The following is a 72,089-nucleotide window of genomic DNA, read 5'->3' as shown; positions in this document are numbered from 1 at the left end:
GAACCACCTTCACAATTCTCTATTATTCCAATCTCGTATACACCTGTATCTTTCCGTACCAGCTCTGATTTCCCTTATTTTATCTTTGTGATCGTTCCTCCCTATGTCAGTCGGTGTTAACAAAATATTTTCACATTCGGAGGAGAAAGTTGGTGATTGGAATTTCGTGAGAAGATTCCGTCGCAACGAAAAACGCCTTTCTTTTAATTATGTCCAGCGCAAATCCTGTATCATTTCTGTGACACACTGTCCCATATTTCGCGATAATACAAAACGTGCTGCTTTTCTTTGAACTTTTTCGATGTACTCAGTCAGTCCTATCCGGCAAGGATCTCACACCGCGCAACAATATTCTAAAAGAGGACGGACAAGTGTAGGCAGTCTCCTTAGTAGGTCTGTTACATTTTCTAAGTGTCCTGCCAATGAAACGCAGTCTTTGGTTAGCCTTCCGCACAACATTTTCTATGTGTTCCTTCCAATTTAAATTGTTCGTAATTGTAATTCCTAAGTATTTAGTTGAATTTACGGCTTTTAGATTAGACTTATTTATCGTGTAACCGAAGTTTAACGCGTTGTTTTTAGCACTCATGAGGATGACCTCACACTTTTCGTTATTTAAGGTCAACTGCCACTTTTCGCACCATTTAGATATTTCTTCTAAATCGTTCTGCAGTTTGTTTTGATCTTCTGATGACTTTATTAGTCGATAAACGACAGCGTCATCTGCAAACAACCGAAGACGGCTGCTGAGATTGTCTTTCACATCGTTTATATACACTCCTGGAAATGGAAAAAAGAACACATTGACACCGGTGTGTGAGACCCACCATACTTGCTCCGGACACTGCGAGAGGGCTGTACAAGCAATGATCACACGCACGGCACAGCGGACACACCAGGAACCGCGGTGTTGGCCGTCGAATGGCGCTAGCTGCGCAGCATTTGTGCACCGCCGCCGTCAGTGTCAGCCAGTTTGCCGTGGCATACGGAGCTCCATCGCAGTCTTTAACACTGGTAGCATGCCGCGACAGCGTGGACGTGAACCGTATGTGCAGCTGACGGACTTTGAGCGAGGGCGTATAGTGGGCATGCGGGAGGCCGGGTGGACGTACCGCCGAATTGCTCAACACGTGGGGCGTGAGGTCTCCACAGTACATCGATGTTGTCGCCAGTGGTCGGCGGAAGGTGCACGTGCCCGTCGACCTGGGACCGGACCGCAGCGACGCACGGATGCACGCCAAGACCGTAGGATCCTACGCAGTGCCGTAGGGGACCGCACCGCCACTTCCCAGCAAATTAGGGACACTGTTGCTCCTGGGGTATCGGCGAGGACCATTCGCAACCGTCTCCATGAAGCTGGGCTACGGTACCGCACACCGTTAGGCCGTCTTCCGCTCACGCCCCAACATCGTGCAGCCCGCCTCCAGTGGTGTCGCGACAGGCGTGAATGGAGGGACGAATGGAGACGTGTCGTCTTCAGCGATGAGAGTCGCTTCTGCCTTGGTGCCAATGATGGTCGTATGCGTGTTTGGCGCCGTGCAGGTGAGCGCCACAATCAGGACTGCATACGACCGAGGCACACAGGGCCAACACCCGGCATCATGGTGTGGGGAGCGATCTCCTACACTGGCCGTACACCACTGGTGATCGTCGAGGGGACACTGAATAGTGCACGGTACATCCAAACCGTCATCGAACCCATCGTTCTACCATTCCTAGACCGGCAAGGGAACTTGCTGTTCCAACAGGACAATGCACGTCCGCATGTATCCCGTGCCACCCAACGTGCTCTAGAAGGTGTAAGTCAACTACCCTGGCCAGCAAGATCTCCGGATCTGTCCCCCATTGGATGAAGCGTCGTCTCACGCGGTCTGCACGTCCAGCACGAACGCTGGTCCAACTGAGGCGCCAGGTGGAAATGGCATGGCAAGCCGTTCCACAGGACTTCATCCAGCATCTCTACGATCGTCTCCATGGGAGAATAGCAGCCTGCATTGCTGCGAAAGGTGGATATACACTGTACTAGTGCCGACATTGTGCATGCTCTGTTGCCTGTGTCTATGTGCCTGTGGTTCTGTCAGTGTGATCATGTGATGTATCTGACCCCAGGAATGTGTCAATAAAGTTTCCCCTTCCTGGGACAATGAATTCACGGTGTTCTTATTTCAATTTCCAGGAGTGTAGATAAGGAACAGCAAAGGGCCTATAACACTACCATGGGGAACGCCAGAAATCACTTCTGTTTTATTCGATGGCTTTCCGTCAATTACAACGAACTGTGACATCTCTGACAGGAAATCACAGATCCAGTCACATAACTGAGATGATATTCCATAGGCACGCAATTTCACTACGAGCCGCTTGTGTGGTACAGTGTCAGAAGCCTTCCGGAAATCCAGAAATACGGAATCGATGTGAAATCCCTTGTCAATAGCACTGAACACTTCATGTGAATAAAGAGCTAGTTGTGTTTCACAAGAACGATGTTTTCTAAACCCATGTTGACTGTCTGTCAATAGACCGTTTTCTTCGAGGTAATTCATTACGTTCGAACACAATATATGTTCTAAACTCCTGCTGCACACCGACGTTAACGATATGGGCCTGTAATTTTGTGGATTACTCATATTACATTTCTTGAATATTGGTGTGACCTGTGCAACTTTCCAGTCGTTGGGTACGGACCTTTCGTCGAGAGAACGGTTGTATATGATTGTTGAGTATGGAGCTAATGCATCAGCATACTCCGAAAGGAACCTAATTGGTATACAGTCTGGACCAGAAGACTTGCTTTTATTAAGCGATTTAAGTTGCTTCACTATAGCGACGACATTCACTTCTACGTTACGCATGTTGGCAGCTGTTCTGGATTCTAATTCTGGAATATTTACTTCGTCTTCTTTTGTGAAGGTATTTCGGAACACTGTGTTTAGTAACTCTGCTTTGGCAGCACTGTCTTCGATAGTAACTCCATTGCTATCGCGCAGAGAAGGCATTGATTGTTTCTTGCCGCTAACATCACATACGACCAGAATCTCTTTGGATTTTCTGCCAGGTTTCGAGACAAAGTTTCGTTGTGGAAACTGTTATAGGCATCTCGCATTGAAGTCCGCGCTAAATTTCGAGCTTGTGTAAAATATCATCAATCTTGGGGATTTTGCGTCTGCTTAAATTTGGCATGTTTCTTTCGTTATTTTTGCAACAGTGTTCAAACGCGTTTTATGTACCAAGGAGGATCAGCTCCGTCGTTTTTTAATTTATTTGGTATAAATCTCTCAATTGCTGCCGATACTATTTCTTTGAATTTAAGCCACATCTGGTCTACACTTATATTATTAATTTGAAATGAGTGGAGATTGTCTCTCAGGAAGGCGTCAAGGTAATTTTTATCTGGCAAAAATCTGATACTTTATTAAATTTTCTGTGTGTAGACGAGAAGCACCACGTGCTGGGATTCCTGAAGCCACGTGTGCTGATTGCCGACGAGCCAAACGCTTTATACGAGAAGTGTGCGGCTACAGTGCTCAGCAGTGCAGACGTGGACGCGTGGCTCGAGGACGAAGCCAGCGGCGCAGCTGGACTGCCCAGCCGCGGTGCTCTGCTCGTCTGGTACCACGGGCTACCCCAAGGGCGTCGAGATCTCTCACAGGGCACTGCTCCAGCTGCTCGCTGTAGACAAGTAAGCACGCTAACCTCACTACTGCCATCCCTCAGGTTCTTCTCGCGACAACGATAGAAGACATCAAGGCGTTAAGATTACTTAGGATGACGTAACATTGCATTGCTGGTTTGCTTGTGTTTCCCATTGGGCGCCCACCTCGAAGTCTGATGCCACCTGGTGGTGTTGCAGGCCCGCCACGCTTCATCTACAGCTACATCCATACTCCGCAAGCCACCTGACGGTGTGTAGCCGAGGGTACTTTGAGTGCCTCTATGGGTCCTCACTTCCATTCCAGTTTCGTATTGTTCGCGGTAACAAAGACTGTCGGTACACCTCTGTGTGGGCTCTAATCTCTCTAATTTTATCCTTATGGTATCTTCGCGAGATATACGTAGGAGCGAGCAATATACTGCTTGACTCCTCGGTGAAGGTATGTTCTCGAAACTTCAACAAAAGCCCGTACCGAGCTACTGAGCGACTCTCTTGCAGAGTCTTCCACTGGAGTTTATCTATGATCTCCGTAACGCTTTCGCGATTACTAAATGATCCTGTAACAAAGCGCGCTGCTCTTCGTTGGATCTTCTCTATCTCTTCTACCAACCCTATCTGGTACGGATCCCACACCGGTGAGCAGTATTCAAGCAGTGGGCGAACAAGTGTACTGTAAACTACTTCCTTTGTTTTCGGATTGCATTTCCTTAAGATTCTTTCAGTGAATCTCAGTCTGGCATGTGCTTTACCGACGATTAATTTTATATGGTCATACCATTTTAAATCACTCCTAATGCCTACTCCCAGATAATTTATAGAATTAACTGCTTCCAGTTGCTGACCTGCTATATTGTAGCTAAATGATAAAGGATCTTTCTTTCTATGTATTCGCAGCACATTACACTTGTCTGCGTTGAGATTCATTTGCCATTCCCTGCACCATGCGTCAATTCGTTGCAGATCCTCCTGCATTTCACTACAATTTTCCATTGTTCCAACCTCTCGATATACCACAGCGTCATCCGCAAAAAGCCTCAGTGAAATTCCGATGTTATCCACAAGCTCATTTATGTATATTGTGAATAGCAACGGTTCTACGACACTCCCCCGCGGCACACCTGAAATCACTCTTACTTCTGAAGACTTCCCTCCATTGACAATGACATGCTGCGTTCTGTTATTTAGGAACTCTTCAATCCAATCATACAATTGGTCTGACAGTCCATATGCTCTCACTTTGTTCATTAAACGACTGTGGGGAACTGTATCAAACGCCTTGTGGAAGTCAACAAACACGGCATCTACCTGGGAACCCGTGTCTATGGCCTTTAACAATAGTACGCAAGCGGAGCAGACACGGACGGGGGATCACGCTAGCGAAGATATGTGCTGCAAATCGGGAAATCCACTGAGATAAGCGATTTTGGAAAGGGCAGATTATTGTTTCCTGAGCCTGTGAACGGATATCTCGAAAACTGAGAAGCTGTTCAACTGTTCACGTGCTACTGTCGTGAACAGCTACGTCAAGAGGTAGAACGACATTGAAACTTCCACTAGGCGCAAAATGGTTGGACGTTCAAAACTCGCCACAAAACGTGGGGTTTGGAGGTTTGTCTGATCCCTAAAGTACGACAGATGACCATCATCTGTAGCATATCTGGCGAAAGAGCGCATTGCTGGTGCACGCATAGTTGTTTCGGAGAGCACTGATCGTCGTACATTGCTGAACACGGATCTCTGCAGTCGACTACTCTTACTTGTTCACATGCTGACGTAATGACATAGACAATCACGATTGCAGTGGGCACGGTACCGATGGTATTCGACCGTCAATCAATTGAATCACATTTTTGCTGTCCTAGGTCGATTGTCATCTGCATCGAGGTGAACGGCGGCTCGAAACGTGCATCGCACCGCGGACGCAGGCTGGAGGGGAGCAATATTATGCTATGGGAAATATTCTCCTGCGCTTGTACGAGACCTATGGAATAATCGGAGACACGGTGACAGCTGCGAACCATCTTCATGCTAGATATCCTCTCCGACGGCAATGTCGTCTTTCAGTGATAAACTCTCCGTGTTTAGGAGCCAAAACCTTGCTACAGTGGTCTGAGACGCGTTATAGTGACCTGGCGTCTAAGGGTAGCGTCTTTGATTAATAACCAAAGTAGGACCTTAGTGCGGGGTTCGAAACCCGCCAAGGATTAAATTTTGATTAATAATCACCACTGGCAGCCGAAGACTTCCGGCATAAGAAGTCACCCTCATTCTATTAACGACCTTGTCAAAGAGGGCGGAGGAGCAGACAGAGCTTCACGGTGCTCTCTTGTTCTTGGAGTGGGAAGCTGCCCCTAAAGGCGAAAGAATCAGCAAGATCAACAGCATGAGGATGCAGAAGCCAATGGAAGCCTCTTCTTAAAGATGAACAATGTGTATCAACATTGACATGCGGCCTGTAATTGACAAAGTGTCATGACGATCTCTCCATTGGCAAAAAATTCCGGAATAGCCCCCATTCGGATCTCCGGGAGGGGACTGCCAAGACAAGAGGGAGATGACCACGAGAAAAAGATTGAATAACCAACGAAAGGATAACGTTCTACGAGTCGGGGAGTGGAATTTCAGAAGCCTGAACGTGGTAGGAAAGCTAGAAAATCTTAAAAATGCTCAATCCAGATTTAGTAGGGGTCAGTGAAGTGAAATGAAAGGAGGACAAAGATTTCTGGTCAGATGAGTATAGAGTAGTATCAACAGCAGCCGTAGGGCACGGAGTGTGTTACTGTGAACAATTCAGTGACAGGGTTGTTCTCAACACAATCGATAGGAAACCAACACCGACAATGATAGTTCAGGTATACAAGTTGAAGATGAGGTGATAAAAAAGTATATGAGGATATTGAAAGGGCAATACAGTAGGTAAATGGACATAAGAATCTAACAGTCATCGGGGACTGAAATGCAGTCGTAGGAAAAGGAGTAGAAGAAAAGGTTACAGGAGAATATGGGCTTGGGACAAGGAATGAGAGAGGAGAAAGACTACTTGAGTTCTGTAACAAGTTTCAGCTAGTAATAGCGAATTCCCTGTTCAAGAATCACAAGAGGACGTATCCTTGGAAAATACCGGGTGATACGGGAAGATTTCAGTTGGATTACATCATGGTCAGACAGAGATTTCGAAATCAGATTCTAGAGTGTAAGGTGTACCGATAAGGAGATATACGCTCAGATCACAATATAGTAGTGATGAAGAGCAGGCCGAACTTTGAGATATTAGTCAGGAAGAATTAACATGCAAAGAAGTGGGATACGGAAGTGCTAAGTAATGGCGAGATACTCTTGAAGTTCTCTAAGGCTATACACTATGTGATCAAAAGTATCCTGACACCTAGCTGAAAATGACCTACAAGTTCGTGGCGCCCTCCGTCGGCAATCCTGGAATTCAATAAGGTGTTGGCCCACCCTTAGCCTTGATGACAGCTTCCACTCTCGCAAGCATACGTTCAATCAGATGCTGAAAGGTTTTTTGGGGAACGGCAGCCCAGTCTTCACGGAGCGCTGCACTGAGGAGGGGTATCGATGTCGGTCGGTGAGGCATGGCACGGACGTTACAAAACATCCCAAAGGTGTTCTGTAGGAGTCAGGTCAGGGCTCTGTGCAGGCCAGTCCATTACAGGAATGTTACTGTCGGGTAACCACTCCGCCACAGGCTGTGCTTTCTGAACGGGTGCTCGATCGTGTTGGAAGATGTAATCGCCATTCCTGAATTGCTCTTCAACATTGGGAATCAAGAAGGTGCTTATAACATCAGTGTCGGGCTATGCTGTGATAGTGCCACGCAAAAAATCAAGGGGTGCAAGCCCCTTCCATGAAAAACACGACCACACCATAACACCACGGCCTCCGAATTTTATTGTTAGTACTACACACTCTGGCAGATGACGTTCACCGGGCATTCAGCGTACCCACACCCTGCCACCGGATCGTCATATTGTGTACCGTGATTCGTCACTTCACACAACGTTTTTCCACTGTTCAATTGTGCAACTTTTACGCTCCTTAAATCAAGCGAGGCGTCGTTTCCCATTTACCGGCATGATGTGTGGCTTATGAGCAGCCGCTCATCCATGAAACGCAAGTTTTCTCAGCTCCCGCCTAACTTTCATAGTAGTTGCAGTGGATCCTTATGCAGTTTGGAATTCCTGTGTGATGGTCTGGACAGGTGTCTGCCTATTACGCATTACGACCCTCTTCAACTGTCGCCGGTCTCTGTCAGTCAACAGACGAGATCGGCCTGTAGGCTTTTGTGCTGTACGTGTCCCTTCACGTTTCCACTTCATTATCACATCGGAACCAGTGGACCTAGGTATGTTTAGCAGTGTGAAAATCTCGCTTACAGACGTATGACACAAGTAACACCCAATCACCTGACCACCGTCGAAGTCCGTGAGTTCCGGGGAGCGCCCCATTCTGCCCTCTCAAGATATCTAATGAGTACTGAGATCGCTGATATAGAGTAGGTGGCAGCACAATGCACCTATTATGAGGAAGTACGTTTTTGGGGGTTTCCGGATACTTTTGATCATGTAGTATGATGCAGCTTTAAGCAGCGGTTCATTCGGCAGTTCAGTTCAAGAGCAATGGACATCTCTAAAAATGGCCATCATAAAAGTTGGGAAGAAGGTAACTGCGAACAAACCATGGCTAATACAATAAATGAGAGAAGAAAGTACGAGTACGAAAACGTTCACGGAAATTCAGGAATACAGAAATACAAGTCGCTGAGGAATGAAATAAACAGGAAGTGCAAGGAAGCTAAGACGAAATGGCTGCATGAAAAATCCGAAGAAATCGAAAAAGAAATGATTGTTGAAAGGACTGACTCAGCATATAGGAAAGTCAAAACAACCTTTGGGGAAATTAAAAGTAAAGGTGGTAACTTAAGGGTGCATCGGGAATTCCACTGTTAAATCCAAGAGCGAGAGACGATAGGTGGAGAGAGTACATTGAGGGCCTCTATGAAGAAGGAGATTTGTCTGATGTGATAGAAGAAGAAGCAGGAGTCGATTTGGAAGAGTTAGGGGGGTTCAGTACTAGAATCAAGCTTTGGAGGACTTAAGATTAAACAAGGCAGAAAGGATAGAAAACATCCCATCAATATTTCTAAAATCATTAGGGGAAGTGCCAATGAAACGACTGTTCATGGCCGTGTGTATAATGTATGAGTCTGACGACATACCATCTGGCTTTCGGAAAAATATCATGCACACAATTCCGAAGATTGCAAGAGTTGACAAGTGCGAGAATTATCGCACAATCAGCTTAACAGCTCATAAGTTACGCTTTAGGAAACGTAAAGGCTCCAGAGAGGCAATTCTGTCGTTGCGGTTGATACTGGAAGCAAGGCTAAAGAAAAAACAAGACACGTTCATAGAATTTTTTCGAACTGGAGAAAGCGTTCATCAATGTAAAATGGTGCAAGATGTTCGAAATTCTGAGAGAAATAGGGGTAAGCTATAGGGGAAGATGAATTATGTACAGTATGTACAAGAGCCAAGTGGGAATAATGAAAGTAGACGACCAAGAACGAAGTACCCAGATTAAAAATGGTGTAATACAGGGATGTAATCTTTCGGCCTTACTGCTCAATCTGTACATCGAAGAAGCAGTGATGGAAGTAAAAGAATTAAAATTCAAGGTGAAAGGATATCAATGATACGATTCTCTGATGACGTTGCTATCCTGAATGAAAGTGAAGAAGAATTAGATGTTCTGTTGAATGGAATGGTCTAATAAGTACAGAATATGAACTGAGAGTAAATCGAAGAAAGACAAAAAGTAATGGGAAGTAGTAGAAATGAGAACAGTGAGAAAGTTATCATCAGAGTTGATGGTCAGGAAGTAGACGAAGTTAAGGAATTCTGCTACCTAGGTAGTAAAGCAACCAATGACGGACAGAACAAGGAAGATATCGAAAGCTGACTAGCACTGGCAAAAATGGTATTATTGGCCAAGAGAAATTTACTAGTATCAAACATAGATTCCGAGAATGTACGTTTTAAGCACTGCGTTGTACGGTAGTGAAACATGGACAGTGGGAAAACCGAAACAGAAGAATCGAAGCATTTCAGATTTAGTGATACAGATGAATGTTGAAAATTAGGTGGACTGACAAGGTAAGGAATGAAGAGGTTCTGCACAGGAAAAGAATACGTGTATGTGGAAAACACTGACAAGGAGAAGGGAGAAGATAATAGGACATCTGTTAAGACATCAGGCAATGACTTCCATGGTACTAGAGGGAGCTGTAGAGGGAAAAAATTGTAGAGGAAGATAGGGATTGTAATACGTCCAGCAAATAATTGAGGACGTAGGTTGCAAGTGCTACTCTGAGATGAAGAGGTTGGCACAGGAGAGAAATTCGTGGCGGGCCGCATCAAACCAGTTAGTAGACTGATGACTCAAATGTATATATAGTGAAGTCATGTTGATGTCTTGGCGACCACATTCGCCTGATGTAAATCCAATGGAACGTATCTGGGTCGTTACTGGGTGCCATCATCGCGTTCGCAAATCAGAGGCCCGTTATTTACGCGAATTACATGACCTTTGCTTTGGCATCTAACGCCACATACCTCCACAAACCTACCAACAAATTGTCGAATTCCTGACACGCAGAATCAGTGAGGTATTTCGTTCCAAAGACGGACAAGCAAGGTATTAAGCAAGTGGTCATAATGTTTTGACTTATCAGTGTGATTCAGTTATTCTCTACAATGCTACAGCCCGCCATTGAGTTTTAAGGGGACCACACCGTGGTTCAGATCGAAAAAAAAACTATTTTCAGTTTTCGGCATATTTCGATAGATTAAGGTTTATTTAAGTACTCTGAAAAGGATTTTGCTGAAAAAAAATTTTTTTTCAAGCATTTAAAGAGCGTTTTCCTACCACGTGTGTTTATGTGCCGCGCCCACTTTTCTGTCACCCACTGTCAACCCATCCAATGTCAACTATAAGCCATATGGAGATGCCATTATTAGTAAAATAGAATGTGTAGACCATGTTCAAAAAAGTTTGGGAACAAGGCTGAGAAAACTAACTGTTGATATGAGAGGAAAAAAATTATAAGATGGAGAATTGTTGACCAGACAGGGTCTGTTAACTAAAACTAAAATAGAAAACTTGCAGGTATACTATGCGCAGGCAATTAGGAGAAATAAAGAAAATCTGGAGGCAATGAAGAGAGATGTTTGGGCCATATTCCTCCATAAGTCCTCTACTGATGATATGCCATGTCATGGATTGTGCCCATCAGGAGAAAATTCATGGTGCAAATACAATAGGGCTCAGGCAACTGGAGAATCTTATAATCACCAGCATTCTCTTTCTGCTGCTGTCATTACAGCAATTAAACCTATTTTCAGAGACTTGGCTCATCCTGACCTCCTAAGGAAATGTCTGCATGGGCAGACACAGAACCCAAATGAATGTTTCAACGGCATAATTTGGAACCGCCCTCCTAAAACTGTATTTGTAGGCATGCATACAATGAAACTGGGAGTTCATGAGGCTGTTATTACACTCAATTGTGGTAATATTGGAAAGTGTTAGTACTGAAAAAGCTGGGAATTAATCCTGGTGAAAATATGATCACTGGGCTGCAACACTGCGATAAAATGAGGATAGCCGATGCAGACAGGTCTGCATCTAATATGGCCAAGAAAGCAAGACAAACATCTAGGAAGGTGAAAAAGAATCTGGAAGACCTGCTAGAGGCCAAAGAAGGGCCATCATATGCAGCTGGACAGTTTTAATTAACTGTAATTAACAAATTTCAAAAGTTTTTTCCTTTATGTCAATTTCATGCAAACTAAAATTTTCAGTACATATGTCCCATTATATCAGAAACTATCATAGATAAATGAATGAAATTTTCAGAGACTCTGCATAACATAAAAAGCCACCTCTCGTACTACATTCATTAATATTCCCCCATTAGGAAGTTAAAAAAAATATTTTCTGCAGAAATACTTAATATTTTTTGTTAGTAAATTTAAATAAGTATTTCTTAAAAACTATAAAATGGATAAAGCAGATTTTAGTACTATTGACTATTAGCATCATGTAACATACAGAAAAAATATTAAGGCCCTGCATCAAATAGTTTTTTTCAGAAATGGGTCAAATACTTGTTTAAATTAACATGGGTTAGATAGGCAGTGTGTGGCCCCCTTAAAGCAGTGCAATAGAAATGTAATATCGCTTGTCACCATTAAGGGGTTCAGGTGCCATTCAACTCATACAATTTTAGGTTTGGCTTGTTTTCCGGGCATTGCATCTGCGAATAACAATTATAATTATTTTAGAATAATATCTCAGGTGTACCTAACGATACAACAAGTGCACTTAGAAATTGAGAAATAGTTTGCAGTAGTGTTTGATATATGTGTTTTATGGCTACACCTACGTACAAACTCCCAATCCAGCGTATGGTGCTTGGCGGAGGGTATCTTGTACCTCTACCAGTAATTTTCTTTCCTGTTCCATTTGCATATGGAGGGAGGGAAAAACGGCTGTTCGTACATCTCCGGACGAGCCCTAGTTTCTCTTGTCTCTACGGCCCTTACACGAACTGTACACCGCTGGCAGTAGAATCGTCCTGCAGTCAACCGCAAATGTTGATTTTATAAATTTCATCTCTAGTGTTACGCGAAAAGAATGACGTCTTTCCTCCTCCTACTTAATCGAGGAGCACGCCGCTGAACTGATTCGGTGTCTTCCTTTAATCGGATCTGGTGGGGGCCCCAAATGCTCGAGCAGTACTCAAAGATGCCTCGCACTATTATTGTATACGCAATCTCTTTTATGGATGACTCCTTATAGCGGCTCCAACACCGTGGCAAGGAGATGCTCTTATGCTGGGTATCTAGATACATTGGGATGCAGGGAAACGACATACCCGAGAAAGGAGCCAAAGAAGCATGTCGATGTGTTTTCCGTTTGCGTGCCGTCATTTCATTTCCTTACGGACGAATCATACGTCAGTGAGAAACAGGTTGGAGGTGACGGAAAACAACCTACGGTAACTCAAGTAGACGACACAGCCATGATGGACTCCATGCCAACTTCACCGATGGAAGAAAGTGCTGCTCACAGACTATACATAGGATATATCTCTTTAACAAACGATTTCATCCGCCAGCAAGAGGATCCACCACAGTATGTAGTGTGCCACTTTCGTTTCAGCGTATTTCCGCTATTTGTGCCTTATATACTAACATCAGGGCAGCCCTCTGTTTGGCTAGAGACCTGCCCGCCACCCTGGACGATAACGACATCAGCGTTATATGGGCTCTGAAATTTTGTGAACTGTCGGACCTCATACCTAAAGTGATTTGGCAGGGGCGCGGGCGCAAGTACATATACACTCCTGGAAATTGAAATAAGAACACCGTGAATTCATTGTCCCAGGAAGGGGAAACTTTATTGACACATTCCTGGGGTCAGATACATCACATGATCACACTGACAGAACCACAGGCACATAGACACAGGCAACAGAGCATGCACAATGTCGGCACTAGTACAGTGTATATCCACTTTCGCAGCAATGCAGGCTGCTATTCTCCCATGAAGACGATCGTAGAGATGCTGGATGTAGTCCTGTGGAACGGCTTGCCATGCCATTTCCAGCTGGCGCCTCAGTTGGACCAGCGTTCGTGCCGGACGTGCAGACCGCGTGAGACGACGCTTCATCCAGTCCCAAACATGCTCAATGGGGGACAGATCCGGAGATCTTGCTGGCCAGGGTAGTTGACTTACACCTTCTAGAGCACGTTGGGTGGCACGGGATACATGCGGACGTGCATTGTCCTGTTGGAACAGCAAGTTCCCTTGCCGGTCTAGGAATGGTAGAACGATGGGTTCGATGACGGTTTGGATGTACCGTGCACTATTCAGTGTCCCCTCGACGATCAGCAGTGGTGTACGGCCAGTGTAGGAGATCGCTCTCCACACCATGATGCCGGGTGTTGGCCCTGTGTGCCTCGGTCGTATGCAGTCCTGATTGTGGCGCTCACCTGCACGGCGCCAAACACGCATACGACCATCATTGGCACCAAGGCAGAAGCGACTCTCATCGCTCAAGACGACACGTCTCCATTCGTCCCTCCATTCACGCCTGTCGCGACACCACTGGAGGCGGGCTGCACGATGTTGGGGCGTGAGCGGAAGACGGCCTAACAGTGTGCGGGACCGTAGCCCAGCTTCATGGAGACGGTTGCGAATGGTCTTCGCCGATACCCCAGGAGCAACAGTGTCCCTAATTTGCTGGGAAGAGGCGGTGCAGTCCCCTACGGCACTGCGTAGGATCCTACGGTCTTGGCGTGCATCCGTGCGTCGCTGCGGTCCGGTCCCAGGTCGACGGGCACGTGCACCTTCCGCCAACCACTGGCGACAACATCGATGTACTGTGGAGACCTCACGCCCCACGTGTTGAGCAATTCGGCGGTACGTCCACCCGGCCTCCCGCATGCCCACTATACGCCCTCGCTCAAAGTCCGTCAACTGCACATACGGTTCACGTCCACGCTGTCGCGGCATGCTACCAGTGTTAAAGACTGCGATGGAGCTCCGTATGCCACGGCAAACTGGCTGACACTGACGGCGGCGGTGCAATAATGCTGCGCAGCTAGCGCCATTCGACGGCCAACACCGCGGTTCCTGGTGTGTCCGCTGTGCCGTGCGTGTGGTCATTGCTTGTACAGCCCTCTCGCAGTGTCCGGAGCAAGTATGGTGGGTCTGACACACCGGTGTCAATGTGTTCTTTTTTCCATTTCCAGGAGTGTAAACTACTCAGCATGTGGGGACAAACTTGGTCGACCTACACCACCCTACTAAAATGGATGCTGACTTTTCGTCCGGGCGGTGATGGCCATGATGTCGAGTGTCCGACATCCAAAAGCATCATCATCATCATCATCATCATTTGTACACGATCTACACTTTCCTAAAATTCTGCCAATAAATCGAAGTCGTCCATTCGCCTTTTTTGTTACCTTCCTTGCGTGCTCGTTCCATTTCATACCACTCTGCAACGTTACGCCTAAATATTTAAATGATGTGACTGTGTCAAGCAGCAGACCACTAATACTGCATTCTAGTATTACAGGACTTCCTGCTCATCTGCATTCACTTAGCTTTTATTACTGGTCCGATGGAAAAGACCTTATTGTCGGTAGGCTAAATAAAACAATAAATACAAAAAGAAGGCGACGGGCAAAGTACTCCAGAATTCTAATTCGGTTTTCATATTACATTGTAATCAATCTCACGAAGACTAGAAGGAAAAGGAAGGTTAGGGCTTAGCGTCCCGTCGGCGAAGTTGTCATTGTAGATGAAACACAAGCTCGGTTTCGCAACGGATGCGGACGAAAAGGGGCCGTGTGCTTTTCGAAGGAACAATCCTGGAATCCAACGCGAATGAGTTAGGCAAATAATGAAGTACCTACAATATTTAATCAAAATATCCACAAAACCCTCTGTAGCACTCTTTATAATGGCCAGTGTTAGAAAGGAAAACAGCACCAAATGGTATTTGTGTTGAAGGGACTAAGGCGTTTCACTGCGTACATCTTGGAATTATGCTAGAAACTGAAAGACTGAGTGGCATCATATTTAACTAAAGAATGGAGACATTCGTGCTTAACAAGTAATGTACATAGGAAAGGTTTTATAGACGGTGGTACGGGAATGAAAAAAAGGCAGTGGACTACTTTAACAGTCCACTGAGTTAGTTAATTTATAGTAAACAGCAAATTAGATATTTCACGTCTAAAGTCAGTGAATATCCTATACTTATTGTGCAGTACGTGCATTTCACATTTTACAGCTGTTCACAGCGGCACAACTACAATTTCTGCTGCTACGAGTGAAAAATACATCAGAACCATCTCGCCATCTTGCATGCAACTGCTCGATGTCATCAGCGTGTTCCACTAGAGGCAGTTGCGTAAAGACGGCCTTTCACCTGATGGTAACGACGATGTTGTTGATGACAGTACAACCATCGAAGCGTGTAGTGTACAAAATAACTAACACGCTTATGAACGACTCAGATGCCCTTATACATTAATTTGTTACAAAGAACTCATTACAGTTCAGAAACGCTAAAAACATTCATAATAATATTCCCACAGGGAACAGTGACATTACTTAATAATAATTTCTACTCATACGCGATAGAATTATGAAATGGCAAAAAATAGTCTGTTGCGTACTGACGTAAACTGAATGATAAATATTGTATCACAACTGCCAACTTAGTTTATTTAATATATTTCTTCACACAGCTATTGGCGGTAATTTCTTCGCCTAGTCACTGCGAGAGAACTGTGTAGCATACGGGGAAAACAGTTTAAAGTACAAGAAATAACGTTGGTGATTCTGTTAATCGTTACAACGGTTCACTCTCTTACAAGTGAATGTCCAACTGTTGACACACAACATTGTTCTGATTACAAACCTTGGCCCATGTATTAGCCGACGAAACAATGTATACTCCTCAGTTATTTAACAGTGAACCTGGAACGTCATTATGTCTCCATTTCTCATCCTTTTCATCTTTCACTGTGACATCTGAATGTGGAGGCCGCAGGAAAGAGATCGCCACGAGTATGTTTCTCTGAACTACAAGGTGTACAACTGCTTCCACCGTTTTTTCCCAACATTTGAGGCTTTAATGAAACAAATTGGTTAGACATGTATCATTCAATTTTCCACGGCTGGCCTCCACTTTCTCCCATCTTTCGGGCAGTGAACGAATTCCGCGTCGAAAAAATTGTTCATCTTTTGAAGCGATCCGCGAATCAATCCAATTTGTGACTTCTTCATGAGATCGGAAGTGTTGGTCAGCCAAGCCATGCGCCATTGATCTAAACAGGTGATAGAGGGATCAATGTCTGGACAATACGGCGCGTGGGGTAGGACTTCCCATTTTAACGTTTCCAAGTACGTTTTGACCTCTTTTGCAACGTGGAGTCGAGCGTTGTCGGGCTGCAAAATCACTTTATCGTGTCTCGCTATATTTCGGCCGTTTGTCTTTTAATGCTCTGCTCAAACGCATTAATTGCGTTCGGTAATGAGCACCTGTGATTGTTTCATTTGATTTTAACACATAGTACACGACGCCGAGCTAGTCCCACCAAATGCAGATCATGATCTTGGAGCCGTGAATATTCGGTTTGGCCGTCGACGTGGAAGCATGGGCCTTGATTTTTTGCGTTTAGGGTTATCGTAATGAACCCATTTTTCGTCCCCGGTCACAATTCGATGCAGATATCCCTTCCGTTTCTACCTCTGAAGCAACTGTTCACAAACACACAAACACCGTTCAATGTCTCTTGGTTTCAGCTCGCACGGGACCCAAGTTCCTTGTTTCTGAATCATGTCCATAGCCTTGAGACGTTTTGAAATGGCTTGCTGTGTCACTAATCGTGCCAATTATTCTTGAGTTTGACGCGAGTCTTCATTCAGCAATGTCTCCAATTCTGCATCTTCGAAAACATTCTGTCTTCCACCATTATGCCGGTCTACGACGTTAAAATCACCGTTCTTGAATTGTTGAAACCACTCACGACACGTTATTTCTCTAATAGCGTCCTTAGCGTACGTACTTGGGAGCATTCGATGACACTCAGCCTCTGTTTTCTTCACACTGAAACAAAACAGTAAGACCTGCCGCAAATGACGACAATTAGGTTCGTAAACTCACATTTTCAATCAAGAACAATTTTATGATGCAAACACAAATCGACTAATGTTTGAATCAGGTTATGTTGACGAAGGTCCAAGCTAACTGCCTGATGTCTGCGATCTGTTTCTTTCTATCGCTACTTACCGTTGTCGCCACCTATCAGCAAACGGCGGAAGCAAAGTTGTACACCTTATATAACAAAAACCTAACACAATCAGATAAGAATAATTATTATACGAAAAGCATAGTTAAACGATAACATTTTTGTCGTATATTCCTAAATTCCTCTCTTAGTTGAGGTTCCTGGAACTTTCTAAGTATGCTTTCGCAGAATATCTGCAAGAGACTGCCATTTCAGGTATTTTTGAGTTTACGTAACACTCTCTCGTGAATCAAACAGATCTGATGATTACTTTGGATTAGATTAGATTAGACTGGGAATACCTTTTGTTTCAAAGGTCTATAGCGAGGAGATCCTCAAGAATGTGAGTCTTAAAGCTTGTATATACAATAATTATTTACAAAGAAAACGAGATATGCTAATATGCCTTCTGTTATACATGATGAAACTACAGCTGCGGACATAATTGTGGGTTCATTGATTGCGCTGGGAAACTGCTGATCAGAACCACAAGTTTATGAAACATTAGTTCATTTTATTACAAGAATGATTAAAACATGTACCTAATTTTATACAGTCCATCGTCATAGGACTGTGTAGAATATTTACAACTGTCTTTGACCAGTAAAGCATCGCTTGGTGCACGCAGTTACAAACTCTTCTGTTGAAGTACAGATTCAACGTTTACAAAAGTACAGTTCCATCTGAGACTCGAATAGCACTAGGGTCCTAACTAGATGATGTTGACTGCTTGATTGGAGGTGTAGAACTGTGTATCAAAAAGAATTATCCGATTTGGCAATTCTTTATTTCTGAAACTAATACTGTTTTTTGGTGAATGGGAAACTCAAAAAGTTTTTTTTTCATACCTTTTCATAGGTGTTCAATATGCCCCCCTTGAGATGTACGACATATGCCAATCCGGTAATCAAATTGTTCTCACACTGCAGCGAGCATGTCTTGAGTTACAGCTTCCACAGCTGTTCACTTGCGATGTCTCAGTTCATTCACTGTTGCTGGTATCGGAGGCTTTTATAATCCCCCACAAGAAGTAATCACATACAGTCAGGACCGGTGACCTTGGAAGCCACTAAAGTAAGGCTGAATCATTTGGTCTTGTGCGACCGATCCATTGTTCAGTAATCCTTTGATTGAAAGACTCCCGCACTTCCAGATGCCAGTGTGGCGGTGCCGCATCCTGTTGGTAAATGAAGTCGTTCGAATCTGTCTGCTACTGTGGGAAAAGAAAGTTCTCAAGCATATCGACAAAGAGCTTGCAGTAGCTGAATTTTGTATGGTTTCATGTGTATACGTCGACGCAACATACCAGACGGACATCGGGGGCATGTCGAACTGTCGAGCTCCACAGCGAACGGAATTCTTCAAATGTTCAAATGTGTGTGGAATCTTATGGGACTTAACTGATAAGGTCATCAGTTCCTATGCTTACACACTACTTAACCTAAATTATCCTAAGGACAAACACACACACCCATGCCCGAGGGAGGACTCGAACCTCCGCCGGGACCGAACGGAATTCTGCGGAATCCTTGTGAAACTATGGCAGATGCGTTCGACGTCTGTGTCAGACACTCGGGGAGAGCCCGGCGATTTGCCTTTACCCAAACTGCCTGTTTCTTGGGATTGTTCATGCCATTGCCTAATGCTCTGTGCTGTAGGAGGATCCTCACCATACCTGGTACGAAAGTCACGCTGAACAATTACTGACCCGCACTCGCGCAAAACGTAGAAATGTAGAACACAAGACGCTTTCTGTTGTCACGGCGCCATCTTTACTAGAACTGAAGAGGGCGCACGCTGCTGCTACCTAGCGGGAACCACGTAAAACTCGAGAGACTGCTCTTTCCAACAGTACGTTGTTCACGTACATGTCTCAAATACCATAACAGTTGTGATTTTTTTTTTAAATCGGATGATTCTTTTTGATACACCCTGTATATTGACCTCCATGCTGCTGTGCTGAGAAAAGGGGCCGGCCGCGGTGACCGAGCGGTTCTAGGCGCTTCAGTCCGGAACCGCGCGACTGCTACGGTCGCAGGTTCGAATCCTGCCTCGGGCATGGATGTGTGTGATGTCCTTAGATTAGTTCGATTTAACTTGTTCTTAGTTCTAGGGGAGCTGAGATGTTAAGTCCCATAGCTCTCAGAGCCATTTTTTTTTTTTTTGAGAAAAGGGGCGTGCCTTCTTCAGCCTCTCCCATCAGTAGTTGCGCACTGCAGCGACAAATCGCTGATGTCTGTGGTATCGAATCATGTTGCTAACTTTGGCGTGCCCCAGCGATCTTTGGGCGACACCACACCTTCCACAGATCCAGAGTGAATTGTTCGTCATGGAAGTGGAATGAATCAAAAAACGGCAATAGCAAACTTGTGACAATACATGTCATGTGGAAGAAACTACGGTGGATAAGATGACTCTTAGGTTATTGTGTCCATGCATAATGGAAGAGAAAGTCAGAGTACAAAACTTATTTATTTTTATCACGCTACGACACTGACGACGTACGGAAGTCTGATTTTATGTAACACTCACATGATTTGCTGTTATTAATAATCTATACACAACAGTTTGCTCTGCCAAGGAATTCGTCAACATAGTAGAAGGAGCTGGCCACCAGTACATCTTTAATGCTTCTCTTAAACGGCACCTTATTAGTAGTTAATCTTTTTAGGACTACTAGCAAGTTATCGAAAACATGTGATCATGAACCACGAACACCTTCGTTGACCAAAATAAGTAATTTTAAAGCTTCGGGAAGATTATTCTTTTTATTAGTGATGATTCCATGAACTAAGCCTAACATAAGACAATCGAACGGAGTGGTTTATAAGCAACCCTCATATCTCTGACACTTCATAGTAATGGACCCTTTAGCCTAAATAACATATCTAGAGGTGTTCCTCTGCTTAAAATATTTCATTGTTAGTTGCTACGTCGATAGTTTTGGTAATGTAGAATATTTGCTTTTATAATTGCACCTAATCTTCATCTCGTTCAAAATGGCTCTGAGCACTATGGGACTTAACTTCTGAGGTCATCAGTCCCCTAGAACTTAGAACTACTTAAGCCTAACTAACCTAAAGACATCGCACACATCCATGCCCGAGGCAGGATTCGAACCTGCGACCGCAGTGGTCGCGCGGTTCCAGACTGTAGCGCCTTCATCTCGTCCAATGGTCCGTGAAATTAAACTTACAGAGAGAGCCATCGAAAGAGAGTGCCTTCAAATGTTTCTCAGACACGTATCTATCAAGCGAGTTTCAGGGTATGTGAAGCAACTACTTTTGTTTAGGAAGAACCAGTTCCAAACGTGACTGACGAGACGTTAAATTCTAACCTGCATTTTATCTTTCCAAACCGCTGTCCCATTTTGTGCCCCACTGCGCTCCTCTTGTACCAACTTCCTCACAATTCCAGCTCCACTCAAGAGCTTCTGAACCGACCTTTATTCCGACAGGGCTGCTATTTTGATTCTTCTGCTACCAAAAAATATTCAGATTGAATGCGCAGCTCTTTCCTCTGAATCTTGCTAACGCAAATTTTTGACTACAAAACCATTCAATTGCGGCCTTGTCAGCTGGTTATTGGTTATTGTAATGGCTAGAGAATAAAAGTCACTGTGTGGTTAACACTGAAATGCTGTTTTCTGATTTACAGCGAGGAAGGAATGATGATAAACGCTGCTTTTGGCTCGTTCCTGCTTATGTCGCCTGTCTTCTGGGTTTCGTCAATAATGGTGCACTTACTGTGCCTCAACTCTGGGGCTAAGATGGTTGCCTTGCTTAGATTCAACGAACAGCTGTTTCTAAAGGTCCTGCGAGAGTACAACGTAAGTTCCTTTAACATAAGTTTGATTTCTACAAATATGTACATGTGATCGATAGATTTAGAAATAAATGCTGAATTGGAGAGAGAGAGAGAGAGCGCCTGGGAATGCGAATGATAGGACGTGCTACGTGACTTTAATTTCATTGTATCTCGTAACTGTTTCGGAGCGACAGTCGAATGCAGAACAAGAAGACACGTGATGTTAGGCCAATCACCTATTTGCGACACGTGGGCTACTCCAGATGTGAAATCGTACAGTCTTTTGGCTTTCCATGCCCCAGTCTGTCCAGAATGCATCACGAGGATCTCTGTTCCGGGTAACCAGCCGATTCTGGAGTGATAATTACAGGCAGCTGAAGGGAGACGGGCTACAGAGGAGCAACCTGCTCGCCAGTTCATTGCTGGTGTGCGGAAGCCGTATCTTCCGAAAACAACGTCCTCGCTATAGGGGAAGATGCAGACCCCGTCCCCTTCCGTCACAGGTGACAGAGGTCAGTGCGGTTACGAGATAACAACGTAATTGGAGGCTCGAAACATGGAAAAACAACTTGTCTAGAAAGTTACCGTTGCCGTTGATGAAGCTCGTCTGCATCAAAGATCACACGACATTTGGTGGGCCTCGGACATCATCCACTCACAGAATTTCTAATACGTTGATATCGAAAAGGATGTATTACATAAATTAAATTGTGACACGGCAACAATTTACACCAAAAACTAACAACTGAAAGAAATTATTACATACAAAAGGCTGTAGCGGATGGGAAAAACGTAATAAATGAAAAACAACACTTAAACAACACACAACAATCTCACAAGATTCTTGCGACACGCGCGAACCGAATGATGGTGTAACGTTTTGAATTATGACCAAGTTGTAAAAGTTACGTTTTTCTGTGTTTGAAAGCAGCTGCAAGACGTCCAAAGAACATGAGTACATGAGAAAATACGTAACAACGTAGTCGGCACCAAAGCTGTATCTATAAAACAACCGCAGTTCCCAATAGCATAACGCTGCCGAATATAAGTTCATTTTTTCAAATTTGTTAATAACAGCCGCTTATACAGTTGCAGATGACATACTGGACGCCGAAGAAAAGGAAACTAAACACGGCAAATATGTCGGAAACAACGGCAACAAATGGAGAAAGCATGCCGTGACCTTAATTAAATAAGGCATAATAAAAGTATTCACAAAATACAATATTTGGAACCAAACAGTAATGTTTATAACGAAACTAATTTAGCATGTTTTAGAGTAAAAAAACCCACTGATGGTGATGTTGATATTGTCACTGAAACTAACTTGCGAAAGAAAATAAATGAAACAAAAGTGTTTCGTGACATAGCGAACCTTTCGCCATTGACTGTACGTTTGTCAAAGATTCACTTTTGCAGTTTCAGCCCTTCGCTCATTTTCAAGTGGATAAAAACTGCAAGCAGTTTAGATACAGATTTAAAGATACCATTACCATAAGACATACATTTCTTGCAATGGAGTCACGAAAATCTTAAATTAAAAGAGACAAATAATTAGTTGCGTGCTGTAAACACAGCAATAAACATTAGTAAAATGAACAAAATGATGTCAGACTTTAGTGCTCGTGCCAGCCTGGCCATATACACCATCTAAATATAGTATACAATGTGTTATTATGCTACGGGGACGCGTAGTAAATCGCACAAATAAGTGCAACACTCTTCACTAAATTTACTGTAACTTGATAGACAGGATAAGTGCACGTAAAAGAGAATGATCACTGCACATGTCGGTTAACGAATAGTGTACGGTCAAAAACAGGTGGGGAGAAGAGCTCCAGCCAGCATAGGCCATCTCCAAAGACTAGAACGCCGGCCCCTCACGCAGGCGCCCTCATACACAACTTCTGCCAGCATAGATAAACATATTCGTGGGTCCTAATCTTATGGTGATGAAAAACCGAGGTCAATTAAACTTTATTATCAGAAAAGAAACGCACATACTCATAAACGAGCGAATACCTTCAGCACCACATAATTGTGAAGACATATGCAATAACAACATATAGGTGCAAAATGTTCTCGTATTACATAGTTATCCGAAATTTGCATAATATCAGGGCAGATCGCCACAGCGCCGACAGTGAAAATACATGCTTGAGTGTTGGATACATAAGCACAACAATAATATTATTAACGGTAGAGAGTTACATCCAAATACACTACTGGCCGTTAAAATTGCTACACCAAAAAGAAATGCAGATGATAAACGGGTATTCATTGGACAAACATATTATACTAGAACTGACATGTGATTACATTTTAACGCAATTTGGGTGCATACATGCTGAGAAATCAGTACCCAGAACAACCACCTCTGGCCGTAATAACGGCCTTGATACGCCTGGGCATTGAGTCAAACAGAGCTTGGATGGCGTGTACAGGTACAGCTGCCCATGCAGCTTCAACGCTATACCACAGTTCATCGAGAGTAGTGACTGGCGTATTGTGACGAGCCAGGTGCTCGGTCACAAATGACAAGACGTTTTCAATTGGTGGGAGATCTGGAGAAGGTGCTGGCCAGGGCAGCAGTCGAACATTTTCTGTATCCAGAGAGGCCCGTACAGGACCTGCAACATGCGGTCGTGCATTATCCTGCTGAAATGTAGGGTTTTGCAGGGATGGAATGAAGGGTAGAGCCACGGGTCGCAACACATCTGAAATGTAACTTCCACTGTTCAAAGTGAGGTGACCGAGACGTGTAACCAATGGCACCCCATACCATCACGTCGGGTGATACGCCAGTACGGCGATGACGAATACACGCTTCCAATGTGCGTGCACCGCGATGTCGCCAAACACGGATGCGACCATCATGATGCTGTAAACAGAACCTGGATTCATCCGAAAAAATGAAGTTTTGCCATTCCTGCACCCAGGTTCATCGTTGAGTACACCATCGCAGGTTTTCCTGTCTGTGACGCAGCGTCAAGGGTAGCCCCAGCCATGGTATCGGAGCTGATAGTTCATGCTGCTGCAAACGTCGTCGAACTGTTCGTGCAGATGGTTGTTGTGTTGCAAACGTCCCCATCTGTTGACTCAGGGTTCGAGACGTGGCTGCATGATCCGTTACAGCCATGCGGATAAGATGCCTGTCATCTCGACTGCTAGTGATACGAGGCCGTTGGGACCCAGCACGGCGTTCTGTATTACCCTCCTGAACCCACCGATCCATATTCTGCTAACAGTCATTGGATCTCGACCAACGCGAGCAGCAATATCGCGGAACGATAAACCGCAACTGCGACAGGCTACAATCCGACCTTTATCAAAGTCGGACACGTGATGGTATGCATTTCTCCTCCTTACACGAGGCACCACTACAACGTTTCACCAAGCAACGCCTGTCAACTGCTGTTTGTGTATGAGAAATCGGTTGGAAACATTCCTCATGTCAGCACGTTGTAGGTGCAAAGCCTTGTGCAAATGCTGTGAAAAGCTAATCATTTGCATATCACAGCATCTTCTTCCTGTCGGTTAAATTTCGCGTCTGTAGCACTTCATCTTCGTGGTGTAGCAATTTAATGGCCAGTAGTGTAACAAGTAAGGCACTTCATGATAATACAATGAACATGCCAGTTAAAAAGTAAAAAAAAATAAAAAAAATATCTTGACACAAAAGCATAAACAGACAAGCATAAAAAAGCAGCCATACATATTATGGAAAGGAATCTCATTCATTTGAGTAAGTGTAAAACACTTCATAATGCTGCAGTGAACACGCCATATAACATCTTACGTATAGGAAGGAGTGTACAGTATGGGCCACGTCCATGATTAACGTCGTAAAGAAATGTAAGTACTTTTTACACAAGCACAATCACCATATCAAACACGGTAAAAGAGCAACATCCTCAATCAAATGCTGTTACTGGAATGTGCAGCAGTGGCGTTGCAAGGAGGCGCGGGGGGGGGGGGGGGAGGATGTGTGTGCAAGAGGGGGGGGTCTATCATTTGCTGGGTTCCAATTGCAGAGGGGCGCCAATTGGTCTCCAAGACAAACAAGATTTTACGGAAAATATATTATTATCAAATTAAATTGTGTGTATTATATCACTATATGTGTTTCTGGAGGGGGGAGGGGGAGTGTCAGTAAAATGTAGTGTCGTACCAGGTTCCCCAGGCCATGAGGAGGAGGGGGGGCGGGGCTGCCAACGTTGTGTTTTGTGTTGTGCCCCGATGCACGTAGGGGGGGGGGGGGTGTTGGCAGGTTGGCAGTAGTGTTATCGCGGGTGCCAGTTATGTTCGCTACCCCACTGATGTGCTGCAAGCAAGATTTTTATTTCATGTGCTGATATTTCGTCTGTGACATAACGGTAAATTTAGCGAACAGTGTTGCAATCATTTGTGTGTTTTACGTTGTATTCTCGCAACATATTAAAGCATTTTATGCCTTCTTTAGGTAGTGTGTGTGTCTGTGGTTGACACGTACACTAGAGACTCATATGATTTTTATTGCTTTTACTGACGACTCCTTGTCGTTTTCACAGCACGTAAGTGTATTGTCTCAGTCAATCGATTTTCTCGAACCCTACTGTCAGATACGTATGCAGCATCTTAACAATGCGTTTAACGCTGTGTATGTACTGTTTGCAGTTGTTACTTACTTGAAAACGACCAAATAGTTGACACTGCAGTTGGTGGATTTTTAATAAACGTATTATCAGTCATCAAAAATGGTGTCTTTCAGAAAATTTTGCGAGACTGTGAACCCGCAAGAAATACAGGGTGAGTCACATAACGTTACCGCTGGATATATTTCGTAAACCACATCAAATACTGACGAATCGATTCCACAGGCCGAACGTGAGGAGAGGGGCTAGTGTAATTGGTTAATACAAACCATTAAAAAATGCACGGAATTCTGTTTTTCAACACAAACCTACGTTTATTAAATGGAACCCCGTTAGTTTTGTTAGCACATCTGAACATATAAACAAATACGTAATCAGTGCCGTTTGTTGCATTGTAAAATGTTAACTACATCCGGAGATATTGTAACCTAAAGTTTACGCTTGAGTACCACTCCTTCGCTGTTCGATCTTGTGTATCGGAGAGCACCGAATTATGTAGGGATCCAAAGGGAACGGTGATGGACCTTAGATACAGAAGAGACTGGAAAAGCACATTACGTCCACATGCTAACACATTTTTATTGGTCTTTTTCACTGACGCACATGTGCATTACCATGAGGGGGTGAGGTAAACGTACACACGTGGTTGGTTCAAATGGCTCTGAGCACTATGGGACTCAACTGCTAAGGTCATTAGTCCCCTAGAACTTAGAACTAGTTAAACCCAACTAACCTAAGGACATCACAAACATCCATGCCCGAGGCAGGATTCGAACCTGCGACCGTAGCGGTCTTGCGGTTCCAGACTGCAGCGCCTTTAACCGCACGGCCACTTCGGCCGGCGTACACACGTGGTTTCCGTTTTCAATTACGAAGTGGAATAGAGTGTGTCCCACTGGAAACTCGTCGACTTATGTGGTATCAGCATGATGGTGCACCTGCACATTCCGCAATTAACACTAGGCTGACCCTTGACAGGATGTCCGGCGGGCGTTTCATAGGACGTGGAGGACGCATAAATTGGCCAGCCCGTTCTCCTGATCTTACACCTCTGGACTTCTTTCTGTGGGGTACGTTAAAGGAGAATGTGTACCGTGATGTGCCTACAACCCCAGAGGATATGAAACAACGTATTGTGGCAGCCTGCGGCGACATTACACCAGATGTACTGCGGCGTGTACGACATTCATTACGCCAGAGACTGCAATTGTATGCAGCAAATGATGGCCACCACATTGATCATCTATTGGCCTGACATGTCGGGACACACACTATTCCACTCCGTAATTGAAAACGGAAACCACGTGTGTACGTGTACCTCACCCCTCATGGTAATGTACATGTGCGTCAGTGAAAAAGACCAATAAAAAGGTGTTAACATGTGGACGTAATGTGCTGTTCCAGTCTCTTCTGTACCTAAGGTCCATCACCGTTCCATTTGGATCCCTACGTAATTCGGTGCTCTCCGATACACACGATCGAACAGCGGAGGAATGGTACTCAAGTGTCAACTTTAGGTTACAATATCTCCGGATGTAATTAACATTTTACAATGCAACAAACGGCACTGATTACGTATTTGTTTATATGTTCATATGTGCTAGCAAAACTAACAGGGTTCCATTTAAAAAAACGTAGGTTTGTGTTAAAAAACATACTTCCGTGCATTTTTTTATGGTTTGTATTAACCAATTACACTAGCCCCTCTCCTCACGTTCGGTCTGTGGAATCGATTCGTCAGTATTTGATGTGGTTTACGAAATATATCCAGCGGTAATCTTAGGTGACTCACCCTGTATAGTTTGTACTTCGTACTAATAGGTAATTATTGTTCACATTTGACTGGATTCGAATCGAGATGTGGTTTGCAATCACTAAAAAAATTTTAAATGGCTTTGAGCACTATGGGACTTAACTTCTGAAGTCATCAGTCCCCTAGAACTTAGAACTACTTAAACCTAACTTACCTAAGGACGTCACACACATCCATGCCGAGGCAGGATTCGAACCTGCGACCGTAGTGGCCGCGCGGTTCCAGACCGTAGCGCCTAGAACCGCTCGGCCACTCAGGCCGGCTGCAATCACTAAGGCCAGCCGTTCTTGCACGTGATTCAGTCCAGGGTTTCCGATGGAGGCGCTGTCTGATGTTGAAGGAAGGCGGAATATCGCCACTAAAAACTTCCTGACATACTCGTCGGGGAGATACCACGGTCGTAATGGAAGGTTCGGCGTTATTCCGCATGACGCTAGGAAAGGCGCAGTTTTCTTTTCCAACTGGATGTAACTCGCAGCCTCACTTTCTAGATTGGGCCTACAAGTAGTACTTAGTTGTCCAATTCCTCCTTCGCAAGCGTGTCGTAAGCCTTAGTGTCTCTTCGACCACACCAAAATTCTCCTTTTACCACGAGGAAATAACTATGCTTCTTGTCTTAATACACCGAGTAGTCGTTTGTGTTATTCAGATAGACTCGTGTAGATTCTTGTCTTAATACACCGAGTAGTTGTTTGTGTTATTCAGATAGACTCGTGTAGATTTTTATATGGTTTAAAAATCGGACCACATGTAGGTCTTTCGCCATCTCTCACATCCGGAAGATACACTCACCGAAAATGTGATCATGCGCAGCCAGCCGTTAAGGCTCAGTGGTAACGCAGTAAATTCGTATTCGTGAAAAAGGGTTCTAATCTTCTTCCAGGAGTTACGCATTTGTATTTTCCGGTGGTTTCCCTACACAGCTTAAGGCAAATGCTTGGACGGTTCCTCTCGAAAAGATACGGCCGATTCCGTTCTCCGTCGTTCCTCAGTATGAGTTTCTGGCCGCGCGGGATTAGCCGAGCGGTCTGGGACGCTGCAGTCATGGACTGTGTGGCTGGTCCCGGCGGAGGTTCGAGTCCTCCCTCGGGCATAGGTGTGTGTGTTTGTCCTTCGGATAATTTAGGTTAAGTAGTGTGTAAGCTTAGGGACTGATGACCTTAGCAGTTAAGTCCCATAAGATTTCACACACACACGGTATGAGTTTGTGCTTCGTCTTTCATGACCTCGTCTTTACACTACTATCTTTCTTACCTCCTTGGTTCCTTTCTCTTCATTGAATTACATCACCCCGTAAACAGTGCACTATCGTATCAGCTCCCAATGGTGTCCGAATGACTTGAGGTAGGACATACGCCGATCTTTGTCAGTTATATGTCGACTTTGGTTGACGGGTCACGGTGACACTCCACCGCTTTCGGTGTCGGTATCGCAACGCGACAGACGGTAGAGTTGGGTAGTGCGTGTCTCCACTTCAATTGCTGCAGTTAGGTAAATTAAAATTATTTCATACAGCCATGGCAGTCACATCATGCTCGTAACTCTCCACTGTATGTAACTGCAAATGATGCTTACAGTGTTTGTGTCGGTGCTGAGTGGTTAACGTTTGGGAAATAAAGTTGATCGAATCCGACGTCAGACTCTGCAAGTCATGCCGACAGGTTTTCAGCTGACCAGGAATTGTATGCAATCATCTTTTCCATTATTGTGTTGATGCATATTCCTTAGACCTATTGATTTTCAAACGACTACCGCTATTGACGCCATAGCTACTATTTCGATTACAATTTAGATTTTCGTGTTTGTGAGCCATCCAGTTGTTGTTGTAGGAGGAGTTTTACATTTGTTCACTCTCATGTTCTTTATGCTTGTTGAATTTCTCCTTCGAACCAAACACTGCCGTAATAACAACGCCGTATGGCCACCGTCTTGGTGCCAAGTCCTCCCAATTGAACGCCACATTGCTGACTTCCGTGTCTGTGAGCCAATGGCGCCTGGCGTACTCAGAGGGTAGCCATCTAAGTAGTAATCGGACCCGAGGTTTCTGAAGGTCGGTTGTAGGACGAGGACCGATTTTTCCAATTCTGCTAGTTCGTTGGCTCTACTGCCTGGTGTCATATACTACACTCCTGGAAATGGAAAAAAGAACACATTGACACCGGTGTGTCAGACCCACCATACTTGCTCCGGACACTGCGAGAGGGCTGTACAAGCAATGATCACACGCACGGCACAGCGGACACACCAGGAACCGCGGTGTTGGCCGTCGAATGGCGCTAGCTGCGCAGCATTTGTGCACCGCCGCCGTCAGTGTCAGCCAGTTTGCCGTGGCATACGGAGCTCCATCGCAGTCTTTAACACTGGTAGCATGCCGCGACAGCGTGGACGTGAACCGTATGTGCAGTTGACGGACTTTGAGCGAGGGCGTATAGTGGGCATGCGGGAGGCCGGGTGGACGTACCGCCGAATTGCTCAACACGTGGGGCGTGAGGTCTCCACAGTACATCGATGTTGTCGCCAGTGGTCGGCGGAAGGTGCACGTGCCCGTCGACCTGGGACCAGACCGCAGCGACGCACGGATGCACGCCAAGACCGTAGGATCCTACGCAGTGCCGTAGGGGACCGCACCGCCACTTCCCAGCAAATTAGGGACACTGTTGCTCCTGGGGTATCGGCGAGGACCATTCGCAACCGTCTCCATGAAGCTGGGCTACGGTCCCGCACACCGTTAGGCCGTCTTCCGCTCACGCCCCAACACCGTGCAGCCCGCCTCCAGTGGTGTCGCGACAGGCGTGAATGGAGGGACGAATGGAGACGTATCGTCTTCAGCGATGAGAGTCGCTTCTGCCTTGGTGCCAATGATGGTCGTATGCGTGTTTGGCGCCGTGCAGGTGAGCGCCACAATCAGGACTGCATACGACCGAGGCACACAGGGCCAACACCCGGCATCATGGTGTGGGGAGCGATCTCCTACACTGGCCGTACACCACTGGTGATCGTCGAGGGGACACTGAATAGTGCACGGTACATCCAAACCGTCATCGAACCCATCGTTCTACCATTCCTAGACCGGCAAGGGAACTTGCTGTTCCAACAGGACAATGCACGTCCGCATGTATCCCGTGCCACCCAACGTGCTCTAGAAGGTGTAAGTCAACTTCCCTGGCCAGCAAGATCTCCGGATCTGTCCCCCATTGAGCATGTTTGGGACTGGATGAAGCGTCGTCTCACGCGGTCTGCACGTCCAGCACGAACGCTGGTCCAACTGAGGCGCCAGGTGGAAATGGCATGGCAAGCCGTTCCACAGGACTACATCCAGCATCTCTACGATCGTCTCCATGGGAGAATAGCAGCCTGCATTGCTGCGAAAGGTGGATATACACTGTACTAGTGCCGACATTGTGCATGCTCTGTTGCCTGTGTCTATGTGCCTGTGGTTCTGTCAGTGTGATCATGTGATGTATCTGACCCCAGGAATGTGTCAATAAAGTTTCCCCTTCCTGGGACAATGAATTCACGGTGTTCTTATTTCAATTTCCAGGAGTGTATTACCTATCGCCAACTACAAGCCTATTAGCCGGCCGGAGTGGCCGTGCGTTTCTAGGCGCTACAGTCTGGAATCGCGTGGCCGCTACAGTCGCAGGTTCGTATCCTGCCTCGGGCATGGATGTGTGTGATGTCCTTAGGTTAGTTAGGTTTAAGTAGTTCTAAGTTCTAGGGGACTGATAACCACAGCAGTTAAGTCCCATAGTGCTCAGAGCCATTTGAACCATACAAGCGTATTCCCTGTCTTCAGTTTTGGGTTGAACTCAGGACCTGCGAAAACTGTTGGCAACAGTTTCCTCAACCTTATCAATTCACTTTAAAGGAGAAACTTAGTATCAAAACTATGGCGCAGCTTCTCAAGTTTGGCTGGTGATGGCACATACCTCTTCCGCATTTCTGATGTAGCGACATTAGGCACTGTAGTAGTTCAGCAATTTAGAGCGAATTCTTCCTTGACATTGCAGTCATTCTGAATGGGTAACATATTACGTTCATACATTCTATAAACTTCCTTACCTTGTTATACGTAGGTTGGTGTCTCAGCTTCCTAAAACATTGTTTTACATTTCACTTTAAACAGTACAAAACCTACTCTCTTCCTCCAGTACCTGTAAAATATATAAAAATGTCTTCATTATACTCTGAATGAAATAAATGCTTGCAACTGATTTTGTCTCTTGACAGTTGTTTCGATGACATAAAGCAAAAGCTTCAAGTGCATGATTCGATTTATCATACATTATTAAACTCAGTGAGCATGTCCAAACAGCTTATTTAAGTCGGAGATATACACAAGAAATAGTGTTCAAATTCTGCAGTAGTACCATGACGGCTTGCTGAATGTCGGTATCACTTGAGAATAGCCTGAAAACTAAGTGCTACCTCACTGACTGGAAAATGGATCACAGATTTCTGACTGTGAATCAGAATACGTCAAATTTTACGCTGTGTCCCAGAGATCAAACCTGCGCACTTACGGAGGGCTCTGGTGGGAGACGATTCACAACCAACATATACATTTATCACACTCTTAAGGGCTGGTTGAAAGGGTTGACACAGATTTTTGGCAACAGGTTATAGGTATGTTTTACTTAAACTAAAAAATATACTACATCATTCTTCCCTTTTACTCTAAGTTAATGTCAGTATCATAATAACTGTTTGCAGGTAGTTAACACGACCATGCCCCCATACCTCGGGGTGAGGTTATGCAAAATGAATCCACAGCCTGACCTGGCTCCACTGAAGTCCATCATGTTCGGAGGGTCAGTGATGGACCCTGCCACGCAAGCGGAGGTGCAGAGCAAGTACAACGTCACGGTAGCGCAGGTGTACGGCATGACGGAGATGCTCATGACCATGGGCTGCGACTATACAAAGCCTACGCCGCTAGGTTCCGTGGGACAACCGAGGCGGAACGTCGAAGTCAAGGTATGTGCAGCTCAAGACTTTCTGTCCAAAAGTACTCGCTCATTTGTTATACACAAAAGGCTAATCCGGGTAAGCTACCCTAGCATCAGCTCTTTGATTACAAACTTTTCCTTCAGTTTACGTACTCGTGAAGTAAGTGAAGACATTTCTTTGTATTAGTCTCTTATTCCGCTTTACATACCTCCGTCGATACAACTCCCACGAAACATTTTTAAAGGCAGAGAATACTTAATGTGATTAGTTTGATATAGGAACATATGCTTTTATAGGGTCGGAAATTGTTCATTTCTGTTACGAGAACATTAAAATCGAAGCAAGTCCCTAACTGTTTCGCTAATATTACTACTTATGTTATTAACTACGAATTTCACTGGAATTTCAAGCACCATGGCCTATGTACATACGCTATCTATCCAGAAAGTTCCCAAACAAGTTCTCCAACAAAACCTGCGATGTGAGGTGAAGCAGTTAGGCTCTGGAAAAGAAGTCAAATACATGAACGTTTACGGCAAGCAGGTGGCCTGCCTTGACCTACTCGCGTTTCCAAGAATACTGAGATGGCCTCTGACGGGACACCAAAATCTTGATGAAAACACATTTATTTACTTTCCAAGAAATCGACCACTTCCATCAGGCTGGGTGGATATTTGTATCGCGTTTAAAAAACCGGGGTTTTTAAAAATAAAATACAGAACGTAGATACGTTTGAACATTTTATATCGGTTGTTCCAATGTGATACATGTACCTTTGTGTACTTATCATTTCTGAGAACGCATGCTGTTACAGCGTCATTACCTGTAGATACCACATTAATGCAATAAATGCTCAAAATGATGTCCATCAACCTCAATGTATTTGGCAATACATCTCCGGACAATCCAAGCCAAGGCACACTCCCGACTCCATCTCCTGAAGCTTCTTTCCGGCCGTACGTGGGGTCTGGACCCCTCCACTATCCTCCACACCTATAAATCCCTCATCCGCCCTATCCTTTGTTACCCCCATCCGGCCTGGATCTGCGCCCCCCCCCTACCTTTTATAAATCCCTACAAATCCTTGAACGCCATGCTCTCTGCCTCACCTATCGCATCCGTCTCCCCTCCCCCATGCGGATCCTGTACAATCTCATTCCGTTCCCCCACCTCCTCCTTTTCCTTGAAAGAATATGGATCCTGTACACCTCCCGCAAACTCGATTCTCCTCACCCGCTTGTCTCGCCCATCCTCTCCCACCCCCACCCACTGCTGCGCCTGTTTTCCCACGTCCCACCCAGTCTCCTTCTCTCCACCCTCCTTACCCTCTCCCAAGGAGGATTCCGCGAGCTCCCCCTCCCTGATGATGTCCTCCTCCCCTCCATCTACCCCTCCTATCAACTTTGATCCTCCTCCCCCCGCCACTTCCTGTGTACTTTCCTTTAGGCACCCTCCCTCCCTTCCTCTCCCTTCTCTTTCCTTTTCCCCCATCCCCCTTCCTCCACCCCTCTACCCCCGGGCTTCCCCTCCCCGTTCCACCCTTCCCCCTATTTCCCCTGCCCATGGCATCTCTGCTCGCCCCTCTCCCTCTCCCACCCCCCCCTCCTCCTCTCTTGGCAGGTCCCTGGACTCGTACACGCTCAGTGGACTTTCGCGCGTTGGAGATCATCGCCATCAAAGTCTCGTGTGTTTGCCTTCGTTTTGTGTTTAGTGTTCTTTCGCTGTCACGCCTCCACTGTTCACGTGTGCCGTCGCAGTCATCCGTGTTATGTGCGTCGTGTCAACAAGTGTTAGTGTTTTTTTTTTCTCGTCCAGTGTGCAGGGCTTCATGTTTATTATTTTTTGTATCTACATTTTTTGCCCGCCGTTTTTATTGTATTGTCTGTGTCACCTATATATCATATTATTGTACCACTTAAAGCTGAAGAGCAGTGTAATATGCTGCTGACAGCCCGCCTGTATGAGGTGATTAAAATTACAATAAAGAAAAAAAAAATTGCGGAAAAGGCCGATATCGTGTTGATGTATGGCTATTGTGATCAAAGTGCCCAAAGGGCATGTGCTATATATGCTGCTCGGTATCCTGGACGACATCATCCAAGTGTCCGGACCGTTCGCCGGTTAGTTACGTTATTTAAGGAAACAGGAAGTGTTCAGCCACATGTGGAACGTCAACCACGACCTGCAAAAAATGATGGTACCCAAGTAGGTGTTTTAGCTGCTGTCGCGGCTAATCCGCACATCAGTAGCAGACAAATTGCGCGAGAATCGGGAATCTCAAAAATGTCGGTGTTGAGAGAATGCTACATCAACATCGATTGCACCCGTACCATATTTTTATGCACCAGGAATTGCATGGCGATGACGCCAAGGTACTTAAGGGTGGGGGTGAGGGCGATAGGACGGCCATAGATGGTGAGATAGAAATCAAGGAGGCGGAAGGAAGGGGTGGTTTTGCCTACAATGATCGCCTGGGTTTTGGAGGGATTGACCTTGAGCAATCACTGGTTACACCAAGCAGTGAACCGGTCAAGATGGGATTGGAGAAGGTGTTGGGAGCGCTGCAGGGTGGGGGCAACGGCAAGGAAGGCGGTGTCATCGGCAAACTGGAGAAGGTGGACGGGGGGTGACGGCACTGGCATGTCCGCCGTATATAAAAGGTACAGAAGGGGAGAGAGGACGGAGCCTTGGGGCACACCGGCGGAGGGAAAAAAGGTGTAGGAATCCGTGTTATGGATGGTAACGTAGGAAGGACGGTGGGAGAGAAAGGAGCCGATCAGATGGACGTAGTTAATGGGACAGGCGAAGGTTTGGAGCTTGAAGAGGAGACCGGAATGCCATACACGGTCATAAGCACGTTCGAGGTCCAGGGAGAGGAAGATTGCGGAACGACAGGAATTAAGCTGTTCGGGAAGGAGATGAGTGAGGTGAAGGCGAAGGTCGTCGGAAGAGAAGGACGGCCGAAAGCCACACTGGGTAACGGGAAGGAGGCGGTGCTGGCGGAGATGCTGGTGGATGCGGCGGGTGAGGATAGATTCCAGGACCTTGCTGAAGACCAAGGTAAGGCTGATGGGATGGTAGGAGGAGACGGCGGACAGCGGTTTACCAGTAAGGAACATGGGGATATGGGAGGTTTTCCACAGGTCGGGGTAGTAACCGGTGGACAGGACTACATTGTAGAGCCTGGCCAGGGTGGAGAGGAAATAGACAGGAGCTTCACGAAAGTGACGGTAGGTGACACGATCGTGACCAGGAGCAGTGTTGCGTTTCGTGCGGAGTGTAGCAATGAGATCCTGTGTAGTGATAGGGGCATTGAGTTCCGTGTGTGCAATGTTGCCCAGGTACTGGAAACCAGGTGCGAGGGGAGGGACGTGTGTGTGTGTTTGAGGTGTACGGTCGCTAAACAGCGGGGTCATCAGCGCCCAAACGCATAAAAACAGGAACACATGCAGTGAAGGGACTAAGACGGACAGCGAACAAGGAGTACGGCTAAAAGAGACAGACCTGACGCAGTTTCAAATCCTCATATACAGAGGCAAAACAAGAGGAGAAGGAACACACGAAAAGGGAAGGGAAACAAGGAAAAGAGAACAGAAACCGAAGGGAAACAAGGAGGTAATCGTGACTGGCTGACCCTTACCTAAAACCTGGGTGAGCCAGTCACCCAGCAGCACATTAAAACCCTCTCCCTAAAATCCGAGGCAACAAATTGGACAGGACACAAAACCGTAAGACCTTAACTACAGTAGTGGCGTCATCTTGTAAAATAGAGGGCAAATCCGGTGGCAAAGAAACCACCGCCCTCTGAGGGGAGGGACAGAGGTGTCAGTTCAATCATGGACATCCGGGAAGAGGGAGTAATCGAACTGGGGATCATCGGGGATGGAAAAGAGGCAAAGTGATTGGCCTTACTAAGGGTGTCAGGGAAGGGGTGATCATCATGGAGAAGAGGATAGTAGGGGGATGGTTTAGTTCCGGTAAGGCGACGGAAGGCTGACCAGAACTTGGAAGAGTTTATATGTAGGGTAGCATTTAAACGGGTGCATGTCTGTCGCCAGTCCCGGGGTTTCTTAGCCGTGAACAAATTTCAAATGTGTCGCTGGAGTTGCCGGTGGTGTCGGAGTGTGTCCGGGTCACGCGTATGGAGGAAGGCACGGTAGAGATGGCGGGATTGACGGAGGAGGAGGATGGCCTGTGGGGGTAAGGTAGGACGGTGGGGGTGGATGGCGACAGTAGGGACGTGGGCCTCCACAGCCTCAGGCAAGGTCTGCTGGAGAAAGGAGGCGGCATGGCTTACATCGTCAGGGTGGTGGTAGGTGAAGGGGTGGCTATCGATCTGGTTGGAGAGGGTATCCTGGTAGGCATTCCAGTTGGCACAGGAATAGTCATGGACGTACTTTGGGGGAGGGTTATTAAGCGGGTTGGGGTGGGGGCGACGACCGTCTGAAACGGTAGGAGGACAGGGAGATGGTCGCTACCAATAGGCTCCAGGACATCCACCGTTATGCGGCCAAGAAGGTTAGGGGAGGAAAGGATAACATTGGGAGTGGAGTTGGATTCGGGACGGGTGTGCTGGGGGATGTGGATGAGGTCGCCTTGAAGGGAGGAGAGAAACCGATGCCACCACCGTAACAGGGCGGCGAAACGACTGTGGATGTTAGCCGGCCGGAGTGGCGCTACAGTCTGGAACCGCACGACCGCTACAGTCGCAGGTTCGAATCCTGCCTCGGGCATGGATGTGTGTGATGTCCTTAGGTTAGTTAGGTTTAAGTAGTTCTCAGTTCTAGGGGACTTATGACCACAGCAGTTGAGTCCCATAGTGCTCAGAGCCATTTGACTGTGGATGTTGAGGTCGGCAGCGATCACGTAGGAGGAGAAGGTACGGTCAGTGTGGGAGAGGAAGTCGAAGGGAATAGGGACGTTAGGGCGGACATAGATGGTGGCGCAGGTGACGGTAAGACCGGGGAAGAAGAGACTAAGGATCAGGCGTTCGGTGGGGTCGGGAAGGAGAGGTTGGAGCCAAACCGGGATCTGGCGGTGGTGACCAATGGCAACTCCACCACGCGCAATCGGGAGGGGATTATCGGAGCGGTGAAGGAGGTAGGGCAACGTGTGGACGGTGTGGTGGGGTTGGAGGAAAGTTTCATTGAGGAGGAAGGCATCCACGAGGTTGGTGGCAAGGGTGTGCAGGAAGAGGTTCTTGTTGGCGGGAAGGAAGCGGATGTTGTTGAAAAGGATACGGTGCTATCGCGCCTTGACAGGGATTTAGACAAGGGTGTCAAGAGGGGAGAAGGTGAAATGGGCCTGATTGTTGGAGTAGGTGGCATACATTTTTAAGTGGAAAATGGAACAGGCGGCGAGCGAGACCTGTTGGAGGGTGTGAGAACGCTGGAAAGGGTGGACGTTTTGTAGGACAATGGTGAGGAACCTGATGATGTCCTCAGGGGGGGGGGGGGGGGGGGGACGAAGGGAATTGCTAGGAGGGCTGGAGGCGTCCAGAGGATGGACAGGGATGGTGAGTTCAGGAGTGGTCGGAGGGAGTCGGGCTTTGCACTTTTGGGAGTAGGTGGGATGGGGTATTGAAGGTTAGGGCACTGCCGGATGAAGTGCACTTGCCTACAATGTGGGCAGGTGGGGGCCTCACGGCACTGGGCTGTTGGGTGTGCGTTATAGCGCAGACACCTCTGGCAGCGCAAGGATTGAGGAGGGGAATGGGAGGGGTCGACCTTATAGCGCTGGTTGAAGAGGAGGGGACCCTCCTTCAGGAGACGGTCAATGGAGGGGGCGTCCTCGGAGAAAACCCGCATAAGGCGGGTGGGGCCGGCCGAGTTGAACATGCGGCGGACCGTCCGCACCTCCAGCGTGGGATGCGCCTTGAGCTCCGCCAACACCTCCTCCTCCGTGATCGACGGACTGAGCCGAGTGATCACGGCGGTGCGGGTCGGCGGGCGACGCGGGGGTTGGGGTTGGCTTTTCCGCAATTGGTAAACGGTGCATTTTAACATGGGTAATGTATCACGAAGCAAATAGCGTCCGCACTGGCAGAATGTTAAGTGATACGATGTACTTACACGTTTGTGACTATTACAGCGCCATCTATCACAAAGCGATAAAAGTGGTCCAACTAATTCATATTTCTTTACGTACTACACGAATATGTAATAAGAAATGGTGGTTCCTATTTTAAAAAACGCAGTTGATATCGGTTTGACCTATGGCAGCGCCATCTAGAGGGCCAGCCATAGCGCCATCTGGTTTCCCCCTTCAAGCTAGACGAGTTTCGTTATTTGTAGTTTTTTCGTTTGATGCTTATTTCGTGAAATACTTGGCCCGGTCACTATCAATGGACCACCCTGTATAAGGTTAAAATATCATGTGCGCACTGAACGTAAACTGCCTTCTGTTCAACAATATCAAGTAAGAAATATTGATATTGACGCGAGAGTCAAAGGCGGTGAAACTACACATTTTTGTAACATAGGGTCACACACTGAGGTGACAATAGTCATGGAATAACGGTACGTACAGTACATACTCAGACGCTGGTAATATGGCGCATACAAGACACAAAAGGGCAGTTCATTGGCGGAGCTGTCATTTGTACTCAGGTGATTCATCTCGAAAGGTTTCCGACAGGAGTCTGGCAGCGCAACGGGAATTAAAAGACTTCAAACTGGAGCTAGACGCATGGGACATTCCATTTCAGAAATCGTTAGGGAGTTCAATATTCCGAGATCCACAGCATCAAAAGTGAGCTGAGAATACCAGATTTCAGGTATTACCTCTCACCATGTAGAACGCAGTGGCTGACGGCCTTCACTTAACGACCGAGAGCAGCGGTGTTTGCTAACAGACAAACAATACTCCTTGAAATAACCGCTTAAATTATTGTGGGACGTACGACGAACGTATCCGTTAGCACACTGCGGCAAAATTTGGCGTCAGTGGGGTATGGCAGCGACGGAAGTGCCTTTGGTAACAGCACGCCTGTCCTAGGCTGGCGACCACGTCGGTTGGACGCTATACGACTGAAAACTGTGGCCTACTGAGATGAGTCCCGATTTCAGTTGGTAAGAGTTGATGATAAGGTTTGAGTGTGGCGCATATCCCACGAGGCCAAGGACCCAAGCTGTCAACGAGGCTCTCTGCAAGCAGGAGGTTGCTGAATAATGGTTTGAGCTGTGTTTACACGAATCATTGGCTGGAAATGGTTATGTTCGGCTGCTTGGAGACTATTTGCAGCCTTTCATGGACTTAATGTTCCAAAACAACAATGGAATTTTACTGACTGACAATGCGTCATGTTACCGGGTCACAATTGTTCCCGATTGGTTTGAAGAAATTCTGGACAGTTCGAGGGAATGATTTGGCCACCCAGATCGCCCGATGTGAAGCCCGTTGAACACTTATGGGACATAACCGAGAGGTCAGTTCGTGCACAAAGTACTGCACCGACAATACTTTCGCAGTTATGGACGGCTATAGAGACAGCATGACGTCGAATTGCTGTAATAAGCTGAGCTAAAGGAGGCCCGACTCGAAATTAGGAGCTATCCCACGATTTCTGTCACATCGATGTATAAAAACATAGAAAAAAAGTTTATTTGAATTTTTTATGTAATATGATATAGTAATAGAGAAACATACAAAAAATGACAGACACAATCAGAAAAAGGAGATTAAAGTTTTACGGTCGTATTTACAGAATGAATGATAGGTTAATTAAGGAAAACTTTAATGTCATTTATAAATTAAAAAACACCACTGGATAGCTGGAAGAGACAAGAAAGGACTTGAGAAATCTTAGGCTACTGATCAATACTGTCCACCACTCACGGAGGTTCCTGTCATTAAGAAGGTGATGTCAAATGAACAGAGGCAGGTCATCATCCACCGCGTGAAGTAGTTCTGGGAAGACAAAAAGAAAAAAAAATACCTTCGTCTTAGATTGTAAACGGCCTACATTGGTTGAATTCTATTATTAAAAAACTATAGTAATCAATGGTAGGGTTCCTACACTTACCTTAGGATCCACTTAGCCACTATAACTACACGAAAACCTCCGTTGCCAAATTTACCTGTATTGTAATTTTAATTAACGTGGAAGCCACAAAAACACCAAACATGGAGCCAAATGTACGCATCTAAAGGCTACTTAAAAAAGTAATAAAATCACTTAAATTTATTTCCACAAGAGGATAATACAACGTCCCAATTCGGACCTCGCTAACACATTTTACTGACATTAAATATAAGAGGATAAATAATCATACATGTGACGAGTACAGATGAGAATACGACTATATCCACGAAGGTTCGCGCCCTGGCAAGGGAGATACTTAACTTCAACATATAAGGTAATTGCAGTAACCCCTAATTCCACTCGACAAACGCAGTAACGATATAAGCGAGACAAATGTACTGAAGGAGGATAGCCGGATGTGACGTAGTAAAAAGGGCCACTATCAATTCCTCCAGGACGCGACCCCCATGAACACGTTAGTTTCAGCTACCTGCAACACACACACAGAGTCATTTGTAGCTTCTTAAAAACAATTTACATGAAAAGGCACAACGCGTAACACACTAATAAAATATAAATGACTACTTCACAGAACTAACTCCTCTTTAGACAAAGCAAACAGCAAAATATCAATAACACGTAAAATACTTCTAACCTATAACAAACTAATGTACCACGTAATAGCATATCAACTTGAGATCCTAGAATACTCAGTTTGACTTGCCTGTTTATAGGTGTTAAACTCAACAGAGTCAGCTTAAGCAAACCCGCGAATACAAAACTCGAAATGACAAGAATAATGATTGAAGCCACTGACAATGTTAGGCTGCCACACAGAGGAGACAATAGTAATTTACAGAGGCACACAACCGACCTTACACCTCCCATTCAGTATAATTAGAATAAACAATCTTGTGTATAATAATTACTTACAGTACGATGGGGCGGCCGGTGTGGCCGTGCGGTTCTAGGCGCTACAGTCTGGAACCGCGTGACCGCTACGGTCGCAGGTTCGACTCCTGCCTCGGGCATGGATGTGTGTGATGTCCTTAGGTTAGTTAGGGTTAAGTAGTTCTAAGTTCTAGGGGACTGATGACCTCAGAAGTTAAGTCCCATAGTGCTCAGAGCCATTTGAACCATTTTTACAGTACGATGACAACCTCGGAATAACACTTATTACCTGAGGTAGGTGCTGGTATCGAAAGGCACCTTTAGTAATACAGAGTTCGAGTGTATTCACTTATTGGAAGGGTTTCCACTTTACATACCTTTCCACATAGCTCTCTGTTAACACACTTCTATAACTTCTGCAACTAAAGAAGGGCATATAAATGCACATATAACTGACACAGATTGCAGCAGAATAAAACAGTACCTTACTATGGCGCAAACGGCTTCATTTGCTTCACACATGGGATATCACGCCAACGCGTGAGAGCAAGACGTCGCCATGGTATCAGCTATTTACTTCACATAATTTCCTACACAGACACAAGACAGACAAAGCGTTTTCACATGCAACAGCGGCGAGCATCACACATTTCCTCCGTCACGCCATAGACACATCTCAATTTCAATGGCCAGTAACAAGAACCTATACACGCCCTCGCAGCAGAAAAGCCCCAAAACACAACAGTGCACCACCGCGATGCCAAACCCGAGGTCCCATCAAGACACTGCCGGTATCTCTCGCTGACCCTGCCCATAGCGTACAGACGTCGTACCACAGGCCTTACGGTAAAAAAGTCACCTCCGACCCCGCGAATCCACACCGCTGTCTGTTTTCTCTCCTCGTTAACCACCTGACCGCCGGCCTGAATCGCGGAAGGCAAAGATGGTGACCCTACAATCGATGGCAGGGATGCCATTCTAAGTGCGAGAACACTGGCGCCAGCCGCGCCGCGGCTGAATTAAGATAATCGTAGATCATTACTGACGTTCAATTTCAATGGATGTAACGAATAATTTTGGTGCTGCTCAAAACTCATTAATAAATTTTAAACAAATTCATTGCCTCCCTGATATATCACCAGTGCCTCCTACTAATGGCCTGCTGGTCCACACATACATCGAAGTATCAAGCGTTGTAAAGCCTGTGCGGGTCTGTCACTCACAAGGGGAGGCCGCCAATTGTGAAATTCAGATTCGATTCATACTGCGAATAATAAAAGCTCATGGCCAGAGGTGTAATATGGCAAAGCACCAAGATGCACTTCTCAGCCATTGTCGACAAAATCGACAGTTAAAAGAAACCGTTGCGGTGAAGTACTCTCTACGATTAACAGTTTCCTACAGCGTCGTGGCGCAGCGGTAAGCGCTCGGGTTCGTAATCCGAAAGTCGCCGGATCGAATCTCGCGCCATGCAATTTTTCTTATTATTAGTATTTTGTAATTCAAATATATATATATATATATATATATATATATATATATTGTACCGCCTCCATTTTTCCGTTTTTTTAACAGAGTGTACCAAAGCTCTCCCGTCCGCACTGATTTTCGACGATGTTAATAAGTTGCGCTAGGGACCGCATCTACCTTCTTTCGAAGTTAGCAGGCAACTACGCTTTTATGCGGCGGCTCGTTTCGGCCCATTCAACATCTGTCCTTCAAGTGTAACGAGCGAGTAACGGAGTTTATATTTCATACCTGCCACAGCGAATTTGTGTTCGTGGAGTCTCTATTCTAATTCGAACGTTTGACTTACGCTATACGTATTCGTTTCGGAATATCGTTTCTACGTCTTCCGTTAACTATACGTGGTTAACATTATGAAGACAATTAATAACATTTGTGAAATACAACTTTGTTTGCGGAAAACATAATGATGTTCGAAGTCGCCAGTTTTTCCACGACAAACGACTTTCAACAACTTATTATATGCATAATTGTTGCAACTGATTGCCGGGAATTATATATATATATATATATATATATATATATATATATATATATATATATATATATATATATATTTGAATTACAAAAAACAAATAATAAAAAAAAAGTTGCATGGTGCGAGATTCGATCCGGCGATCTTCGGATTACAAATCCGAGCGCTTACCGCTGCGCCACCACGCTGTGGAAAGTCATTAATCGTACAGAGTATTTCACCGCAACGGTTTCTTTTAACTGTCGATTTTCTCGACAACGGCTGAGAAGTGCATCTTGGTGCTTTGCCACATTACACCTCTGGCCATGAGCTTTTATTATGCGCAGTATGAATCGAATCTGAATTTCACAATTGGCGGCCTCCCCTTGTCAGACGTACATACATCTACAGACATGACGGTTTCATTCTTCACAGAACTATTCCATCCTGCCAGGTGGCACTCGTCCTGCGTCTCCTACGTGGTGACCCATCGGAATGTCTTCTCCACACGGAAATAATTCATGCAGTCTTAAACTGTGCGCCAATTGATAATAATACCATAAAGAGAGTTCGATGTGGTGCCCCAGCTAGAAGCAATAACGGTGTGTGCTCTGTGTAGGTGATGGACACCCAGACGGGACAGGCACTGGGCCCCAGGCAGGAGGGCGAGCTGTGCTTCCGCGGTCCGATGGTGACCCGCGGCTACTACGACGACCCCGCCGCCACCGCGGCCGCCTTCGACGCGGATGGCTGGTTCCACACCGGAGATGTCGGCTACTACGACGACGACGGCTTCTTCTTCATAACCGACCGCATCAAAGACTTCATAAAGTACAATGGACATCACGTAAGTACCGTCTCTCGTAAGAGTAGCGGATATAACGCACGTCGTTACGATCTAGTATCTCTCTCGGATGTGATATTACTTGAAAGAGAATTGTGTCACTACTAAGTCAAGTTAGATGGGTGCACGACATCTAGGTCTGAAGTGCGTATCGCTTTATAACTCGCGGCTTAAAGCCCACTCGCACACTACTGGCCATTAAAATTACTACCCCACGAAGATGACGTACTACAGGCGCGAAATTTAACCGACAGGAAGAAGATGCTGCGATATGCAAATGATTAGCTTTTCAGAGCATTCACACAAGGTTGGCGCCGGTGGCGACACCTACAACGTGCTGACATGAGGAAAGTTTCCAACCGATTTCCCATACACAAACAACAGTTGACCGGCGTTGCCTGGTGACACGTTGTTGTGATGCCTCGAGAAATGCGTACCATCACGTTTCCGACTTTGATAAAGGTCGGATTGTAGCCTATCGCGATTGCGGCTTATCGTATCGCGACATTGCTGCTCGCGTCGGTCGAGATCCAATGGCTGTTACACTGACCAACGGCCTCGTGTCACTAGCAGCCGAGATGACAGGCATCTTATCCGCATGGCTGTAACGGATCGTGCAGCCAAGTCTCGATCCCTGAGTCAACAAGTGGGGACGTTTGCAACACAACAACCATCTGCACGAACTGTTTGACGACGTTTGCTGCAGCATGGACTATCAGCTCGGAGACCATAGCTGCGGTTACCCTCTCGCTGCATCACAGACAGGAGCGCCTGCGATGGTACAAACGACGAACCTGGGGGCACGAATGGCAATACGTGATTTTTTCGGAATTAATAAAGGTTCTATTTACAGCATCATGCCGGTCACATCCGTTGAACGCACATCGGAAGCGTGTAATCGTCATCGCCATACTGGCGTATCACCCGGCGTGATGGTATGGGGTGCCATTGGTTACACGTCTCGGTCACCTCTTGCTCGCATTGACGGCAATTTGAACAGTGGAAGTTACATTTCAGATGTGTTACGACCCGTGGCTCTACCCTTCATTCGATCCCTGCGAAACCCTACATTTCAGCAGGATGATGCACGGCCGCATGTTGCAGGTCCTGTACGGACCTCTCTGGATACAGAAAATGTTCGACTGCTGCCCTGGCAAGCACATTCTCCAGATCTCACACCAATTGAAAACGTCTGGTCAATGGTGGCTGCGCAACTGGCTCGTCACAATACGCCAGTCACTACTCTTGATGAACTGTAGTATCGTGTTGAAGCTGCATGGGCAGCTGCACCTGTTCACGCCATCCAAGCTCTGTTTGCCTCAATGCCCAGGCGTACCAAGGCCGTTATTACGGCCAGGGGTGGTTGTTCTGGGTACTGATTTCTCAGGATATATGCACCCAAATTGCGTTAAAATGTAATCACATGTCAGTTCTAGTAAAATATATTTTTTCCAATGAATACCCGTTTATCTTAGTGTTTATCTTGGTGTAGTAATTTTAATGGCCAGTAGTGTAGTTATTTACTTTCACGTTCCATGTATCATTTTGCATGATAAACCGTCGTGATGTGGAACGAGTCATTTTACATTCATATTGAAAATTGATTTGTACATCTATTTGTACTCTAAACATCACCATATAATTCTTTTTTTATCCGAAATAAAAACAGGATTGTGTTAGCAGTTCCTACCCACCACCTTTTACACATTACAAACGTAGAAATTCCTCTACGGAATAGAAGGATTTGTCAGGGAGAAACTTTCTCAATTTATTTTCAATTTCTACCTTGCTGTCCGTTAGACATTTTATATCACTGGATAAGTGGTCAAAAATTTTTGTTGCAGCGTTGTGCACGCCTTTCTGTGCTAAAGACAACCTTAAAATGTTGAGTAATGAATGTCATTTTTTCTTCTAGTATTTTAATTATGTGCCTCATTGTTCCTTTTGGACTGTAGTGGATTATTTACAACAAACTTCATGAGGCAATAAATATACTGTGAAGCAGTAGTCAGAATGCCCAACTGCTTAAACAGATGTCTACAAGACGATCGCAGGTGAGCACCACATACTATTCTTACAGCACGTGTTTGGGGCAATGAAGACCTGCTTTCTTAAAGACGAGTTACTACAGAACATTTTTCCATATGACATTACTGAATGAAAATAAGCAAAATACGTCAAGTTAGTAAGATAAAGATGAAAATGAGAGACTGCGGGTAGGACCGGGGGCTGAGCTACAACCCCAAGAGGGAGTAACGGCGCGACTCAGTCAGGTAAACTAAGCAATGTCATGCATGATTAATCTGATATTTTAACTCTGATACGCTTGAAAGCTAGTTTTATGTTGACATGATTAGTGGACATATAGCTGAGGCGCCGTATTTCAGCGGATAATACAAAGCAAGTGATCATATGACACTATACTCAGAGTGAAAAGAAACTTCAGACCGGTTCGTTGCAGCTTCAAATCCTTGTTTGGCCAGAGTCGTTTAGATATTTTCCCGCGTTTGTTATGTATTCCAGGCTAGCACCAAAATGATACCTTGAACAATGGTGTCTCCACTTTTCCTTTGTTGTACGTCTCCAAATTACTTATGGAATGACCTGAGGTCAGCAGAATTCTTTGTCGCCTGAAAAGGACGATTCCTTAAATTTTTTTAATGGAATGCTGGATTTTTTCTTTTTTTTAATGTCCACGACTACACTAACTGCGTTTTCTCTTTCACTGTACAATGGGTCACCCATGTTTGTTACCCTGTCGAAGAGTTGTTGTGTTGTGTACGACTTGGTACACAACAGTAAGGAGACGTGGACGTCAGAGTGGTGTGGCAACTGCCGTCGCAGGAAAGCTTCACAGGGGCAGAGATGATTAGCGAAGATGTTAACATCGTAAAAAGAAGATTTAATTAACTTGTATTCCCTCAAGGACACCAAGACTCATTACAAATTATGCAACGAGTAACAGAGACAACCTATCACAATGTCAACTAACAAGGGGAGGCCACACCGTTTGGAACGCGGATTTACTGAAAACTGCGCACACTCGTAGTACTCCATGAGGACAACAAAATATGTAAGCAGTAGCGCGTACTTCTCAAGCGTTACTAAGAAAATTGCAAGATAATTTTGGTCGTCAAATACACTCCTGGAAATGGAAAAAAGAACACATTGACACCGGTGTGTCAGACCCACCATACTTGCTCCGGACACTGCGAGAGGGCTGTACAAGCAATGATCACACGCACGGCACAGCGGACACACCAGGAACCGCGGTGTTGGCCGTCGAATGGCGCTAGCTGCGCAGCATTTGTGCACCGCCGCCGTCAGTGTCAGCCAGTTTGCCGTGGCATACGGAGCTCCATCGCAGTCTTTAACACTGGTAGCATGCCGCGACAGCGTGGACGTGAACCGTATGTGCAGTTGACGGTTTTTGAGCGAAGGCGTATAGTGGGCATGCGGGAGGCCGGGTGGACGTACCGCCGAATTGCTCAACACGTGGGGCGTGAGGTCTCCACAGTACATCGATGTTGTCGCCAGTGGTCGGCGGAAGGTGCACGTGCCCGTCGACCTGGGACCGGACCGCAGCGACGCACGGATGCACGCCAAGACCGTAGGATCCTACGCAGTGCCTTAGGGGACCGCACCGCCACTTCAGAGCAAATTACGGACACTGTTGCTCCTGGGGTATCGGCGAGGACCATTCGCAACCGTCTCCATGAAGCTGGGCTACGGTCCCGCACACCGTTAGGCCGTCTTCCGCTCACGCCCCAACATCGTGCAGCCCGCCTCCAGTGGTGTCGCGACAGGCGTGAATGGAGGGACGAATGGAGACGTATCGTCTTCAGCGATGAGAGTCGCTTCTGCCTTGGTGCCAACGATGGTCGTATGCGTGTTTGGCGCCGTGCAGGTGAGCGCCACAATCAGGACTGCATACGACCGAGGCACACAGGGCCAACACCCGGCATCATGGTGTGGGGAGCGATCTCCTACACTGGCCGTACACCACTGGTGATCGTCGAGGGGACACTGAATAGTGCACGGTACATCCAAACCGTCATCGAACCCATCGTTCTACCATTCCTAGACCGGCAAGGGAACTTGCTGTTCCAACAGGACAATGCACGTCCGCATGTATCCCGTGCCACCCAACGTGCTCTAGAAGGTGTAAGTCAACTACCCTGGCCAGCAAGATCTCCGGATCTGTCCCCCATTGAGCATGTTTGGGACTGGATGAAGCGTCGTCTCACGCGGTCTGCACGTCCAGCACGAACGCTGGTCCAACTGAGGCGCCAGGTGGAAATGGCATGGCAAGCCGTTCCACAGGACTACATCCAGCATCTCTACGATCGTCTCCATGGGAGAATAGCAGCCTGCATTGCTGCGAAAGATGGATATACACTGTACTAGTGCCGACATTGTGCATGCTCTGTTGCCTGTGTCTATGTGCCTGTGGTTCTGTCAGTGGGATCATGTGATGTATCTGACCCCAGGAATGTGTCAATAAAGTTTCCCCTTCCTGGGACAATGAATTTACGGTGTTCTTATTTCAATGTCCAGTAGTGTATATATCTGTGCGTGGCCATTTTTACCACGGAGCGGCTGGAGCCGAGAGGTCGCGCCACGGTAGCTCAGCGTCTTCGATCAGAGCGTTAGCTACCCTTCCTAAAAAAAAAAAAAGCCTGAGCGAACGGATCAATGAACAAAGTTAACGGGTGTCATCGGACGTTCGCCCTGAACAAATTCAACGAATAATATAAAACAAAACTTAAAAAAAAAAAGTGGTTGGCGTTCAAGCCGCTGGATCGCTGGATCGAATTCCGTTCGTCAGTATTTTTTTTTTTTATTTTCAACACAGTCATTTTATTTACTATTTATATTACAATTGATATAATGGAAAAAATACGTGTAATCTGATGAACTTTAATAAAAGTTACAATGTTATTTGGCAGTCTACTAATTTTTATTATCACAAATAATATAATATTAATAACTATCGACTAGTAAACGACCAAACGCATAAAGTGATACTGAAAATGTATGCTTGTCCGTGTCTTCAAACTGTTCGTATTTAATCGAAAGAGAAGGAGAAATTGCTTCTCGGAAGACGCTATTAAAATGCACTCGATACTGCATAAGTAATTATCAGCGCCGATTTTTAAGGAAATACTGCGTTATGTATGGGTTGCTTCGAAATTATCGTCTGAAAGAGAGGTTTTTGAAAATGTTAATGAGGTTTCTTTTTCCACGGAAAACGTCAAAAGACCTTGCGTATGCGGAAACGTAACATTTATTCAATGCAGCTGGTGCCGTTTAACTTCATGTTTTCCATGTTTTTACGAAAAATACCATTCTACAACTTGTGCTCGTAGTGTCGAAAGCGACGATTAATTGTACATCTTCCGAAAGCCGTCTGTGCCGGTCAAAACTTGGAGGTAACGAGTCATTTCGGGCTCCTTCCTGGTATAAAGGATTTCTCAAATCACGGGCAAGCATACATTTTCAGTATCACTTTATGCGTTTGGTTGTTTACTAGTCGATAGTTAAGAATATTACAGTATTTGTGATGATAAAAAAATAGTAGACTGCCAAATGATTGATGTGTTGGGAGAAGAGCCAACACCGTGTTGCTAGAGGAGGCCGAAAGGCACGCGTTTAAGCTCACGCAGACTGGCGTGAGGTCTGGAACAATTAAAGGAGTTATAGTAGCCAAAAATAGTACATAGTTTCTGGAATACTTAACTTTAATCCATAATTGGAGAACATCGCTCTTGTTGATACATGAATTATAATCTCAATATAAACTGGTAATGGCGCCTTGCTAGGTCGTAGCAAATGACGTAAAAGAAGGCTATGCTATCGTCTCGGCAAATGAGAGCGTATTTGTCAGTGAACCCTTCCTAGCAAAGTCGGCTGTACAACTGGGGCGAGTGCTAGGAAGTCTCTCTAGACCTGCCGTGTGGTGGCGCTCGGTCTGCAATCACTGACAGTGGCGACACGCGGGTCCGACGTATACTAACGGACCGCGCCCGATTTAAAGGCTACCACCTAGCAAGTGTGGTGTCTGGCGGTGACACCACAATGACATCGTAAATTTAATAAAAGTTCATCCGATTACATTTTCCCCATTATATCAATTGTAATATAAATAGTAAAGAAAATGATTATGTTGAAACCCTTGAACGCTAACCACCGCTTCATGGTAAAAATGACCACGCGCGCGTATATATTTGGCGACCGAAATTATATCGCGATTTTCTCAATAACGCTTGAGAAGTACGCGCAACTGCTTACACATTTTGTTGTCCTCATGGAGTGCTACGAGTGTACGAAGTTTGCAGTATCCGCGTTCCAAACGTCGTGGCCTCCCCTTATAAGATGAGGCTCGTCGTACTAAGCACGATGACGCTCCAAGTGCGAGTGGGACAGAGGCTCAATGTCGCCGACCATCCTATATTACAGCGGCAGAGGGCTCGTAGTCCAGAGCATGGCTCAGTGGGTGCACACCATGGGGTTCGCCAGTACTCTAGCGACCGCTATCGCCGTCAGGCGGATACTTGAAATTCTGTTGCTGTGACTCATATGGGGTGCAACCGAAACGTCATACCACATCTTGACGCTTCCGCTCGAAATAGGCGGCTAAAATCGTGCTGCAGCTCCCTCAGTAATTATTTCGACGTCTTCCAGAATTTCAGCTACAGCTCCATTCCACCGGATCAAAACATTTAATCAGCTTACACGAGAATAAGTTGTAGAGCCTAAAGGGGGAAACATAATAATACAAAGATAAGTTGGGGAGACAACATTGCAGATGGTTTATAAAATAAATCAACACAAACTGCAATGTAGCTAAATCAAAACACATGAGTGCGGCAAGCAAAGGAACTGGAAGTGAGGCAGTGTTACTAAACATTGATTGTGTGCAAAACTACCGTCAGTAATTTTAAAGACCCGAAAAAGAATTGAGTTAAACTGAAAGGTGAAGATAGGGATAGTTTATTACCTACAGAATATGACAAGTTAATAGCAGGAAGTCTGAATTACTTATAGGATTTGTACTTCAGATAAAGAGGTGGAGGAGGCTCGTAAAGCAAGTAAGTTGCGATCAAGTACTGCGATTAGACTTTAACCGCATACTAAATGATCAGATATCAGAAAAGGCAGAAACAGCTGTAGATGTCAGACAATGACAAGTTACGCATTCTTACCGCTCTAGTGTTTTTGAACACTGATTTGAAATTGTAGAAAAAGTGCAACTGAAGTGAAGGACTGAACAAAATCCCTAGTATGCCGCATGGGGTATGATGTTGCTGTTGTGGTATTCAGTCCGAAGATTGCTTTCATGTAGCTCTCTGCAGGAGTCTATCCTGGACAAGTCTTTCCATTTCTGCATTAATACTGCAACCTACATCCATTTAAACTTGTTTGCAGTTTTCGCTCCTTGTTTCCACCTTCAGTTCTAACCCCACCCCCTCCCCCAGTCACTTTTCCTTTCATTAAAAAAACTGTCGATTCCTAGATGCCTCGGTAAGTTTCGAATCAACTGATCTGTTCCTTTAGTCAGCTTGGCATGGAAGTGATGGAGAAACTTAGAAGATTTGCTCTGTGCTCATGGAACGGAATGAAGTCGACTGATAAATTAATAAATGAAGAGACGGTGTAAGAGGAAGGAAGTAACAGCATGAAGAATAATCACCAGATGATAATTAAATAATAGGTACGACGTCCAGGAATATCTGATCCGATTTGGTATCAACTTCTAGCCTCCAATTGAATCCAGAAAGTACTGTACTTGAACAAGTGGCTTGCTATTCTCATGGACAAGTGGACTGATCATACATCTCTCTTACACTACTGGCCATTAAAATTGCTACACCAAGAAGAAATGCAGATGATAAACGGGTATTCATTGGAAAAATATATTTTACTAGAACTGACATGTGATTACATTTTAACGCAATTTGGGTGCATACATCCTGAAAAATCAGTACCCAGAACCACCATCTCTGGCCGTAATAACGGCCTTGATACGCCTGGGCATTGTCAAAAAGACCTTGGATGGCGTGTAGAGGTACAGTTGGCCATGCAGCTTCAAAACGATACCACAGTTCATCAGGAGTAGTGACTGGCGTATTGTGATGGGCCAGTTTCTCGACCACCAATGAGGAGACGTTTTCAATTGGTGATGGATCTGGAGAACGTGCTGGCCAGGACAGCAGTTGAACATTTTCTGTATCCAGAAAGGCCCGTACACGACCTGCAACATGCGGTCGTGCATTATCCTGCTGAAATGTAGGGTTTCGCAGGGATCGAATGAAGGGTACAGCCACGGATGCGACCATTATGGTGCTGTAAACAGAACCTGGATTGTTCCGAAAAAATGACGTTTTGCCATTCGTGCACCCACGTTCGTCGTTGAGTACAACATCGCAGGCACTCATGTGTGTGATGCAGCGTCAATGGTAACCGCAGCCATGGTCTCCTAGCTGATAGTCCATGCTGCTCCAAACGTCGTCGAACTGTTCGTGCAGATGGTTGTAGTCTTGCAAACGTCCCCATCTGTTGATTCAGGGATCGAGACGTGCTGCACGATCCGTTACAGCCATGCGGATAAGATGCCTGTCATCTCGACTTCTAGTGATACGAGGCCGTTGGGATCCAGCACTGCGTTCCGTATTACCCTCCTGAACACACCGATTCCATGTTCTGCTAACAGTCATTGGATCTCGACCAATGCGAGCAGCAATGTCGCGATACGATAAACCGCAATCGCGATAGGCTGCAATCCAACCTTTATCAAAGTCGGAAACGTGATGGTACGCATTTGTCCCCCTTACACGAGGCATCACAGCAACGTTTCACCAGCCAACGCCGGTCAACTGCTGTTTGTGTATGAGAAATCGGTTGTAAACTTTCCTCATGTCAGCACGTTGTAGGTGTCGCCACCGGCGCCAACCTTGTGCGAATGCTCTGAAAAGCTAATCATTTGCATATCACAGCATCTTCTTCCTGTTGGTTAAATTTCGCGTCTGTAGCACATCATCTTCGTAGTGTAGCAATTTTAATGGACAGTAGTGTAGATGGATGATGGTAGCCTCCCAGTAAGATTTTTTTTTTTTTTTTTTTTGGTCATCAGTCTACTGACTGGTTTGATGCGGCCCGCCACGACTTCCTTTCCTGTGCTAACCTCTTCATCTCAGAGTAGCACTTGCAACCTACGTCCTCAATTATTTGCTTGACGTATTCCAATCTCTGTCTTCCTCTACAGTTTTTGCCCTCTACAGCTCCCTCTAGTACCATGGAAGTCATTCCCTCATGTCTTAGCAGATGTCCTATCATCCTGTCCCTTCTCCTTATCAGTGTTTTCCACATATTCCTTTCCTCTCCGATTCTGCGTAGAACCTCCTCGTTCCTTACCTTATCAGTCCACCTAATTTTCAACATTTGTCTATAGCACCACATCTCAAATGCTTCGATTCTCTTCTGTTCCGGTTTTCCCACAGCCATGTTTCACTACCATACAATGCTGTACTCCAGACGTACATCCTCAGAAATTTCTTCCTCAAATTAAGGCCGGTATTTGATATTAGTAGACTTCTCTTGGCCAGAAATGCCTTTTTTGCCATAGCGAGTCTGCTTTTGATGTCCTCCTTGCTCCGTCCGTCATTGGTTATTTTACTGCCTAGGTAGCAGAATTCCTTAAATTCATTGACTTCGTGACCATCTATCCTGATGTTAAGTTTCTCGCTGTTCTCATTTCTACTACTTCTCATTCGTCTTTCTCCGATTTACTCTCAAACCATACTGTGTAATCGTTAGACTGCTCATTCCATTCAGCAGATCATTTAATTCTTCTTCACTTTCACACAGGATAGCAATGTCATCAACGAATCGTATCATTGATATCCTTTCACCTTGTATTTTAATTCCACTCCTGAACCTTTCTTTTATTTCCATCATTGCTTCCTCGATGTACAGATTGAAGAGTAGGGGCGAAAGGCTACAGCCTTGTCTTACACCCTTCTTAATACGAGCACTTCGTTCTTGATCGTCCACTCTTATTATTCTCTCTTGGTTGTTGTACATATTGTATATGACCCGTCTCTCCCTATAGCTTACCCCTACTTTTTTCAGAATCTCGAACAGCTTGCACCATTTTATATTGTCGAACGCTTTTTCCGGGTCGACAAATCCTATGAACGTGTCTTGATTTTTCTTTAGCCTTGCTTTCATTATTAGCCGTAACGTCAGAATTGCCTCTGTAGTCCCTTTACTTTTCCTAAAGCCAAACTGATCGTCACCTAGCGCATTCTCAATTTTCTTTTCCATTCTTCTGTGTATTATTCTTGTAAGCAGCTTCGATGCATGAGCTGTTAAGCTGATTGTGCGATAATTCTCGCACTTGTCAGCTCTTGCCGTCTTCAGAATTGTGTGGATGATGCTTTTCCGAAAGTCAGATGGTATGTCGCTAGACTCATATATTCTACACACCAACGTGAATAGTCGTTTTGTTGCCACTTCCCCCAATGATTTTAGAAATTCTGATGGAATGTTACCTATCCCTTCTGCCTTATTTGACCGTAAGTCCTCCAAAGCTGTTTTAAATTCCGATTCTAATACTGGATCCCCTATCTCTTCTAAATCGATTCCTGTTTCTTCTTCTATCACATCATACAAATCTTCACCCTCATAGAGACTTTCAATGTATTTTTTACACCTATCTGCTCTCTCCTCTGCATTTTACACTGGAATTCCCGTTGCACTCTTAATGTTACCACCGTTGCTTTTAATGTCACCAAAGGTTGTTTTGACTTTCCTGTATGCTGAGTCTGTCCTTCCGACAATCATATCTTTTTCGATGTCTTCACATTTTTCCTGCAGCCATTTCGTCTTAGCTTCCCGGCACTTCCTATTTATTTCATTCCTCAGCGACTTGTATTTCTGTATTCCTGATTTTCCCAGAACATGTTTGTACTTCCTCCTTTCGTCAATCAACTGAAGTATTTCTTCTGTTACCCGTGGTTTCTTCGCAGCTACCTTATTTGTACCTATGTTTTCCTTTCCAACTTCTGTGATGGCCCTTTTTAGAGATGTCCATTCCTCTTCAACTGTACTGCTTACTGCGCTATTCCTTATTGCTGTATCTATAGCGTTAGAGAACTTCAAACGTATCTCGTCATTCCTTAGTACTTCCGTATCCCGCTTCTTTGCGTATTGATTCTTCCTGACCAATGTCTTGAACTTCAGCCTACTCTTCATCACTACTACATTGTGATCTGAGTCTGTATCTGCTCCTGGGTACGCCTTACAATCCAGTATCTGATTTCGGAATCTCTGTCTGACCATGATATAATATAATTGAAATATTCCTGTATCTCCCGGCCTTTTCCAAGTATACCTCCTCCTCTTGTGATTCTTGAACAGGGTATTCGCTATTACTAACTGAAACTTGTTACAGAACTCAATTAGTCTTTCTCCTCTTTCATTCCTTCTCCCAAGCCCATATTCTCCTGTAACCTTTTCTTCTACCCCTTCCCCTACAACTGCATTCCAGTCGCCCATGACTATTAGATTTTCGTCCCCCTTTACATACTGCATTACCCTTTCAATATCCTCATACACTTTCTCTATCTGTTCATCTTCAGCTTGCGACGTCGGCATGTATACCTGAACTACCGTTGTCGGTGTTGGTCTGCTGTCGATTCTGATTAGAACAACCCGGTCGCTGAACTGTTCACAGTAACACACCCTCTGCCCTACCTTCCTATTCATAACGAATCCTACACCTGTTATACCATTTTTTGCTGCTGTTGATATTACCCGATACTCATCTGACCAGAAATCCTTGTCTTCCTTCCACTTCACTTCACTGACCCCTACCATATCTAGATTGAGCCTTTGCATTTCCCTTTTCAGATTTTCTAGTTTCCCTACCACCTTCAAGCTTCTGACATTCCACGCCCCGACTCGTAGAACGTTATCCTTTCGTAGATTATTCAATCTTTTCCTCATGGTAACCTCCCCCTTGGCAGTCCCCTCCCGGAGATCCGAATGGGGGACTATTCCGGAATCTTTTGCCAATGGAGAGATCATCATGACACTTCTTCAATTACAGGCCACATGTCCTGTGGATACACGTTACGTGTCTTTAATGCAGTGGTTTCCATTGCCTTCTGCATCCTCATGTCGTTGGTCATTGCTGATTCTTCCGCCCTCTTTGACAAGGCTGTTGGCAGAATGAGGCTGACTTCTTATGCCGGAAGTCTTCGGCCGCCAATGCTGATTATTTATCAAAATTTAGGCAGTGGCGGGGATTGAACCCGGGACCGAAGACGTTTTGATTATGAATCAAAGACGCTACCCCTAGACCACGGGTTTTCTTCCCAGTAAGATAAATTCAAGGAAATTAACCCTCCTACCTACATGCCCCATTTTTTTATTTTATTTCAGTTACTATAGTTGCAATTGCTTTGCCAAAAACTTTTTCTTTACATGAATGTGTGGTGTCAAGCTTCTTTCGGACAAGTCCGAAAGAATAGACACCACGCATTCATATAATTGGTTCTCCTCGATGGGCAATGAATTCACCAGCTTCAGTGCACAGATACTTTCGATCTCCTGTGGGCATTTTACCACTCGCTCAGTTTGTTTTCTTCTCAGAACAATTATTGTAATTTGTTGTAGATTTAGTTATTTAATGTTTCATATATTTTATCTAAGTTCAACAGTTTTACATTGGATTTTCACTTAAACAATTCCTCTCACTTAAATCCTAAACAAACATTGATAATTGTCAACTGCGATACTCTGAAGATGGATGCACTAGTTTAAAATCTTTGATCCTACAAGATAATTCAAGGGCACCCATATTGATCTATCCACCTCGCGATGGCGTAACTGTTGAAACCCGGTTTTTAAGTAAAATAATAATACTGTAGACTATTACACAAGGGTGGAGTGTATTTTCATTGATCATAAATAAAATATTCTACCAAGATCTAACAGGTTCGTCAATGGAAATACACATTTGTCACTGTGTGCAATACGCTGTAACCCCACTCTCTGTTGACACCAAATGTCTCGCCATCACTGGAGAGAGAGAGAGAGAGAGAGTACATGTTCCTTCTTGGTGGTTACCCTGCAGGTGCCATCTGCGCAGCTGGAGGCGCTGCTCTGCCGACACCCGGCCGTGCTGGAGGCAGCGGTGGTGGGGGTGCCGGACCCTCTGGCTGCAGAGCTGCCCAGGGCCTACGTCGTGCTGAAGCCAGGCGAGCCCGTCTCTGAGGACCAAGTGGCACACTTTGTCGACAGTGAGTACGCTGGCCTCCGTAGTGCAAAGTAATGGAGCGCCGTACTGCTCTGCCATAGGCTGCAAATTTGTCGGCTGCATTCTTCGTGGCCGGCCGGAGTGGCCGTGCGGTTCTAGGCGCTACAGTCTGGAGCCGAGCGATCGCTACGGTCGCGGGTTCGAATTCTGCCTCGGGCATGGATGTGTGTGATGTCCTTGGGTTAGTTAGGTTTAATTAGTTCTAAGTTCTAGGCGACTGATGACCTCAGAAGTTAAGTCGCATAGTGCTCAGAGCCATTTGAACCATTCTTCGTGATCACATATTCATCTGTTACATATTCCGCGCTTTAGGGCATGCAGCTCGGTTATTATTACTTTTATCTTTGGTGGTCTGTCAGAAAACCGTTGCTTGTGAAGGTGAGTCCGTGACGTGCTACTGAGAATAAAATTGTGCGTTTATTCTCTGATATGGGAAAAACTCCCCATGCCGTGATATATTGTGATGTGCAAAGACTGTACGTAACTTTTAACGTAGCACATAGAATAAGGGTACTGAGAATGTGTGATTTTTCGTGATGTTTCACGGAGTAAATCTCCTCGGGTTTTAAGTTGAATAACATTAACCTCTTCAAGCGAAGCTTCGGCTGGCTTCCTGTTCATGATCTTCAGGGGAAGCGAGAAAATAAAGAGTAGAAAAGTTTCCACAGGACGACTTAATAAAGTTTATTTTCATCCAAATGCTCGTCAATACCAGTAAGTTAGCTTTGGGTGTCAACGTATTGAGAGCAGAACGTGTTTATCATAAACACGACTTAAAAGTAATATTAAGCAAGTCTGTGTTATCCTAACGTTCAGTAAATCGCGTGTCCGAATGCAAAATAAAGTTTTTTGACATAAACTGCGTCTCAGCGACAGTTTATATGGAGTCGTATGGAGCCACTTATACCAAATTTATACGGAGATATTTCATCATTTTGGACGAACTTTAATTTAATAAGACACATATTGAGAGGATTTACGGCCACTTATAAACTGAAGACGAGTTAATCTCGACCACACGCTGTCCCAACGGTTGGTGATGAAACTAAGAATCGACCCCAATAATAATAATATGAAAATCGACCATCAATACGGTTTTATTACAAAATGCACCACTTTTAAATTGTCACTTTAGCGCCCTTCTGTGTACGTCATCTGTGAGGCAATCGGTTTGAATTTCACGGTAAATAACTGCCCACGTTTTCTTGACACCTTATAGATTAAAAATGGTTCAAATGGCTCTGAGCACTATGGGACTTAACATCTTAGGTCATCAGAACTTAGAACTACTTAAACCTAACTAACCTAAGGACATCACACACATCCATGCCCGAGGCAGGATTCGAACCTGCGACCGTAGCAGTCCCGCAGTTCCGGACTGCAGCGCCTAGAACCGCACGGCCACCGCGGCCGGCCCTTATAGATTAAATCTGCGTGAAGTTACGCTTCGAGGTCAATCGTTCCTTGACGGTAGGTGGATGTTCGTTAACCGCAATATTGCAAGGAGAAATAATTATATCCAGAAGCTGATGGTATACTGACTTCGACTTGAAAATTTTAGTAGCAGTAAAGCTGGGTTCAGGAGTTCAATGTGTGGCGTTGCAACTAGGACTGACGGGACAAGAGCGGGACAATGGAGCCCAGAGTAGAATAGGATTTTGGAAAGATAAAATACAGCCTAGAATTTAACGTCTCGTCAGTAACGTTTCAAACCGATCCTCCCCAAATAACATCGTTTCGTATGAAAATCGTCGCCGATTTGACGAAGGAATCCAGTGCAGCTATACAGTATGCTGAAGTAAATAAGGACTTTATTGCACCAGGTAGACATCAATACGCTACATGACAGGCCAGTATTTTATCATTTATACATCATTAACAACGCCAGCAACGGCTTTTTTAAAGAAGCATCCATGCTTTTCTCTGATACCGTAAGGTAAATTATGCTAAACCAAAGTCAGGATGGTTAGACTGCACAGTCGGAATTAAAAGTATTACCCACTGGGATGCTTCTCTCTGTAGCGAAGCACGACACTAAAAGCTTTACTAAGAGGTGAGTTGCATCGACTGTTTTCCAAAATAATTTTTCATGGAGACCCAGTGTACACTGATTAATCGACGTACTTCGTCGTCGTATCGAAGAAGGACCATGGTATTACGTGTGTGTAACACATTCAACTTAAAGAGAAAGGACCACTGTGGTATAGAGCTGTAACCGGTCAACAGAATTTTCCAAGGAGTTTAGACAGATGAAAGTAACTGGATTTTGCAGAAGAACTGTTATACATGTTCCCTCAAATTACCAACTAGTTCACTTACTGTCACGTCGTGGATCTCATATCGTCTGCAAAGCCTATCTTCGAAATGAGCCAAATCCTTGTGAATATGAACACTTCGAGATATGAAGTGAGTCGATCACACAAATTCTGGCAGTCCTGAAGTAAATGAGAGACTCAAATTTATTGGCAGGGTACTGGGAAAATATAGTTGGCCTATTACAAGAATTATTTATAACACTAGCATATTGCTCAAATGTGAGGTATACATACCGTGCTAACAGAAGACATGTAATGTTTTCGGAGAACGGCGGCACGAAACTTCGTAGACTTGTTTGACTGACTTTAGAAAGTGTAACTGAAGAGCAAGAAAATCTTAATTGTCGAGAACTTTAAGAAAGCTGACGTGTATCACTCGAAACATGCTTGGAAAGTTTCCAGACGTTGCATTCCACTCATGACAGCTCGCACATCCGTGAGTGGAACGGGAACATAAAGTAACATAAGGCACAATGAAACACACCCCGTCTCATATTTTATACTGAATCACAGTATACATATGCAGTATTAATGTAGAGGATAGTTTTAGAATTTTTTTAAACCATAACATCAGATATTTCTTACTTGCACATTGTCATATTTTAAGACGTTTATTTTCTTTAACTACTGGCATACTCATTTATTAAATCCCATTGTCTTTTTATTTATTGTAGGTCAAGTTTCTGATCACAAGAAATTACGAGGCGGAGTGGTCTTCATCGACAGGCTGCCAAGGACTGCTGCAGGAAAAATTTCTAAAAAGCTGCTGATAGAAGAACTGAAGAAACGAGAAACTACAGTGACAAGTAATTAACGTACTTGGACAATTATGCCACTAAATACGTACGTGAGGGGTGCAAGGGACAGATTCCTTGTTATACCTTGCGTATGAGCTATTTCGACGTCACACGTAAAGTACCTGAAAAAAGTAAGCTGGTTTGTTGGGTGTAATGACTTGAGGAGCATATACTTCTTCTGAAGTGTTTATTCTCAGCACTGTGGCTTATTTATAATATTCTGCTCATCGACAATGTACTTTAACAAAGACAGAAGAAGCTACTTGGACTTTTATTTTCTGTACAGAATTTTTTTTATACTGTAGAATTATTTGAATAAAGATACGTTACATAATTTAATGTATGACCGAAGCAGATTTTTGTTGTTGTTTTGTTTTAGGACGCAGAACCAACTGAGGTCATAAGCGCCCGTATCATAATCTTAGAACACTAAGAAGTAAACGAAGTTAAAAGAGACTGAACGTTAGTCCCAGTCGACGGAAGGAATGAGAGCTAGAAACTAGGACTTCTCTTTGCAGAGAAGTCAACAAAACACGCCGTACAGACAGTGAAGGTCCCGAGCCAGAGATTAAATGTCCTTCACCTTATTACTACGTCGTATAAAAAGTAAAACGTGGTCGACAACCCGCGAGTCTTTCGCTTAAGCAGCCGATAACTCAGACGGCGAACATGCACTGGAACGTGTAGGCTGTTACAAAAAGTACATACGGTCATGAAATGGCGAACCGTCAAAAGTTCACGACAATGAGTACAAAGTCGTGGTGGATCACCACTTAGCAAATGCAGATCGTAAAAAGACAGTGCCCGATAAGCAACCTAGCAAATGAGAGTACCAAGAGGTCGGCTATACCTGTAGGAGAGGTTTAATTCCCCATAGCCTGTTCCCTTGAAGAGAAGAGCAGTGTTGCTGCCAAAGTGACGCGTTCTGCAGACAGATGGAAACACGGAGATTAACCGAAGGAATGGAAGAGCTAATAGGCAGAGGTAAGAGGACTGCAGTCTTGGCAACAGCGTCAGCAACCCCATTTCCCGTCAGACCGATGTGACCAGATACTCTCAACAGCGAGTAAGTGGAAGACTTGTTGGACCCGTTGCACTAATGGACAGTTTACAGCACTCAGAGGCTCTGAAGGGCATTGAGAGAATTCGATCATATGACACAATTAAAAAGCCTGTGTCGCTGGATGTCGTGGGTGGCCTGGTAGAGGCTGCAAAAATCGAGCAATGTTCCGGAAACTGATACCTAAAATGATCGATGCCAGTGACGAAGGCACACCTCACACCGTGATCAGTTTTAGAATCATCAGTGTACACCAAGGTTCCGTAGCTAAGTTGCGTGCGAAGGTCGAGAAATTTAAAGCAATAGATCGAATACGGAGCAGTTTCCTTAGGAAGCGAATCAAGGGCCGCCACACGAATCCAAGGCGGTGAAGGGTTCACATCCATTGGGAACGTGGAAGGTAGTGCGAAATTAAGCTGACGGACGTGCAGACGAATAAATGAACCACCCGTAGTCTACTTTAGAACGGACAAGGGATCGGTACAAACTGAGGAAGGTGGTCTCATCTCCTCCCCAGGAAGTACTGTTTCGGACACGTAGGATCTTGAGGGACAGGATAGAGCGTGCGACCAGGTAAGACGATGGGGAGGACCAAAAAAGTTTGCTATCAAGCATGAGCCCCAAGAATTTTGAAAGAAAGAGCAAAGCATTGTCGATGCTCCAGGAGTAAAGACGATCGAGACATCACTGGCCACGCTGCTCATGGAGACAAGTCCGAGGAGAACTGCAATAGATCGCAAAGTCATCCATGAAAACTGAGCCAGAGATATGCTATGTGGTCAAATGCATCCGGACACATGGCTGAAAATGACTTACAAGTTCGTGGCGCCCTCCATCGGTAATGCTGGAATTCAGAATGGTGTTGGGCCACCTTTACCCTTTATGACGGCTTCCACTTTCGCAGGCACACGTTCAATCGGGTGCTGGAAGGTTTCTTGGGGAATGGCAGCCCATTCTTCACTGAGTGCTGCACTAAGGAGAGGCATCGAGGTGTCGGTGAGGTCTGGCACTAAGTCGGCATTCCAAAACATCCCAAAGGTGTTCTATAGGATTCAGGTTGGACTGTGCAGGCCAGTGCATTACAGGGATGTTATTGTCGTGTAACCGCTCCTCCACAGGCCGTGCATTATGAACAGGTGCTCGATTGCGTTGAAAGATGCAGGCGTCATCCCCGAATTGCTGTTCAACAGTGGGAAGCAAGAACGTGGTTAAAACATCAATGTAGGCCTGTGCTGTGACACCGCCACGCGAAGCAACAAAGGATGCAAGCCTTCTCCATGAAAAACACGACCACACCATAACACCACCGCCTCCGAATTTTATTGTTGGCACTACACACGCTGGCAGATGACGTTCACCAGGCATTCGCCATACCCACACCCTGCCACCGGATTGTCATATTGTGTACCGTGATTCGTCACAACACACAACGTTTTCCCACTGTTCAATAGTCCGATGTTGCATGGGGGCTTAATTAAATAGATTGCAAATAATTTTAATTTTTTTGTAGCTGAATGTCCGATTACGCAGTCTCGTAACCGGTTGGCCCTGACTGGTATTGTACGCAATCTGACTGCATAGAATAACAGCAAAGAACGAAAGAAAACTTCCGTTAACACAATTAATTAAGTAAGTCCCCAGCAACTATAAAACTTACGAAACAACAAGGCACAAGTGTCGCTGTTCTGTATGTGGAAGTGTGATTCAACATACACATCTGGCACGGTTCTACCTCAATAAGACCAGGTATTTTTAACACCATTTATACTGAAGTAATTAAAAAAACCAGAAATACTATAATTGCACATAGAAACCTGAAATGCAGTCTAATACAAGAACACGAGCCAGATGCTTTGTTGACTGAACCTGTGACCAAGAGGCATTATTGTTTAAGACATTGAAATAATAAAAACGGAATTTTGTTACCTTCACATATATTGACGAAAAGCACACTCTGATCATTACAGCCTCCCAATCCAATAACATCTGGTGTCTAGCCCATCAAAACAATACTACAAATTCTGAACAAGCACTCACTACCGCAACTTCTCAACTACGACTCACCACTGCTACATCTCAACAAGCACACTCCACGACGACGTCTCGACAAGAACTGCCAGTGGAGGCGGCTGAATAATACTCTCTGGCGCAATCTCTGGCGCTGTGGCTCAGTATAGCCACCTTTCATATGCCCCTCCTCCACGGGTCAGAATTTGATGGTATCTTTGCCAGCATTGGTGGTGAAAATACCACCAAATTCGTCCAAAAAATACAGACAAAAATAAAAGATAATATTAATAAGCAAATATCACTTCACTAAATAAATTTTGGCTTTGCACTGACCATTCCATAACCTAATATAGAAAATACAGTAAGGAATACAAATGTTTCATACATGTGATTTTACATAATAGTTTACACAAGTACCATTCAATCAATGGCACCAGCAATGTCAAATAGGTGTAGGTAACAGTCTCATAACATTTCACTAACAGTAAATTCACAAAAAAAAAAAAACAGTTTATACAAATATTCACATAAAATGCTTTCCATAGTTCAATAAACAAGTAGTTGACAGTTCCAGCAGTAGCACCCAGCAATGGTCAACAGGTGCAGACACCAACGAGTGACATTATTTCAGTAGAAACAGTTCCATCAGTGGCACCCAGCAATGTTGAGCAGGAGCAGACAGCAACAAGTGACATCATTTCAGTAGAAGCAGTCCATCAGTGTCACCCAGTAATGTTGAGCAGGTGCAGACACCAACAAGTGACATTATTTCAATATATGCAGTCCATCAGTGGCACCCAGTAATGTTGAACAGGTGCAGACACCAACAAGTGACATCATTTCAGTAGAAGCAGTCCATCAGTGGCACCCAGCAATGTTGAACAGGTGCAGACACCAACAAGTGACATTATGTCAGTAGAAGCAGTTCCATCAGTGGCACCCAGCAATGTTGAACAGGTACAGACACCAACAAGTGACATTTCAGTAGAAGCAGTTCCAACAGTGGCACCCAGCAATGTTGAGCAGGTGCAGACACCAACAAGTGACATTATTTCAGTAGAAGCAGTTCCATCAGTGGCACCTAGCAATGGTGAACAGGTGCAGGCAGCTACAAATGACTTCATTTCAGTAGAAGCAGTTCCATCAGTGGCACCCAGCAATGTTGAACAGGTGCAGAAAGCAACAAGCGACATCATTTTAGTAGAAGCAGTCCATCAGTGGTACCCAGCATTGTTGAGCAGGTGCAGACACCAACAAGTGACATTATTTCAGTAGAAGCAGTCCATCAGTAGCACCCAGTAATGTTGAACAGGTGCAGACACCAACAAGTGGCATTATTTCAATAGAAGCAGTTCCATCAGTGGCACCCAGCAATGTTGAGCAGGTGCAGACACGAACAAGTGACATTATTTCAGCAGAAGCAATCCATCAGTGGCACCCAGCATTGTTGAACAGGTGCAGACACCAACAAGTGACATTATCTCGGTAGAAGCAGTCCATCAGTGGCACCCAGCAGTGTTGAACAGATGCAGACACCAACAAGTGACATCATTTCAGTAGAAGCAGTCCATCAGTGGCACCCAGTAATGTTGAACAGGTGCACGTAACAGTCCATAATATTCACTATCACTAATTAGACAGTTCATTAGAGTTTATCAGCAGGAATTAAACATTTCCAAGTGGCACCCAGCAATGTTGAATAGGTGCAAGCACGAACAACAGTTTGAAGGCACACACAATTGCTTTTACTAAATTATTATCAATGCTCTTACGCTAAACATACAAATTATAATAAACACACAAATGATATCAGATAATTGTCATATTAAATATTACAAATACACAAATATCAGTAAACCTATAATATTTATGGGTGTCAGTGCAAGCCACAACAAACAAGTACAATAATATTTAGGAGATAGGTCGGTACCAATTATTTGGGATTGGGAAAGGAAAACACACAAAACACACTCACTCATCTTTTATCCACATTTAAGTACTACTGTGTAATTGAATAGTGTTAACTGTGTAAATGCAATTCTTTCCAAAATTTTATGTTCAACTTGTGTATCAAGTAGTAGTGGCAGCAATGTATAACAGTCAATAATAGTTAACGTCATAGTCATCATGTCAAGACCAATGTTTGCCAAGCCAGATCAAAATGTACGGTTGCTGAACAACTGTCTGTGTGCCAAGATATGCAATTACTTCCTTTTTCCAAAAAAGTATATACTGCTTATTGATTTAACAAAGTGTGTGTGTGTAGACAATCTTCTTTCCACTTGAGTGTTCTAGTCTGCCATCTTCATCCTCCTTGTTCCATATAGACCAACAAAATAAAAAAAAAAAAAATGCTCCTCACTTACTTTATCTCTTATCCACCAAAACTCCAATAATCATCAGCATCACATAATCTTAATACTTCAATAATACCTCTTACGTCGATACATATAAACCTTATCATCAATATCATTTACCTTACCTCTTGTCCACCAAAACTCCAATAATCATCAACTTCACACAATCTCAATACCTCAATAATACCTCTTCAATACGTCGACACATATAAACCTTATCGCCAATAGCATTTCTCTTCCATAACAACTCTTTCCTCTAGTTAGTCTCCTCGAACAATTACAGATAAAATCCTAGTGCAAACTTCAATTCATCATCCCATACAATCCGAAGACACAATGTCCACACACAACCTCTGTGTAATCCACCTGACCCAGATCTTCTACTCATTATGAATTATAAAATACATTTTGGTTACCTTGTCCATCATTAAATAAAAGAAATGCATAGATGACCTCTAACAGCCTTTAGTTTGAATAACTTTCTGTAAGTAAGTACGAGTACGGAGTGTGAATGATAGTAATAATTCACAGTGTGTACACCACTTTAAGAATCATGGCAAAACAGAAGCAAACATGTGGAGTATTTCTTGTGTCAAGTGTCACTTACTATTTCAATTGCTCACGAAGAATGCAGTGTAATAACTGTCAATGGTCTAAACCTAGTGTTGGTATGTCATGTCGTTAGCTTCCTCCCTATTAGCATAAATTTATACAGCTTCCATAAAACCTCCAGCTCATGTGACTTCTATGAAGTTTCTTGTACTAATGTCGTTCGTAGAATTATAGCAGTTCATTTTCTTATCTTAAAAATATAAGGCACTGAGCGTAAGCAAAACATGCAACAGCGAGTAAATATACCAGTGGAGAACAGAATGTCAACAAGTGGATGCAGCACAATCCCTACAACGAGGCTCTGCCAAGCGAACAATCTATAATTAATACCATAGTGTGACCTAAACTCCATGTTCGTACACCGTATATCAGCATTTCTATATAGCAAATTAAAGAGTAGTTATGACAACAAAACAGAAATGTGTAAATATGCAATCCATACGCAAAGCAGCAAATATATATCTTACATAATAAACAGGTAATTAGCATCATATCAGCATAAGCAAATAAATGTTCATATGTAATCTTAATAAGTAAACATGAAGGCGCAAGCAGATAAATCACAAGGTATAACTTACATACATAACCACATCAGCACAATTAATCAGGTGACAATTATAATTTAAATAAATACGCACAGCAGGCACATAATAGAAAAATATGACATCAGTGAAAAAGCAGTGTAGCCATGCAATGCATAATATACACAAATAAGAACCCTGTTCATTAATCAATCATTGTCAAATCAGTTAATGTACGCAAGCACGTCGCTTCACAAGTAAATTCATAGAACATGAAATTTAGTACAAAGTATGAATCACGCAATCGCGAGCAGCAAATTACGTCTAAAGTACGTACCTAAGTGGAAATATGTTACCTGAAACATAAACTCAATTAATAGTTACCTTTTTAGTTTATTAGTTTCTTCTTCGAAATTACATTCTTCCTGAAAATTTCTCGATAGCAAGTCCTCTTAACGTCGGACACACACAGTATTTACCTGAAGTTCTTAAATATTTTATACAACCGTATCCTGAAAAATACTGAACGTTAATAACATAATTTATCAAGTCACTATAGCTTTATACTGAATTTAATCAGAGAAATTAGACTGTGTACTTGTTTACGGCTGTCAGTGCATTCGCACTGAGCGCTCGATCAGCTGTAGGTACGCGTGACGTAGGAAGTAATTGTTTGCGGTCAACGACTGCCTTGTGCGGCGCGCAGACTTGACTGTTGCTTTGAGTCTGTGCCGCCGCCGGAACACGGCGCGGTATCCTTGTACTCTCCGCATGTTTACGTATAACTGTTGGTTTCTCGAAAGTATGTCATTCCACAAAAATTTTAACGTTCGATATATGATGTAATCCCTTAGAGCGCCGAGATTTAAGAGATTCTACTTCGACAGTGTTATCATGAATGATTTTGCGAACTCTATATGGACCGTTATAAAGCAGAAAAAATTTGCGACACAAGCCTTTTCCTTTGTGAGACAAACGATGAGATTTAATTAACACCTTTTGACCAACTGACAAGGTTTTTAAACGACCAGGACGCTTAGCTGATTTCTCTCTTCTAGCAGCCGCAGACGCAATATTTCGTAGAGCCAGGTTGACAACTTCAGAATGCCGCAGTTTCCGTGTAGGTGGAAAAGGAACGATTTCAGAAATGCGATTTGTCGGTGCTTTATTTTTTAATATCAATATAGGCGGTAAAGAAGTTGAATCATTAGGGAGTTCATTCAGAATGTTTTGAAAAATATGAAGATACTGATCCCAAGTTCTGTGATTCTGATGACAATAAAGTCGACACAATTTATTGATTTCCTTCATCCATCGCTCTGAAGGGTTAGATTGAGGGTGAAAAAGTGAAATGTAAATTGGTTTAATCTTACGACGCCGTAGAGTACGAAGCCAAATTTTAGAGCAAAACTGTGATCCATTATCTGATATAACCTTATCAACATGACCCACTTCTTAAAGAAAATGTTTGATGAAAGCATTAGATACTGAACGAGCTGTTGCTTTGCGTAAAGGTGTAAAACACACATATTTTGATGTCAATTCCACTGCTACGAAAATGTACGCAAAAGCATTAGTAGAACGAACCACTGGACCGAACAAATCGACTGCAGCCATGTCCTTTAATTTCGCTGGAATGATAGGAAACAACGGTGCTCTGTGAGAAATAGTTGGCGGCTTAGCCTTTTGACATAATTTGCATTTGGCAAGAACAGATCGAATACGTTTTTCCATATTACTGAAGTAGCAATTTTCTCGTAATTTATGAAAGCATTTTCTGGGACCAAAGTGTGCATAACTGAAATGTGTATACCAAATCAATTTATTGACCCACTCATCAGGAATACAAACTAACCAAACAGAGTTGTCGACTGATTTTCGTTTAAAAAGAATATCGTTGCGAACTAAATAATACTGTCTAATCGCTACGCTTTCCTTTTTTCTCCACTTCTCCTTAATGTCCTTCCAGATTGGATCCTTATTTTGCTCCTTAGCGATGTCCTGGAGCGAAGACGAAATAAAATTCTCATACGCAACACCTTGAATATACATCAGACAATAATTGTTTTCTTTGCAATCCTCCTCAGCACTTTGTTTCAAACCCATCGGTGCACGTGATAAAGCATCAGCAATAATATTTGAAGAACCCTGTATGTAAACAATACTAAAGTCAAATTCCTGTAGATACAGCGCCCATCGTGACAATCATCCATGTGTTAATTTTGCTGACATAAGAAATTCCAGAGCTCGATGATCGGTGTAAACCTTAGTATGCCTGCCATACAAAAATATGCGAAATTTTGTGAAAGCCCATACAACGGCCAAAGCTTCAAGTTCCGTAATCGAATAATTCTTTTCTGATTTAGAGAGAACACGACTTCCAAATGCAATAGTTTTTTGTACTTCAACGCCGTTTTCTTCTATCTCTTGAAATAAGTGTGCACCTAGGCCTTTGTATGATGAGTCCGTCGCCAAACAAAAATCTTTAGATAAATCCGGATGTGTAAGAAGTGGAGCAGCAACTAAACCATCACGAAGTTGTTCAAATTCTGACTGAGCTTCCTCATCCCAACACCAATTAGAATTCTTTCCAGATAGTTCACATAAACGAGGTGTGGCCAAATCGTCCAATCTAACAAAGCGTCTAAGAAAATTACAGACACCAAGGAAACTTCGAACATCACGTTTTGTAGTAGGAACAGCATAATTACGAATAGCATCTAGTTTCTCTGGATCAGGGAGAATACCTTCTGTAGAAATAATATGACCAAGAAATTTCACCTGAGAACGACCAAATTCAGATTTTTCCAAGTTCACTGTAATGTCAACTCTTGCAAAAATACGTAATAATGAATCCAAAATTTTGTTGTGCTCACTCCAAGAACGTTTAGCAATAAGAATATCGTCAACATATGAAGTAATATTGTCACGAAGATAAACTGGTAAAATTTCGTTTAAACTACGAATGAATGCAGCAGAAGATATAGTAAGTCCAAACGGTAATTTTCGAAATCACTTTTGGGTAAATTAGTCATATCCGGTTATTATTTACCGACTCTCTAGATAGATTGATAGTTGAAGAGTTATTTTGATAGATACAAAGAATAGTAGAAGAGTAGGCAGCGGTGCAGAAAACTAAAAGGGAAGTAGCACCACAACAGCTCGGGGCCCTGTGCACGCTACGGCACATATTCACTTAGTGCAGTGAATCCCCTGAGGACTATTATTCGCGTCATTTCGCGGATCAATTTCTACGATTTGCACTTGTCTCTCTGAAGTTCTGTCACGTGGAGGATGCCAATTAGCTCCCTCCTGTCTGTTAGATACAAATTCTTGGTTGTGTCTGTTATTAAAATTTCTATTTTCCTGTCTGTCTGCATGACTGCTTCTTGTGTAATTTCGACTGTCACTTCTGAAATTATTGTTGTATCTACTACCCTGGTTATTTCTGTAGTCAGAATTTCTATTACTGTATGAATAATTTCTGTCTTGATGATACCGATTACTGTTTCCGTATGATTGATCATTCCGGTAGGAATTACCGTTATTATAATTGTCTGTGTAATTTCTGTTAGAACGTCTGTTATTGTCATAAGGCTGGTATCTATTGTCCTGTCTGTTTCGTCTGTCATTCTCAAAGTTACCCATATAACGTCCGTTCCGATCATTATCCCTTCTCTCTGAAAATCTATTGTGATTACCGTTACTGAAAAAATTACAAGAAGTCCCGTCGTCGTTGTCATACTCAAGTTCTTGTAGCAAAGTCTTAAGAGTCTCAATGTCGTCTTTTCATCTTCCGGCTAAAGCAATTTGTCTTATCGATTGTGGCAGCTTAGTTAAACAAATGCGAATTAATTCAGTCGGGCTATAAGGGTTGGAAAGGAACTGATTCTTTCGAATCATGTCTTCAAAGTATTCTGCCGGCGTGCGGAACTCAGACTGTTTAAAATTACGCTGCATAATAAGACTATGTTTGACTCTGTCTTGCGTGTTTTCGGACCAATATGCCGATAGAAATGCATGATAAAAATCATTTAGATTATTACAATCTCTAATAAGTGCACGCATGCGAGTCGCCGGTTCGTTTTCTAAATATCCAGTTTGTGACTTAGTGGCCAATTTGGTGGAAGTGCGTACATAAATTGATCTAACCATGAACATGGATGTATGTCGTTCTTAGAATTGCGAAAGATCTTAAATTTCCGAATAGTTAAGAAGTGTTTATAGTCAAAGTTTTCTCCTCTTGGCGACAAAGACCTACCGCGTCTGTCCTAGTCCGAATGTCGATTATTGTCAAGCTCGCGCGCCTGGCGCTCTCTTCTTGCATCTCGTAAATGAAATAAATTATTTTCTACAAAGCCCTCTGCTATCTGTGATTCTAAATTTCTTCTGCTGTCTTTTCCTACGATTTCGCCTTCAATTTGTTTGACTTGCTTTCGTAATGCCTCAAATTCCCTTTTAACGCGTTCATTAAATTTTCCTTGTTTTTCAACATGCTTATTTATGTTCTGGTACTCTTCATGTTTCTGCAAATGGTAATGGAGCTGTATCATCTGAATCTCTGTCCCCATTTAAACTAAGATTTGTCAATTTATCTGAAATCTCC

The 72,089-nt window shown here is 44.4% G+C and overlaps 1 protein-coding gene across 1 annotated transcript; it reads left to right on the top strand.

Annotated features, from left to right (window-relative positions):
* Positions 1–32,517: 32,517 nt before the first annotated feature.
* On the top strand, positions 32,518–61,178 carry LOC126199131 (luciferin 4-monooxygenase-like). The gene is made up of 4 exons (XM_049935886.1): positions 32,518–32,775; positions 44,263–44,490; positions 57,629–57,794; positions 60,801–61,178. Exons 1-4 carry the CDS (start codon positions 32,527–32,529, stop codon positions 60,938–60,940), a joined length of 783 nt encoding a protein of 260 aa, XP_049791843.1. The 5' UTR covers positions 32,518–32,526; the 3' UTR covers positions 60,941–61,178.
* The last annotated feature ends 10,911 nt before the right edge of the window (positions 61,179–72,089 follow it).

The sequence above is a fragment of the Schistocerca nitens genome, chromosome 8 (assembly GCF_023898315.1).
Source record: "Schistocerca nitens isolate TAMUIC-IGC-003100 chromosome 8, iqSchNite1.1, whole genome shotgun sequence".
Lineage (NCBI taxonomy): Eukaryota > Metazoa > Arthropoda > Insecta > Orthoptera > Acrididae > Schistocerca > Schistocerca nitens.
This window is presented reverse-complemented; position numbering and strand designations above follow the sequence as displayed.

What these genes read in the sequence shown, in the direction of transcription:
- LOC126199131 (XM_049935886.1), top strand. Translation starts at nt 32,527, where the DNA reads ATGCCCCCATACCTCGGGGTGAGGTTATGCAAAATGAATCCACAGCCT. An exon ending in GGCGGAACGTCGAAGTCAAG is followed by an intron (nt 32,776 to 44,262) that starts GTATGTGCAGCT and finishes TGCTCTGTGTAG; the next exon opens with GTGATGGACACCCAGACGGG. An exon ending in AGTGGCACACTTTGTCGACA is followed by an intron (nt 57,795 to 60,800) that starts GTGAGTACGCTG and finishes TATTTATTGTAG; the next exon opens with GTCAAGTTTCTGATCACAAG.